This window comes from Alnus glutinosa, chromosome 10, assembly GCF_958979055.1.
Source record: "Alnus glutinosa chromosome 10, dhAlnGlut1.1, whole genome shotgun sequence".
Taxonomy (NCBI): Eukaryota; Viridiplantae; Streptophyta; class Magnoliopsida; order Fagales; family Betulaceae; genus Alnus; species Alnus glutinosa.
This window is the reverse complement of record NC_084895.1, coordinates 886,320-951,250: the sequence shown is the minus strand read 5'-3', so window position 1 is coordinate 951,250 and position 64,931 is coordinate 886,320. Positions and strand designations below refer to the sequence as shown.

At 35.2% G+C, this 64,931-nt stretch overlaps 3 protein-coding genes and 3 long non-coding RNA genes across 7 annotated transcripts in view; 4 read left to right on the top strand and 2 right to left on the bottom strand.

Moving 5' to 3' along the window:
* The window catches only part of LOC133879803 (uncharacterized), an 8,473-nt gene extending 2,860 nt beyond the window's left edge, over window positions 1–5,613 (top strand). The window contains exons 4-11 of the mRNA XM_062318579.1: window positions 1–212; window positions 654–1,004; window positions 1,207–1,444; window positions 1,972–2,773; window positions 2,918–3,080; window positions 3,162–4,610; window positions 4,710–4,858; window positions 5,223–5,613. The exon at window positions 1–212 is cut by the window's left edge and continues 986 nt beyond it. Of these exons, the coding sequence (XP_062174563.1) occupies window positions 1–212; window positions 654–1,004; window positions 1,207–1,444; window positions 1,972–2,773; window positions 2,918–3,080; window positions 3,162–4,610; window positions 4,710–4,858; window positions 5,223–5,508 (3,650 nt within the window). The 3' untranslated portion in view covers window positions 5,509–5,613. The remainder of the gene's footprint in view (window positions 213–653; window positions 1,005–1,206; window positions 1,445–1,971; window positions 2,774–2,917; window positions 3,081–3,161; window positions 4,611–4,709; window positions 4,859–5,222) is intronic.
* A 10,637-nt stretch (window positions 5,614–16,250) lies between these two features.
* LOC133879403 (uncharacterized) lies at window positions 16,251–38,913 on the bottom strand. 2 transcript variants are annotated; one of them, XR_009902067.1, is made up of 5 exons: window positions 38,574–38,913; window positions 36,320–36,392; window positions 33,482–35,254; window positions 17,846–17,943; window positions 16,251–16,550 (listed from the first exon to the last, which is right to left on the bottom strand). It is a non-coding gene; the product is annotated as an uncharacterized LOC133879403 (long non-coding RNA). The 2 variants fall into 2 exon arrangements; XR_009902068.1 differs by lacking the exons at window positions 33,482–35,254; window positions 36,320–36,392.
* LOC133879404 (uncharacterized) lies at window positions 31,734–33,474 on the bottom strand. The gene is made up of 2 exons (XR_009902069.1): window positions 32,379–33,474; window positions 31,734–31,930 (listed from the first exon to the last, which is right to left on the bottom strand). It is a non-coding gene; the product is annotated as an uncharacterized LOC133879404 (long non-coding RNA).
* A 567-nt stretch (window positions 38,914–39,480) lies between the features above and the next one.
* LOC133879802 (uncharacterized) lies at window positions 39,481–50,516 on the top strand. The gene is made up of 14 exons (XM_062318578.1): window positions 39,481–39,591; window positions 39,653–40,177; window positions 40,319–41,494; window positions 41,582–41,909; window positions 42,025–42,280; window positions 42,372–42,567; window positions 42,692–43,065; window positions 43,220–43,753; window positions 44,083–45,280; window positions 45,696–46,046; window positions 46,284–46,521; window positions 47,049–49,687; window positions 49,787–49,935; window positions 50,297–50,516. The coding sequence occupies exons 1-14, from the start codon at window positions 39,481–39,483 to the stop codon at window positions 50,514–50,516; spliced, it is 8,295 nt and encodes a 2,764-aa protein (XP_062174562.1).
* Window positions 50,517–52,066: 1,550 nt separating this feature from the next.
* LOC133880708 (uncharacterized) lies at window positions 52,067–54,523 on the top strand. The gene is made up of 3 exons (XR_009902375.1): window positions 52,067–52,194; window positions 52,321–52,386; window positions 54,245–54,523. It is a non-coding gene; the product is annotated as an uncharacterized LOC133880708 (long non-coding RNA).
* A 1,608-nt stretch (window positions 54,524–56,131) lies between these two features.
* LOC133878890 (uncharacterized) lies at window positions 56,132–57,254 on the top strand. The gene is made up of 2 exons (XM_062317453.1): window positions 56,132–56,473; window positions 56,685–57,254. The coding sequence occupies exons 1-2, from the start codon at window positions 56,249–56,251 to the stop codon at window positions 57,075–57,077; spliced, it is 618 nt and encodes a 205-aa protein (XP_062173437.1). The 5' UTR covers window positions 56,132–56,248; the 3' UTR covers window positions 57,078–57,254.
* Window positions 57,255–64,931: the final 7,677 nt, after the last annotated feature.

Here is a 64,931-nt window from a genome sequence, read left to right as displayed (position 1 = left end):
AAGCTCCAATCTTGCTTGGGTCAGGGAACAATCAAAACACGATCAGTACTATTTTTGGAAATAGTGGAAAATCTGGAAGGAGTTTTGTTGGCTTTGGTGCAGAGCAAGTAATATTGGTAAGAGATGATCATGTTCGGAAGGAAATTACCAATTATGTTGGGAAGCAAGCTCTTGTTCTAACTATTGTGGAGTGCAAGGGCCTTGAGTTTCAGGTGGTTATAATGCATAATTATTTATTCAATTTACTGGTTTATATGGAGATAATTATCATTCATGAGGAGTTTTCTTTTGCCTATTTGTTTGCTAATTTTTTTATGAATACAGTTATCATCCTGAAAGGTCCTTTTTAAAATGTTTAGATTCATCCCCATTTTAGGTGGGAAAGCATAATTCAAATGCTGACTTTGTTATGTTTGCCTGATTCTAGTACACATATGGCAATTTTCTTGCAAAAGTACAAAGTTTCAAGCTTCATGTCTAAACAGATTTTTGTTCTCTGTTGCTGTAACAGAAAATGAAAAAGTTTATTTCTCAAAATTTATTTAGATGTCAACAATTATCACTTTATTTGGACAAAAATGTATATCTTTTTTCAGTAGTTTATTGTCTTATTTTTCTACCCATTTGTGACTCCTATATTGCTCTTCATGTAGGATGTATTGTTGTACAACTTTTTTGGATCATCACGTCTGAAAAATCAATGGAGGGTGATATATAAATATATGGAGGAACAACATTTACTCAACTCAACTTCTCCTTCTTCCCCAAGTTTCAATGAGGCTAAACACAATGTCTTGTGCTCAGAACTGAAGCAACTTTATGTGGCTGTCACTCGTACGAGGCAGAGGTTGTGGATCTGTGAGAATGTAGAGGAATTCTGCAGACCTATGTTTGACTATTGGAAGAAAAAGTGTCTTGTCCAAGTCAAACAGCTAGATGACTCACTTGCTCAGGAAATGCAAGTTGCCAGCAGCCCAGAGGAGTGGAGGTTGCGGGGAATCCATGTAAATACTATTTATTATGCCATTGATTTGGACTCTCTATTATTGAAACATATTTTGCTCCAGTTATTGCATGAAACAAATCATGGTGAAGGAATAAGATCGTTCATTTTTATTTGTATCATAGACTTACAATTGTTTCAAAACAATTAGCTGTCTAAAACTATAATGGTGATGTCTAACTCTTATGTCTTTTTTCTTGCAGTTGTATCAAGAGTGTAACTATGAAATGGCAACAACGTGCTTTGAGAAAGCTGGAGATACTTATTGGGAAAGAAGGTCCAAGGCTTCTGCCCTCAGAGCGACTGCTGACCGCATGCCCCATTCAAAACCTAAAGCGGCAAATGAGATCCTTAGGGAAGCTGCAGAAATATTTGAAGCCATAGGCATGGCTGATTCTGCTGCCCAATGTTTCTTTGATTTGGGGAAGTATGAAAGAGCTGGTGCGCATTTGATTCTCTGACATAGGTCAACTATATCATTTTTATGGAACATAAACATCATCCTTAAAATTCTATCTGTCTCTCAATTGAAAGTTAAACCTTCTTATAGTCATCCTTAAAATTACCACTATGCAATTGCCCCTTTGTCTCAAGCACAAAAGTTGAGCTGCGTTGCACAAAATTGAATTTTTCATCCCACCTTCTCTTAAACAGTGTGTACTGTCCTACTTTGTTTTTTTCTTCCACTTTATAATGTGTAGTTCTGCAATCCTGTACTGTTTACTTATTGCAATCTTCTTAGAATCTCTGTTATAGTTTGTATCTGAAAATTTGCGATGTGATGTTAGGAAGTTTTCTAATTGATCTCTGAATTTCTGGGGATAAATTGGTCCCTTGATGAGGGCCTAAAAACCACCATGAACACTATTTTTTATTTATAGCAAACATTTATATGCTCTAGTTTGTAAGTGTCAACATCCGAGTCAGTATTGGTAGATTTTGACTTTGAGAATTTGAACTTGTTTCAGGGAGGCTTTATTTGGAAAAATGTGGCAAGCCTGAGCTAAAAAGAGCTGGGGAATGCTTTTCTCTAGCCGGATGCTATGAACTTGCAGCTAATGTGTATGCTAGGGGCTATTTTTTCTCAGACTGTTTGAAAGTTTGCACCAAAGGAAAATTATTTGACATGGGTTTTCAGTACATTCAGGATTGGAAACAACATGCAACTACAGATTTGGGTGTGGTTAGAATGGGAAAAGAAATAGACAAAATTGAACAAGTGTTTCTAGAGAGTTGTGCTCTTCATCATTATAAGCTTAAGGATAGCAGATCCATGATGAAATTTGTTAAAGCTTTTCAATCCATAGATTTGATGCGCAAGTTCTTGAAGTCTCATGGTTGTCTTGATGAGCTTCTGATGTTGGAAGAAGAATCAGGAAACTTCTTGGAAAACATACCGAGGCAGAGAGGGGAGATTCTACAGGAAGCTGATCTCCTAGGGAAGGCTGGGAATTTCACAGAAGCATCCTTGTTAATTCTTTCCTATGTACTGTCCAACTCACTTTGGGAACCTGGAAGCAAAGGCTGGCCGCTAAAGCAGTTTACACAAAAGCAGGAGCTTTTAGCAAAAGCCAAGACATTTGCAAAGAATAGGTCCAAAAACTTTTTTGATTTTGTTTGTACTGAGGCTGATGTTTTATCAAGTGAGCAGAGTAACTTGTTCACGATGAAAAATTATTTGAATGCAGCCCAGAGACATAAGAGTGTTGGAGGTGAAATCATATGTGCTCGAAAAATTCTGGATGCTCATCTTCATTCAAAGTCCTCAAAGTATGTATGGGAAGATAATTTTGTTTTCGATATGATAGAGCATTCGGAACAAAAGATCATTACAAATCAGATTTCTTTAGAAACACTAGTTTTCTTTTGGAATCTTTGGAAAGATAAGATTGTGAACATTATTAAATACCTCAGATGTGCTGAAACCCAAGATGTTAATGAATATGGAGATTTTTGCTTGAATTACTTTGGAGTGCGGAAGCAGTTTCATAATGATAATGCCATCTATCTTTTGCTCAACTTTGATGCTGATTGGGTGAGACAATTGGATAATAGATTCCTTCGTCGGAACGGGAAGGTGGTTTCTATCAATTTTCACCAGTTTGTTTCAACTGCACAAAGTTATTAGTGTTCAGAATTACTTTCTGTTGGTATGAAGGCTTTGGACAGTGTCAAAGCCCTTTATGATTTGTCATTAAAGAATTCTCTCTCCATGTTCTGCCAAAGCAAATCTCTTACTCATATCTATGAGGTTGCAAAGTCTCTTTTGGAATCCCAATATTTGGACCTCAAGTTCCATGAAAATAAGGCATTGTGGCAATATGTCGAACTTTCCACTAATATCTTTGGCTACATATTTCCTCTGGACTGGCAGAAATCATTGGCAGAGAACATGTTTTCTTTGAGAGGAACTGAGGTTATGAAGAATTTACTAAAACAAGTCATACGTAAAAACATCGGCTCAAAGGGTAGGCTGACTTACAGGAAAATTGGAAGAGTTGTAATGGTAATTCTTGGATTGGGTAAGCTTGACAATGATTTATGTAAGGAGATTTTGGATAGGTTTGGTGGGATTGACAAGAATTTGCCCTGGAAGACCTTCATTCAAACTCTCTTTGTGAATATGGGATCAAAATTTCTACATGCTACCGTACCTGACAATAGATGTGAATCTCCAAGAGTGTTATCCCTTCTGCTGACGCTCAATAAAGCTTTGGTAAATACTTGCAGGGCAAACTGGATTAATGAAGAGGACTATATGTCACCTGGTTGTTTTTTGTATCTTGTTGAGCGCCTACTAATTTTGGCGTCATACTCCCAGGGTTACTTTATCACTTCAAAGTCTTCTTTTGTTGAATGGTTTATCTACCAAGAGGGAGATAGCAGCCCAGATTCCACTTCAGTGGGTGAACTGCAACCATTGCTTGAATTGTTTATCAATGAAGTTGTTGCGCCGCTTATTGACAATAAGGAGGATACAATGAAATGGATCGAAATGTCTGGCATAAATGCGAAAGACTACTATCCACAGCTGGTGTTGAGATTGGTTACCATAATATGTTTGGTTCATCTGAACTGTGGGAAGTTTTCAGATTTACTTTTTGATTTGCTTCAAAGGAGCTATATTGCTGTGCAACTTCCATGGGACTTTCATGATGTCCTTCGGAGAAGATTGAAACATTTCCACAATGTAAATGTGATTGCTGAAGCATTTAAAAAAATTAACAATCCTCTTGTAATTGTGAGTTTGAGAAAAAATTGTTCACAATTTCTATGTCCAGATGTCATTTTTGTGGACATGACGGTAAAACATTGCAGGGAGGACATTTTAAGAGTCTTGTTTCCAAAGACAGTCAAAGCCTTGCCAGCTCAAACTGAAATTATTGAAGTGGAAACAACTCATTCTTGCAGCAAAGCGCTTTCTTCAGGCAGTTATGATCTGGTGGGTTGTAAACTTGCACCTTCAAACTTTGTTTTGAACAACATAAATGGAAGCAAGCTGCTGCCAATGGATTATAGTTACTTTTGGGAAATGTTTGAAGCATTGAAGTCATTGGAGAATTTTGGATATCCAAAGAGCTTTTTGCCCAATGCTCAAGTAATCAAGGTAATGCAAAATTGCTTCACATTATTTTTGACTTGAGCGAAAAGCATATGCACATGAGATCCATTACTGAATTTTCCTCTTTTCCTGTGTAAATATCAGTTGGATGCGGACAAAAGTATTCACCTTGTAAGTACTGTTGTGAACGAAAGCCTTCAGAGCTACTTTCTGCGTGGTGATGAAAACCTATTGCAGAAAGTAGCCTGCATGCTTGATGAACTGAAGCTACTTTCTGCTGCATTGGGTGTGAGGTAAGTATAATGGAGGTTGATATGCCTTGCCTTCTTAGGCTATTTCCCAAGGGTTTTTTTTGTTTTCTCTTATGACAGTATCTTAAAATGTCTTTATTTAATTCCTCAAAAATAGAAAATATCTTGACTTTTTACATACAAAGAATGTACTTGTTACTAATAGAGTCTAGCCTCTGTTCTTCTTTAGATCCCTTGTTTCACTTTGATAGTTTCATATATCATAAATCTGAGTCAATGCAAAAGAAAGGAATGCATTTCCTTACTATTAAGTAAGTGAAATAGAAAACACAAAATCTGGATAAGACTAATAGAGTCTAGCCTCTATTCTTCTTTATTTTGCTGACTTGCTTTTTCTCCTTCTCAGTGAACTAGAGCTTCGGAAGAATATGTCAACAATTGGAGAGCTTTCCAAGAGATTGCTGTCAAGAAGGCCAAAGGTGGAACCTATCTTCAGTCAGCGATTCTTGCAACACGGAACAAACATTCTGGTAGAGACATCAGAAACTAGCGGTACATCTGTTCACCAGTCTGATGTTACAGGCATCCGTAACAAAAAATGTAAGTTTGGTGAGATAATTGAAGGATTTATGGGCTTTCTAATTTTAGGGTACGTAGTTCGAAGAACCCTAACACTTTTAAAAAAAAACTAATAGAGTTAGAATAATCAATTCTCATACTATATTGTATTTTAGAACATAGTAGAAGGAGATTGCCCTATCTTTTTGTGCAGTAAATATGATGTGGTTTAGGCATTCTTTGTTTGAGGCATTGAAAGGAAATTCTAATCCCCCAACTAAGTGAACTTCATGCCTAATCAGCAGCATAAAAGGGTCCCAACTAAGTAAATATGAACTTCATAGAGCATTCTAACTACATTTAGAAAGCTACTAAATATAGGAAAGTTGACTTCATAATTCTAAGACGGCCTAGGTACATCAAGGTTTTGAAAGTCAAATCTCAAATCAAAAGTAAGTACTCTTAAAAATAACTTAATGCAAACAATACAAAAATTAAAAGAAAATCTCTAAATATATATATATTTCCATTTCCTTTGGCTGGATTCAAGAAGTAAAAAATCAATTAATGCTCCGTTGGTTGGGCGTAAAATATTTTCTGTATTTTCCGGTGTTTGGTGCAACTGAAAATGATGGTCAATGAAAATCATTTTCAGTTTGACCGTAAAAGCTTATTTAATTTTTGAAAAGCGAAAATCGTTTTCTGGATTTAAACTTTTCATCCTTACACACACGTTTGTGAGAATCCGGCACCACCGGACATTAAAGTTTGTTGGTAGTCGGAATCTACTACCGAAGATTCCTAAATTTTTGTATCCAATTGTCAGAATTCGGTGGCACTGGCTGGATTCCAACAATGGTTGCTAGAATCCAGCAACCTAGATTCCGACAAAACAAGCTGGATCCGGTTAGTGTCGAAATATAGAAATTTGGGTCGGAATACGGTTGTATTGTGTCAAATTCCGGCAAAACTTGTCGGAATCTGGCCATTGCCGCCAAATTCCAGCCGCCATCGTCGAAATTTGACAACAGTAGCCGAAATCTTGCTGGCCAGTGATAGAATTTTGACACCGGTGCCTTTTCGCCATTGGTAACTTTTTCGTACGAGCCAAACGCCGGAAAATATTTTGAAGGAAAAATAATTTCGTTAAAAATATTTTACGACGAAAATCATTTTATATCAAAACAAACGGAGCATAAAAGAAATGAAAAAATATTTAAGGAGAATCTACAAAACCATCAATAAAAGAATCGAGCAACGAAACCCCATACAAGGTGGAGACAATACAGCCAAAACTTTACAAAGAAAGATGAGAGGAGAAGAAAAAAGAGAGGAAGAAAAAAAAAAAACACAGAATTTTTAATTTTAAAATTTGAGAGTGAACAGCATGCTTCCCAAATTTTATACTAGATTGGAGAGAGTCAAAAAAAAAAAAAAAAAAGAAAAAAGAAAAAAAGGGGCATTTTAGAATTTTGAAAAAGATAGTGCTGATTTTATTCATATCAAAAAAAGAAGCTATACTGAATGAGAACTCTCAGCAAAAACAACACCGTGAGAGTCACGTACAACACTCCCAAACCCCAATTTACCCCTCTTTGAGTCAAGGGCAGCATCCCAATTGGCTTTAAAAATTCCAGCAGGTGATGGTCTCCATAAAAGACATTCCATGAGAAAAGCCCAAATCGTCCGAATCCAACGAGGGGATATCTGTTTCCAAAGCTCCTTTGTATTCAATTATGGCATTAGTTGCTGAAAGGATCGCTTCATTTGGATGTAAAAAATCTCCTCCATGGACAACGGAATTCCTTCGTAACCAAATATGCTGACAATAGGATCCTCTCCAGTTGAGTTTCAACTGGAAAGGAGCCGGTTAGTTGTAAGTAAGGGTGTTTTGGTAATTTCACACAATGTAAAATTACCAAAATACCACTATATATAACTAACCGGCTCCTCTCCCGTTGAGATCCAGGTCCAATACGATGTGCTATCTCCACATTGATATCAACCTCCTCAGGAGTACAAATAGCAAAAAACTTCTTCATTACCTCTGTAAATGAATTAACAATAATAAAAAAAATTTGAATTTGCCTCCCACACCTTTTTTAAAATTTTTTGAAGAAGTCGATGATGTCAATGCTTACAAAATGACATTTACTTTTCAAATTAGTGATCAAGTAATTATTATTATATTGTGAATGGCTCCGTTAAAGGCATTAACGTGCAATTTTTACTTTTTTTTTTCAAAGGGTCCTCTCTTTTAATTTTTACTTATCAAATCGATAACAAAAATAAGTGTGAAAATATCATTATGTCCCTCTAGTCAAAAATTTAAAATTTATTTAAAAATAAATAAATAAAGAAAAAAGAAGAAGAAGAAGAAAGAAAGAAAAACTGGCACAAGGGCACCAACCACCCTTCAGTTATCGGTGGGGCGAGCCACTCTCTGTTGGTTTTTCATTTTACTTTACTAAAGGAATGTAATAATATTTTTATTCTTAGGTTTTTTTATATACTTATAATATTATTTTTAATATTTTATTAAAGGAATATAATAATATTTCTTTGGGGTAATTACCTTTTCCCCCATGAATTACCAAAAAATACGCGGTGCCCCCACGAACTATCAACTCGACCAAAATAGAGCATTCAACTACTAAAGACAACAATTTTCCTCCCTTCCGTCAGTTAGAGGGGTTAAAAAAAAAGTCGGGTCATGTGCCGTTTTACATGAGGGCATGTTGGAAGATGGTGGTAGTTCATAGGGGAAAAGATGAAGAAAATGAGAGTAAAACGGCGTGTGACGATCACGTGACCCGTTGACCGTTTGTTTTAACCTCTTTGACTGACGGAATGGGAGAAAATGGTAGTCTTTGGTAGTTGAATGCTCTATTTTGGTCGAGTTGGTAGTTCATGGGAGCATCACGCATTTTTTGGTAGTTCATAGGGGGAAAAGATAATTATCCCTATTTCTTTACTTATTTTTTTGTACTTAATAAAGGTTTTTAGCTTAAAATTAATGACTGCCCGGCGTGCTAACTCTTTTTTTTTTTTTTACCCAAAAAAAAAATCAAAATATTAACAAACAACTTTTATCGCAAAATACTCAAAAAAAAAAAAAATTAAATAAAACTTAAAACTTATTTCAACTTTATATCCGCCAAAACACTTTTGCAACCCAAAAATAAATAAAAACACCTCCTTAAAAGTCTATCAAACACACCTCCTAATAATGACGGTTTCATTTGCTAAGTGCTAACTCCCTCTCCTCTTTTTTTTTTTATTCATTTAACGAAAAAAAAAATCAAAACATTAATAAACAACCGCTTACTTTTCAAAATTACATATTATATACATGACCTCACAGATCGAATAGTAATTTTGAAAAACGAGAAGATGAGAGATAGTGATCATTTTTGTATCATCTTTTTATCCTCCAAAATTGATGTGACTTTAAAACCATTGAGATGAATCACTATTGAATTTTTTATCCGATAGTGATTTTTAAAACCATATCAACTTTGAAATGACAAGAACCATAAAATAATATATATCATGTTTCTTTCGGATGAGGATCCTCTCAAATTATTTGTCCAAATTTAAAAGAATTCAGACAGATAATTGTAAGCGATCACTAATGAGATTCACCTTACCAAATAAAAATTAAGCTGTCTAACCATTTATCGAATCTGGTAAGTCTCATAAGTAATATCTAATAATCACCTTTCTGAATTCTATGATTTGAGAGAATCACCTATCTCTTTTATCTTTATATCGGACAATGATTCATGCACAACAAGTACACTACAAGTGTACAACTTCACACATTGGAGTTGTGCACTTGTTGTAATTTGAGTATTTCTATTTTTCTTTTTTAATTAAATAGCACTAACCGTTGACCAGCTTTATTTATTTTTGTTAGAGGAGAGAAAGAACGCTGACCATTTACGCCCACCTCCAAGAAATTGTGATTGGTTACCATAATATGTTTGGTTCATCTGAACTGTGGGAAGTTTTCAGATTTACTTTTTGATTTGCTTCAAAGGAGCTATATTACTGTGCAACTTCCATGGGACTTTCATGATGTCCTTCGGAGAAGATTGAAACATTTCCACAATGTAAAAGTGATTGCTGAAGCATTTAAAAAAATTAACAATCCTCTTGTAATTGTGAGTTTTGGAAAAAAATTGTTCACAATTTCTATGTCCAGATGTCATTTTTGTGGACATGACAGTAAAACAGTGCAGGGAGGACATTTTAATAGTCTTGTTTCCAAAGACAGCCAAAGCCTTGCAAGGTCAAACTGGAATTATTGAAGTGGAAACAACTCATTCTTGCAGTGATGAAGTGCTTTCATCCGGCAGTTATGTTCAGGAGGGTTGTAAACTTGCACCTTCAAACTTTGTTTTGAACAACATGAATGGAACCGTGCTGCCAGTGGATCATAGTTTCTTTTGGGAAATGTTTGAAGCATTGAAGTCATTGGAGAATGGTAGAGATCCAAAGAACTTTTTGGCCAATGCTCAAATAATCAAGGTAATGCAAAATCGCTTCACATTATTTTTGACTTGAGTGGAAAGCATATGCACATGAGATCCATACTGAATTTTCCTCTTTTCGTGTGTAAATATCAGGTGGATGTTGACAAAAGTATTCTCCTTGTAAATACTGTTGTGAACGAAAGCCTTCAGAATACTCGTTTCCTCTTTTCCTGCATGCTTGATGAACTGAAGCTACTTTCTGCTGCATTGGGTGTGAGGTAAGCATAATGGAGGTTGATTTGCCCTGCCTTCTTAGACTTTTTACCATGGGTTTTTGTTTTCTTTTATGGTAATATCTGTATTATACCACATTACCTATTCTACTGGATCTTACAGAGCCTGTTTGATCATAGAAATGATTCTGTTCGAGTGAACCAGCCTATCCTCCATGGGATACATTTACTGATGCTATATATGATGAGTATGATTTTATCTTGCTGACTTGCTTTTTCACCTTCTCAATGAACCGGAGCTTGGGAAGGATATGTCAACAATTGGAGAACTTTCCAAGAGACACGATTGCTGTCAAGAAGGCCAATGGTGGAACCTATCTTGAGTCAGCAATTCTTGCGGTACGGCCACTACAAAAATGCATGCATTTTGACACGTGCAGTTTGACACGTGTACAGTGTCGTACACGTGTCAAACAGTTAGACACGTGCATTTTGACACGCGTGATACGCGTGTCAAATGTGCATGTTACGAACTGCACAATTTGACACGTGTATGAAAATACACGTGTCAAACGGTTTGACACGTGTATAAAAATACTCGTGTCAAAACGTTTTGACACGTGTATTTTCATACACGTGTCAAACCGATTTTTTTTTTAAAAAAATTCCAAATTGCTAGCCACGTGTATGCATACACGTGGCTACATGTGTGTATATATATATATATATAAATTATATATTTTTCTTGATACGTGTTAAGAATACACGTTGCCAAAAATATTGCTTTAAAAAAAAAAGAAAAGAACATGTCTGTACGTTATTTAAAATATTGCCAAAATAAAAAATATTAAGCGTTGCTATACGAAACACATGCACTGATGATCGTCCACTTAGAACTGGCCGGTGGTCCGGTGTTGACGAGAGAGAGAGAGAGCGAGAGACAGAGAGAGCGAGAGAGAGAGAGATAGAGCGAGAGACAGAGACAGAGAGAGCGAGAGAGAGAGAGATAGAGCGAGAGACAGAGACAGAGAGAGCGATGGTCGGGAAGCTGGCCGGAGGGAAGGCCGACCACGCGGTGGTCGGGAAGCTGGCCGGTGGTCCATTGTTGACGGAGATCGAGAGACAGAGAGCGAGAGAGTGAGAGAGAGCGAGAGGGAGCGAGAGACCGAGACGGAGAGGCGAGAGACAGAGACGGAGAGGCGAGAGAGCGATGGTCGGGAAGCTGGCCGGAGGGAAGGCCGGTGGTCCATTGTTGACGGAGATCGAGAGACAGAGAGCGAGAGAGTGAGAGAGAGCGAGAGGGAGCGAGAGACCGAGACAGAGAGGCGAGAGACAGAGACAGAGAGGCGAGAGTCGCGTCGGGAAGCTGGCCGGAGGGAAGGCCGGTGGTCCATTGTTGACGGAGATCGAGAGACAGAGAGCGAGAGAGTGAGAGAGAGCGAGAGAGAGCGAGAGACAGAAGCTGGCCGGCCGGTGGTACAGAGAGAGTGAGAGAGAGCGATACAGCAGAGAGTGAGAGAGAGCGATACAGTGAGAGAGAGAGAGAAAGAATAGTGAGAGCGCGCAGAGAGAGAGAGAGCGAACGAGAGTGTATAAAAAAAAAAAAATTCCGTTTTGAAACTTAAATTAACAATCAGGTGGGCGCGGGATATAGTTCCTGCGCGCCTGCCTACACCAATCCGGGACGTGTATTTAAATACACGTCCCCAATTGTTAAAAATCTATTTAGTTAAAAAAAATTATATTTAGAAAAAAATAACATTTTGACACGTGTATTTAATACACGTGTCCAATTAGACACGCGTATTTAATACGCGTGTCCAATTGTTGAAATTCTATTTAATTAAAAAAAAAATTATATTTGAAAAAAAATAACAGTTTGACACGTGTATGTAATACACGTGTCCAATTGGACACGCGTATTAAATACACGCGTCCAATTGGACACGCGTATTAAATACACGCGTCCAATTGGACACGCGTATTAAATACGCGTGTCTAATTGTTGAAATTCTATTTAATAAAAAAAAAATTAAATTTGAAAAAAAATAACAGTTTGACACGCGTATTTAATACACGTGTCAAATTGGACACGCGTATTAAATACACGTGTCAAATTGGACACGCGTATTTACTACTCGTGTCCAATTGTTAAAATTCTATTTAATAAAAAAAAATTATATTTAAAAAAAAAAACAGTTTGACACGTGTATTTAATACACGTGTCCAATTGGACACGCGTATTAAATACACGTGTCAAATTGGACGCGTGTATTTAATACACGTGTCCAATTGTGGCGGCTGTACAATTAGACACGTGTCTCATAAGACACGTGTCAAATTGGACGCGTGTCTACAGTAACCGGTACTGTAGACACGCGTCCAATTGTCAGTATTTTTGTAGTGGGCACAAACATTCTGGTTGAGACATCAGAAGCTACAAGTACATCTGTTGACCAGGATGATGACGAGGATGGTAGCAAGGATAAGACAAATAGTAGTGCTGATCATAAGGGTAAGTCAAAGGCTTTAGAAGCTGATTTTGGGTCTGGAGCCAACAATAAAAACAGTCAGGAAACTAAAAACAAGGGGGAAGGGGAAATCTCTTTTGAAAAACCTTTTCAGCCGAACAATATACACCAAGTGGGTTGATTATAGTCTCCAGTATGAACCATAACCAGAGATTCTGACCTAGCAAGGGCCAACTCCAGTTTTGATCACAAATGACACTAGAAAGGGGTGTGAATGGCTGATTTTTATTTTTATTTTTTTGATTTCTTTTTTAAATTTATTAGAATATTTTTTTCTTTTTAAAAAATGTTTAGGATCATTTTTGTATTTTTGCTAATCTTGTGGACATTGACAATTGTTTGGTAGTTTTGGTGGACATTATCCCAATTGAAAGTTTGGGAAGACATTATCAATGTAACGATAATTTGAGTGAAATATTTGAACTTTTTTCTTTTTTATTTTGTTACCAAACATCATTAATAGCCAAGAAAAAAAAAATACTTAACACAATATTTGTCAAACAGCTCAACAACTTTTCAGAAGTAAAACTTTTTGACAAAGCTCTACAGACAAAAGCTCTATTTTCAACCAAAAAACAAAAAATATTTTTCCTTTTCTCATCCAACTTCGTTTATATATATATATATATATATATATATATATATTTTTAAATCTACCATTGAATTTGTAAGACAAACACAGATCTCTTTTGACAAAGCTTTATAACTTGTCGTTTGGTTGTTTGCTCCTTTTTCTGCTTGCTTTCAAATTTTCGAACCTCCGAAAGTAAATTTTTTTTTTTTTTTTTTTTTTTGGTGGTGATGTGTTATTGTTCACTACAAAAATTTTAGCTGTTTGACGCGTGTCTACAGTACCCGTTACTGTAGATACGCGTCCAATTTGACACGTGTCATGGGAGACACGTGTCAAATTGTACAGCCGTCCATTTGGACACGCGTATGTAATACACGTGTCCATTTGGACACGCGTATTTAATACACGTGTCCGAATGGACACGTGTATTATTACACGTGTCAATTTTGGACGCATGTCTGAATACACGCGTCCAATTGGACACGTGTATTTCATATGCGTGTCCAAATGGACACGTGTAATAATACACGTGTCAAAAAGTTATTATTTCGCCAAATATATATTAAAAAAAAAAATCTGTGTTGTATTAATTATTAAAAAAAAAAAAAAAAAAAAAAACTCCTTACATTATTAATCATACAATTCTAATCCAAGAATACGGTGTACATAACCCTAACCTAATTTACATATTGTACTATATGCTATATGTAAATTTGTTGGTTGGAATTTATACTTTTTAGGTTCCTTATTTATATATATATAGTATACTAATAAGTACGTAAACCCTAATTTAATTTACATATTGTACTATATGCATAATTAAACAAATTTGGTGCTATATATATAATTAAACCAAATAGTTTAAATTAGGGTTTAGTTTTGTACACCATCTACGTTTAGAAACCAAAAAAAAAAAATTTAAACATAACAAAGTTAAAAAACCTATAATTAATACTATATATATAGATATGCATGCATGTAAACGGTTTAAAAACTATATACAGTAACCTTTTTATTTATGGCTATATATAGTAAATGCAATTATTTTTAGAGTTCTGCGCTACATAATGAATTAAATACTTATAGTTTAGTCCCTCATATAGTACATACATTTAGGGTTTATGGCTATATATAGTACATACCCTTAGGGTTAGGGTTTATAGCTATATATAGTATATATAGTATATACACTTAGGGCTAGGGTTTATACCTATATATAGTATATATACTTAGGATTATGGTTTATCGATATATATAGTATATACACTTAGGGTTTGGGTTTTAGGGTTTATAGGTATATATAATATATACACTTAGGGCTATGGGTTATAATTTAATTGATTTTACGTTTAATGAATAATAATGTCAATATATTTTTCACGTGTCATTATTGTACACTTTTAAATATATATATATTAAATCATGAGCAGTTCAAAATTAGATTGTTCTGATATATATAGTATATACACTTAAACTTAGGATTTATAGCTATATATAGTATACATACTTAGGGTTAAGGTTTATCGCTATATATAGTATATACACTTAGGGTTAGGGTTTATAGCTATATATAGTATATATACTTAGGGTTAAGGTTTATCGCTATATATAGTATATACACTTAGGGTTAGGGTTTTATGGTGTATAGGTATATATAATATATACACTTAAAGCTATGGGTTATAATTTAATTGATTTCACATTTTATGAATAATAATGTCAATATATTTTTCATGTGTTATTATTGTATACTGTTAAATATATATATTAAATCACGAGCAGTTCAAAATTAGATTGTTCCGATATATATATAGTACATTTACTTAGGATTATGATTTATAGCTATGTATATAGTACATGTATTTAGGGTTAGAGTTTATCGCTATATATGGTATATACACTTAGGGTTAGGGTTTATAGGTTTATATAATATATACACTTAAAGCTATGGGTTATAATTTAATTGATTTTACATTTTATGAATAATAATGTCAATATATTTTTCATGTGTTATTATTGTATACTTTTAAATATATATATTAAATCACGAGCAATTCAAAATTAGATTGTTCCGATATATATAGTACATATACTTAGGATTATGATTTATAGCTATGTATATAGTACATGTATTTAGGGTTAGAGTTTATCGCTATATATAGTATATACACTTAGGGTTAGGGTTTATAGGTTTATATAATATATATACACTTAAAGCTATGGGTTATAATATATACACTTAGGGTTAGGGTTTATAAGTGTGTCAATTGTTACATTTTTTTTTTTCATGTTCAATGCGTAGGCAACCTCTGAACGGATGAAAAGGCTGCGGGAGCGGAATGACCTTCCCCATTGTGCGGGATCTAAAAGTTATGCCAGATTTAATCACGAGGAGGTATGAAAATATATGTGCTTATGTTTTTAATATTTGTTGGTAATTGTTTTTCTTTTTCTTGATACTATTTTTATCGCTATCTGTTTGTTATATATGTCAACTGCATGACGACAGACATGTACATCTGGCACGCCCCCCACTCGCGCCGCGTCGTTCGTGAAGACCCACACAAGGAAGGACGGCACATACGTGAACGACCGTACACGGGTCCTATGCGTATGCTACTAATTTAATTTACTAATATTTTTAAATTATGTGTGATATGTCATTATATAGTATATATGACTTTTTCATGTTGACGACGTAAAGGAGAGGATGACGCAGAGTTTATCCAGTGATCCAACTGCCACGCAAAGCGTCTCCGCAGACACGGTGCGTTGGGCACCGAACGACGCTTACGAACAGGCGGTTGGGAGGCCTGAGTATGCAGGGAGGGTTCGGCAGGTTGGGCCGAACGTCACACCTGTTCGAGGGACATGTTTCTCATATAGGCCTCGGTCACAGGGGGGACCATCTCTGTGACGACCCGTTTTTTTTTTTTTTTTTTTTGTATACAAACATAAAACGAGTCATCGCAGTGGCACGACTACGTGTCGCTCAGCCAACATATGGCACATGCCCCATAACATGTACCTGATAATCAGAGTATAACATACATCTATCTATGCAGCGGAAAACATAAATCTGAATAGCGGAAATTACAACTTATACATCTATCACAAGTTAATTACAACAAAGAGCCATTTAACATCTATCTGTTTGAGTCTTATTAACACTATAACAATAATGGCTTAACAAAGAATAAGTGACACAAACGTCACAAGCCATACCAAACCTATAAAATAGTGGACAACCCGTGGTCCGACAATTACAACTGTCGCGGCGAGCTTCAGTCATAATATCCCAAGCACACTGCTACCGACCCATCGACTATACCGAAGTACCTGCAGCCAAAGAAACATCATCTACACGGTTGTGGTGGTATCCACATCCGCATAGGTGAAATAGTGAGTTCACCGCCTTAGTATACCTCATACTAAGACCTCAGTGGTATAAGACTAACTGAGTTTTCACAAAGAACCAACCTCTATTTATTTTTAGTCGTGCGAGCACTATATTAGCCACCATTTACAAACAGCTAATGCAACAAACACCGACTATTTAGAAAACATTTAAAACATACTATATAGCTGTGAACATATGTAGAAGTTCCAATCTACCGCTTGGAAGATTCTACATATAGACTCCTCTATAATAATACTTTTCACCGGTCGCTTGGACATATGTGCACACGATCACTCCATCACAGATATCACGTATACACATAAGTCTTAAGCAAAGAACATGGCATCTTACTCTTCCGTACTAGGACAACATCCATCAACAAAACACTCGCAACACCATCTCTAATCGTATTTCAGCTTCGTGCCTTGACGCCAGTAGATCATGAGAGCACTAGAGCTAAACTCAATCATGCTAACACGTCTTTCCTGGAGAACAAGAATAGTCAACCTTCCTACTCATAGACATGTCATTACTCGCACCTGGGCAATCATGTATCCATGTACTTTCAAGTTCAATGTATGCTATTAACACATGTGACCATCCGATAAAAGTATACATAAGATCTTTTCCATGAAGACTCTTATGCATACCAATACGTCTAGTAAAACTACTCATAACATAAAAACATCACTCATTAAACAATGCTATACATGATATGCATGACTGGGTCTACTGGGGCTTCGGTCCCCCACGATGCTGATAACTGCTGTTTTACTGTGTATCCTGTTCCTTTACTGCTGTACTACTGTTGATGTATGCTCTATACTACATGCTCAATGTTCCGTGCTTGACCAGTATATATTTCACTACTGTGTCACGCTGAAATCATGCATTTGTTAAAACACATCCTCTCAAAACTAAACAAATCCAGCATTTTACCCAACACTTTGAAATCATTCAAAACTTAGTTTCTTTATCAAATCTACGCAGTTTCAACATGACATGTTCTCAAACAATTTGCATAATTTAAATCTCAACCGCAGAACTTAACACTTTAAATCTAGTCAATACTTTTCACTCTTGCACTATCTCTTAAACATCATTGATATAGTTTAAACATAATCGAAACTAATAAATCATCTCAAAGCATATACATTTCATCATATGGTTGGTTCAGTTTCATAAACAATATATATATTTTTATCAATCCAATACATATAAAAATATATATTTTCTCAGTGAGTGGAATACCCACCTTGGCTGCATTGGACTCCAACTCGAACACTCCTTGGACTCTAGTCACTTGGACTCTACATTGGAGAACCAATTAAAGTCTCCAATCCGAACATGATCCTGCAAACATTGGTAGCATTAGACTATGCTATTGAATCACATACTCTATGACATCCTAACTACCCGCGTACTCACACGTCACATCACTCGCTTCTAAAGCTAGCTAGGTATCCTAAACTGTTATTAGGCTAAGCATTGGTTATAGGTTCTTATTATATCTTGCTTATTAATTAGGAGATGTATTTACTATTTTATTTGCCTACATATTATTATTACATCACATTACCATTGTGAATCCATTAATGGTTTGTTGCTTATTTACTAAGTTCACATTATATATATTTAACATATATATATATATACCTTCAACATTTAAACCTAATCCGATAATACACTAAAACACTTAGTGTACATGGATAGATGGATTAGCTACTTAGTCACCCCATATTGGATTCATATTAATTTATGTGTTCCTATAAGCTTGTTAGATTATATTAGATTAGGTCGAGGCACATACATAGTTTTTCTATAAAATTACCTAAACACATACATTCGCAACTTTAGCTTCTATCCCTTGTTGGTCGTTTAACAAAGGACCTATATGCATTAACTTAAACTCTTCTCTAACAACTATCGTATCCAAGCAAAACACCCCCTTCAACATCACTATAGAAATCAAATGACTAAAAACACAAGCAATTAGCCCAACCGGTTTCCTTCCAAAGGATTCCTAACCAAACACTTATGCAATTAGCACCATCATAACATAAAATCCACAACCTTATCCAACATATCATCAAAATCCTCATTTACATATCAAGACCAATTCTCATCAACTTACATGAAGACTAGAATTGTATTACATAATCTAACATAATTCCTTAAGATAAATTGCCACTAAGAGCTAAAGCTTCATCAAGGGAACACAGCTTAACTAGAAATCAAACTCATCCATGAAATCCAACAACAAAGACACACCCTTCAAAGCTTCAACTCCCTTCCATAAGCATAATACTCAATTTACAATTCCCAAATCTAGATTTGAATTACCATCAAAATACCCTTCCATATCACCAAAAATTCCAAAACTTTCCCAATCCAAACAACTCAATCATTTAATGAAATTAAAGAACTAAAACTACCAAAATCTAAACCACATAATCCTCAACCCAATCGTCCATAGCCAACCAAAATCTCCCCACATCAAGCCATAAATTCTGATTTAGAATTACCATGGTAATGAACTTAACCATTCGACCATTTCCTTGTGACATTAACCGGAACCTATCCTCAACCAAGCTCCACCAACAAGACTCAATAAAACATCATCAAATCAGCCATTAAAAACAAATCCATAATTTCATCATTAAACCCAACAATTCCCATCATGAAACTAACACCCAAAAAATCACCTAAACCGATAATCCACAACAAAATAACACAACTAATTCACTGAGCCTTCAAACCCTCAAATCAGCCTTCATCCACAACAACAAACCACATTCAACAATTCAACACCAATAATCAGCCCAAATCAGTACCTAGCCAAACAGTACACACACACCACTCAACCGATCAAGAATCCAAAACACCCATCCAACTACAATAATTCCTCAAATCAAACATTGTGTACTGATCAAATAGCACAATATCCATAATTATACACTCAATCGGCCAACAGTAGAGAATCCCCAAAATCATAATCCAACCAAACCCTAATTTCACACTAATCCAATCAATCCACAAAATAAACCACACACACACGGCTCAGCCGGACACACACACTGGAAATCAAGAACCCTCAAAACAGAAAACATCAACTACCTAATCACGGCTCAGCCGATCCAACAACCAACAGGGTTTATAATAATCCAATTTACAATTTAAACTAAATCATAGGATTTTATACCTTGAGGATTTTCACAGAAAATCCATCAGAATTCGCTCACTGGTTTCGCCGAAAAAGTCGCCGGAAAACGCCATGGAGAACCGGGTCTCCACATGGGTTCAGCGGGTCACTGGGTTGCAGTCACGGGTTGTACCAGTTCACGGGTTCAAGCTTCTACAGGGATAGGCCGGAAAACACCCACTGGACCGCCGGAAATTCGCCGAAAAACTAGCCTTCAAGTCGTCGGGTTCTGGGTTGCTCGGGTCGTACGGGTTTGAGCTCACGGGTCGCGGGTCTGAGGGGTTCTGGGTTCGTGCCTCACGGGTCTTCGCCGGAAATCCATTGGAGCCGCTGGAAATCGCGCCGGACTTCACCACCGAAGGATCGGGTCACACGGGTTCTCCCGGATTCGTCGGGTTGCACACACGGGTCACGGGTTTCTGGCGGGTTTCCACGGAAATCTCTCGGGTCTCCCTCTCAATCTCTTATCTCTCACTCTCTCGCATCTCTCTCTCACTCGATTTCTCTCACTCTCTCTATTGCTGTCTCTGTGGGTCTGGCGAGAAGGACAACAGAAGAGAAAGAAGAAAGAAGAAGGAAGAAGAATTGGGTGGGAGGGGGGGGGGGGGGGTAACGTGTGTGGTTGAGAAGATAGGATAATGTTATCCTATCCCACCCAATCACAAACCAACATGTGGTAAGGGGTTATTGTCTTTTATTTTTAAAGCCCCACATTTTATTATTCACATCAGGACCCCACTAATTTAATGATCCTATCTTTTGACAATTAATGTTTGACCCTACATTTAATCTAACCATATTTCATCAAAACGATTAATTACTTATTATTTCCTAAATGCCCATTAGTAGCATTCTATTATTACAACTTCCATTATTTTATACTAGACTCATTTTTATTTCAATCATATAAGATTATCTGCTTATAACTTATTACTAGTCCCATCTTATTTAATAAATATCATTTATTAAATTTCAAATGCCTTATTTAATTTCTTAGTCTTCACAATCTCAGGGCACGTCTCGGGATTGGGCCGAACAGTCTCGGAAGATGGAAGAGATCCAAGCGGAGCTACAGACTGAGCGAGCGAGGAATGACCGGTTGGAGCAGCGCGTGCAACAGTTCGAAGGCATAGAGCAGCGCATGCGACACTTTGAGGTCTTCATGTCCTCCATGGGAGTATTAGCACCACGTCTTGGTAATCAGTCTTCACCTGCACACGTAGGTAGTACCTCGTCCGTTAGTAGTGCATCTGCAGGTATGATTTAGGACAAAATTAATTTCAATTTGTTTTCATTACCCCTTTAATTTTGCAAGTAATATTATATACTTTAATTGTCTATATTATTTGCAGGTAATTCGACAACGGTTGGTACGTTGTCGCCTGTTGGACGACAGCTGAGCCAGCACTCCACTGTCGCTACACCTTCGCCCGCTACACCATTCATTGCGCAGCAATCGCCGGTTGGCGAGAACACGCCTGGGACGGTACCTCGTGATTCGCAGGGACGCCCTTCAGATTTGTAGATATTTTGTGTCATTATTTTTTGTTTGTAAATATTTGTTCGTTAATGAATGTGTTATTAACTATTGGTTTGTGTAATATGATTTCGTGCTGTTTTTGGGTAAAATAAATATTGCGTTATTTGTGGTCGGAAATTACAAAACTTGAAAAATTAAAAAAAAAATTTAATTAACCCAAATAAATTTTATAAAACAATAACAAAATTATTTTTTTAAAAAAAAAATTCAAATTAAGTTTTTTATTTAATTAAAATTTTTATTCAATTTTTTAATTGTATTTTTAATTTAAATAAAAAACTGAATTTGGATTTTTTTTTAAAAAATAAAAAATAAAAATTGACACGTGTATTCCAATAAACGTGTCAAATTTTTTTGACACGAGTATTTGACACGTGTATTGGAATACACGTGTCAAATTTGACACGTGTATTCCAATACACGTGTCAAATTGTGCAGTTCGTGACATGCACATTTGACACGCGTATCACGCGTGTCAAAATGCACGTGTCTAACTGTTTGGCACGTGTACGACACTGTACACGTGTCAAACTGCACGTGTCAAAATGCATGCATTTTTGTAGTGGTTAGGCATTTATCACGCCAACCAGGGGGTGTGCCAAACACGTGGGTGGATGGATTGAGAATGAAAATGGTTGAGTCCCCTACTGGATGTAATGTTTTATGAACCCCGGAAACTTTATCTTCTCTTCTCTTCTCTTTTCTTTTTTCTTTTTCTTTTTTTTTTTTTAAAATGATTTTAGAGCATCTCCAATAATAATAGCTAAAATATTTAGTAAAAAAAGTGTAAATTTCTGTTTCACCTATTGCTTTTTCTATATACATTCCAACATATTCTTTATTATTCTCTATATTTTATTTAAATATTATTTTTTAGAGTTTTTTTATTGTTTTCTTTAAGAAAAAAAAAGAAGAAGAAGAAGAAGAAGAAGAAGAGAAAGAAAGAATCAATATTTTATTGATGTAGTATGCTATGGTGAAGAGCCATAAGTTGCTATTTACTATAGTACAAAAAGTATTTTAGCTAGTCTATTGGAGAAGAAAAATTGTTCATATTATTAGCTAAATATAACTAAAATAAGCCATTTTTTACTAGTCTGCTGGAGAGGCTCAGTAGATGATGCTAAAGTGTAACGGCCTCGTGAAATTAATCAATTGATGATTAATTTCATGGTTCGTCTCCTAGCCTCATATTTCGTCATGAATATAGCTCAGTGATCTCACACTCTCCGAAGAGAGCCTGTAGTGGAAGACTTTTCACTTTCATATAGAAATAGTTATTAATTAAAACCCACAATCATTGAACAACCAAAGTGAAACTAAATCATCATATATATATATATATATATATATATATTAAATTAGACTAATTAGTGGTTTATAATGCAATAATTTTTAATAGCAGGTTGCTCATCGTAGTATCATTTTGAAAAATAAATTTGATATTTTTTATTTAGGGCATTACAAAATGTTTTGGGTATACTATCAAATGTCCAGTGTACTATAGGACCAATGATGTTAGGGTTTTAATTGAACGTTCGCGTTGTATTGTCGAACGTTCGAGTTTAGGGTTTCATCGAACGTTCAAATCTCAATTCACATTCGTGGCTAGGGTTTCATCAATCGTTCGATTCTAACTTCCAACATTCGGTTCAATAGAAAAATCCTTTAAAAGGTCCAAGGCCTCACACTATACAAAATGGGAACCAACCCTAGCATCCTTAAGTCATAATTAGATCATACTTAACTCTAATTTATGATCGAAATTTTTAATAGCAGTTTTCTCGTCATAGTATTTAACTTTTGTTTGAAGAGCTCACTAGGAGTGCTCTAAGAGCATTTACACTTGGCTAGCCAAATGTTATTTTGTCTACCCAGGATACAAATTTGGATGAAAAATTACATGCACTCAACTAGCTACTTTAACAAAAAAATTGGTGAGATACTAGAACGCTCATTAAATTTGATGAGTATTGTACACTCACCAAGTATTAAAAAATAATAATAATAATAATAATAATAAATTATTCTATATGAAGGGCCTACTTATCGTTGGTACAATAAAAATTCTCAGTTCAAGGAAATTAGGACATTATTGGAGGGCTTACTTATAGACGAACCTATAATCGAATTTTTCATGAACGACTATCAGGCCACATCGTTCAAGGAAATTTGTGACTATTGGAGCGCCTACTTACCGATGGGTTTTTGATAAGTCACCCACCAAAGTTGCCAGAAGGCCCAACGGCCCATTACTGAATGGGCCTAAAAAGGTCGATGGTCCATAACTAAAGGAACTGGAATGTTCAATGACATGTAGTCCAGACAACCAGCAAGGATTCGAGTGCACTCTCGTCAATGTACAATGCCCAACACCCAATTCCCCCACTCTGCTAACTTGAGGAAGAAATCGCCACATCAATAACAAATTATTGACAAGAATTCCTAAAACCTCGAAAAGCAAGGCGAGGTGACGACCTATAAATGGATATAGGAGGGCCTTTTCTCAGGTGAACTCTCCAACCTCATTTTTCTCTCGCAGATCCTCTTCCCCATGAGCTGCGTGCGGTCACTATACTAAGACTATCATTGTCTCTCATCTTGATAAAAAAATCATTGAAAAAATATATTCAAATTAAATAAGTAAAATAAAAAGTGTTAAATAAGTAAAATAAAAAGTGTAATGTAATTACTTTGAAAAAATGGGCATATAATTTTATTTTATTTTTTTTTTAAAAAAAAATAACAGAAATGAAGACGACATTCCTATGAAATCCCATTCCTCTCTCCTAAATATATACCCATGGCCTGTCCCTGTTCTAAGCTTCTAAAGTTTCCAAGTGAATTGGGTTTTCTTTTCTTTTCTTTTCTTATCATCGATCACTGATATTGGCTTTAGATAAGAAGGAGAAGATTGTGCGAAAAGATATTGGAAGAGTGGAAATGATGGAGGGTGAAAGTTCAAAGACAAAGAGAGCAGCTTTTAATGATCATGGTTTCCTTGACACTCTGCTTTCTTGGTCCCTTGAAGACATTTACGATGAAAATCTTTACAAGAACCAGGTTTGATTGCTTTAATCCAACAGTCTCTTCCTCTTTTGGTTTAGTTTAGGAAAAATTTCTCTTATAAATCTTGATGTTTCACCACTTTTGTAATTAAGTACTTAAACTTTAAAAAATGTCAATTTAAGGTATCCAACTTTCAATTTTTTTTTTTTTAATTTCAACTCTCCGTTAGAATTTTTCATTAAACCCTATCAAAATTCTTAAAATACCCTTATTTTTTTAGGAAGAAAAAAAAAAAGAAAAAAATTGCAAGGATTTAGGTGTTGGTCAAAATTTAATGAAATTTGTAAAAATATTCATGCCTGAATCTTTGAAAAATTTTCTATTTTTTTTTTTTTAAAAAAATGAGTATTTTGAGAATTTTGAACACTTTTTAAAGTTTAAGTACTTAATTGTAAAAGTGATAAAAGATCATGGGTTACAAGTAAAGTTTTACCTTTAGTTTATTACAATCTATTATATATTGTATCATGAGATTTTATCACAAATTTTTGAATAATTTATAGCATCTAATACTCCATGAAACATTGAGATGCTAAAAAAAAAAAAAAATTGCAATATCCGCAATTGCATCCGCAAAATGTGTATCTCACTTTTATATATTCACATCCGTGTCATGTTTTTACTAGTCGCATCCGCATAGTTATTGTGGTTATTATCCACTATCGGCATATAGGTAATAGGCATTTAGGCCTTCTTGGGTCTCTACAAGGTCCAATTTTAAATGATTTTAAAATAATTTGGGCCGATTTTGGGTGTTTTAAACTTGTTTTAATTTTTTTTTTTATGCCCTAATATTTTGAAAATATATTAATTTTTGTAACGACCCGCTTTTTAATAAAAAGCGTAAGTGAAAATTTTGATTTTTTTCACGTATCGTTACGACATCAACAACGATGTCATCGAAATAAAAATTAACTGCGGAGTACATCTTTCTTTTACAATAATACATCAGAGCTTAATGAATAAACTCAATATATAAAATAATAACTATTTGATCTGATATAATAACATACATTTAAATAACAATAAGCGTACCACATGCGGTACGAACATTACGGAATCATTGTATATAAAATTTACAAACTAAAGGTCTCGTCCTTAATCAACCTAGCAGCTCCTATCTTCGTTCCTGCAAAACTCGCATGTGATTGTGGTTAACACCACAATCTCATGTTGTGGTCGAGTGAGTCAACGGTCCTCAACCACAGTGACACACTGATTTATATAACCATATGCGATGTATTCAAATGATGACAAATATATTCACATACACATGATCATTTTCACCTACAATTATGCTTATCCCTTTTCATTAACTATTCATATACTCAAAACTATATCTCTTGTCAATACATCATTAGCGCTATCTTCTTCGCTAATACTGGGCTTTACTTCCATATCTGTTTTTCTCTGTTTACCCTTCATCCTTTGGTTCATCCATCGGTCTTATCATTAGATTGATGCCTTGGTACATAAACCTCAGTCTTTTTATTAACAGATTCACATCACACCATCATATAATCATGCCAACAACAACATATACATAATTCCAACCAAAGCATGTTACACATGTTAAACGTTAAACATCAAATAGCATACAATCAAATAAAGCATAGATCACCAGTCATTAAAGACTAAACCACACGTATCATCCTCAGTGAGTAAGAAATACTCACAGTCCCCTTTTGTACAGTCTCTCAACTCTTAACTCATCATCTGCAACAAATATATGCACATACATAGGATATTAACATCATTCATAAATCCCAATTATATTCACATAAGTACAATTATCGTTTTTCTTTTAGAAGATCATTCATATTTATCATTATGAGTTTAAGAAACTCAATATGATAAACATGCTTTTAATTTTAAAGACACTCAACCTAGTAAATATGCTTTACATTTCTTATTTTAATTTCCAAAAAACATAGCCCTTTAACCTTTCGGTCAATACCTAAAATTACAGCATTTCTTATCTAAGGATCTACATAACCGAACCCACAAAAATGAACCTTAACATTAAACCATAAAATCCTCCCCAAGCTTTCGACCAACATGAACACCTGGTCCAAAAATATGGCTACACTATCACATTACACACACACAGTTGGTATACCCGTACAGTGAACATCACAGAGACAAATACTCAAATACCCAATCAAGGCCAACAACACCTCATGGCTAACATCATAAATTTGGTCTCAATACCCAACCCAAGGTCATTATACTTAACACATACCAATCTAAAATAATTCTAGCTTCCAAAATCATCACAAACCAACATCAACATAAAACACTGCTCAAAACTCTACCACTCCTAATCAAAACATCGCAATACAATTCAAACATCATCAAAGACCCACTGTCAACTTCCACCAAAAATAGGGAATTCCTTAAACCTCCAAATACACGGTTCTACCCAAAATTCATCAACAACCTACAAGAAACTAGATTATCAAAACAGGGGTATCAAAATCCAAGACTACAAAAATCACCAAATCAGTAAACAGCCCACACACACCCTCACTGCCAACACTTAACCGACTACCTCAACCGTCCAAATCCTCCACCAACAGGGAACACATCACACACATAATCAAGACCAAACCCAAATCAGTACACAAAATCAACCGGCCAAATAGTAGAGAAACCCCAAACAAAATCATGAAACCCTAATTTCAAAAATCTATAAATTAATCCACAAAATTATAGGATTTATACCTTGGGGATTTTCCTCAATAAATCTGCTGGAAAACGCCATTGGCAGTCGCCAGAAAACCGCCGGAAAACACCCATAAAACCGGGTCTTCTTCCGGGTTCAGCGGGTCACAGGTTCGGGTTCTAGGTCACGGGGCTTCGGGGTTCGGCTGGGTTGCACACACGGGTCACGGGCTCACCAGAAACAGCTACCGGGACTGCCGGACGTGGAGGATCAGACCTCCGAAAGGGTCGGGTCACACAGGTTCTCCCGAATTCATCGGGTTTGGCTCACGGGTCGCGGGTCCAAGCTCCTGGGTTCGTCGGGTCTCGCGTCCTAGGCACCACCGGAGTAGATCCACCGGTAGCATCGGCCGAAAATCGAGTCGCCGGCGTTCCCTGGGTTCCGGGCTCGCCGGTTCACTCGCTCCCGATCTCTGACTCTCCCTCTCTCTCTGTCTCATCTCGTCTCTCTCTCTCACTCCGAGTCTCTCGGTCTCCCTCTGAAACTCTCTCTCCGATCTCTCCTCAGTCTCTCGGCACCTCTCTCTGTGGGTCGTTCGGGCATGCGAAGAAGAAGACCGAAGAAAGAAGAAGAAAAGAGAAGGAAGAAGGAAAAGGAAGAAGGAGAAGGATCCGTGCGTGAGGGAGAAAGAGGGAGGAAAAGAAAATGATAAGGGACATGTGGCACCTTGTGAGTGGTTGGGGGAAATAGTGAAATCCACTCCAGCCAATTGGGTAAAGCCACGTGGCAGGGATAGGATTCTCTTTATTAATAAAAACTTCAACTTCCATTAATTACATCAGGACCCCCACCATATAATATTTCTATCATTTAAGAATTAATATCAAACCCTAACATTTAATATAACTATATTATACCCGTACAATTAATTATTTATTACCCAATGACTCATTAGTATTTTATTATTCAAATTATATTACTTTCTCTTAAATCCATTTTATTCCAGTCATAGCATTTTATCTACTTAGGATTTATTATTAGTCCCATCAATTTAATAAAATATAAATTATAAAATGCTAAACTCCCTATTTATTTTCTTGGTCCTTACATCCTCCCCTCCTTATAAAAATTTCGTCCTCGAAATTTGCAAACACCTCTTATGATTTCACATGCTTACTTGAAGCCACTGTAATAGTCCTCAAAGTTAACTGTACTAGGTATTCAATCTTTAACCTATATGGTTAACATCTAATTTTCACCATCCACATTGTTTCCATTTCTCTGCTTCAACGTAAAAGTCTGCTCTTATTATAGACCTCGTCTACTTTGTTCGTCCGTGTTAGCAGTACCTGATCAGATCATTGTACCTCTGAATACCTCAAGTAAGATACTGGAATTTAACCTTATCTTTTATTGTTAAAATTCCATCTTATGTTATTGAAATTTCAGCTTCCAATTCTAGGAGAGAAACTAATTCAAGGTCCAACGTCTTCAATTAAAATACGTCCTTCGTCATTCTTAGGAGTCGGAACTTCCTTCCATTAGGAAATCTTTTAACATAAGTCTAAGTCTAACCACTCATATCCTCAAGTAGAAGGTAGTCATTAATTCCTTAGACCTCAGACATATAGATCATATTATGGGAGATCACACTAAGCATCAAAATATAGATCAAGATATAGTTTACCTCAATTATCCTCAAATCTAGCTTAGTGGAAGACTAAAATAAACTCCTCGAGTAAATTCCTAGTCTATAGAATTCCCCAATGTTCAAATAAGTAGCTATCTCCTCAAATCAATTAGATTGATCTCTTATAGCCCAGAAATTGGTTCCAATTGTAACTTGTATTACATCAAAAGCATAATCATAATTACCCCTTTAAGATCATGGCATCACCAACTGGGGTGTAAAGCTTAAATCCATCTTACAAATAACCCTTACTTGAAAAGATCTTGTTTCTCTTATCCACCGAAAAGGGTGTAAGAAAATAATGTCTCTAAACTTTATCTTTGCATTCCATTACAAAGTTTTACCTCAAACATGGTTCAGCTAGAAATCAGACTTTCATTGAATTAGTCATCTCTAAAATCAACATGGTATTAATATCAAATATCAAAACCAGCCACCATGTTCTTGTAACCTGATTTAGGAACAACTTTCTTGATCTATCATGTAGCATTTCTCACTTTCTTAAAATTCAACTAGGCATCGATATAAATGGTATATCATAACCTATTCTCCATAACTATCTATCGTGTCTCCAAATGAACTTAACACACTTTAATCAATAAACTTGATTTTTCTCCAAGTGACCTCAAAGACAGATTTTAATTTCACACATTGTTTTCCAACAATGAACATTCAAAAGGTTATCAATATCCTCACATCATATCTTTCTAATCCAATATCAAATAGTTACATAAAAAATATAAACATATCATCAAAATTCCAATCTTTGGCTGACATCATGATATCAGTATTTAATCATTTAAGAACCTCAAATTCAGCCAATACAAAATCATTAGCAAACCTCAATTGACACTTGTTAATTCATCATATCAAATTATCTAAGATGATATCATAGGATCCTCAATTATTTGGCAAAATCTAAAACTACCATAATCATTATAACTCAATCGCCGAAGCAGCTTAGATTCATCATCAAGGCTAAGCATTTAGATCAAATAAATCTTAAACATTTTATGCCACTGAATCAATCTATACATCGATACAAAGTTCTAAGATATAATCATTTCCTGCAGTGATCAGTTATTTGTTTGCCAAATTTATATCTCCAGATTTTTCTTGGCAATTCTATTGCTTATATAACTTCAAAGCTTCAACAGTCAAATCATTCCCTTGAGTATCATATATCATCATTCTTTCTAAATCATAGCAATATGAATCCCAACAATTTATCAATTAAAGGACTCTAACTTCTCCAAAGTTTATCAGATGCATAAGGAAATAATATCTCCAAGTGTTATCAAATTACTTAATCAATTCTCATCCTTATAGATTCTTGAATACACATATCTATTCTATTCTTAATATCTACAAAAATTATAGATCTTTCACTTGAGAGTCATTCATACACAAATTAAATGTGCTTATTTATAATCTCAGATAACGCTATGACATTTAGACTGTTAAACCTATTGAAAAGTGTTTATTCAACTATTGACAAACACAACGCTAAGCACATAATCTAAAATAGAGTCACGTGCTAAGCGTACATACACATGCATAGCACACATTCTCCCAAAAGTTTTTCATAAATGAATTCTTATTGTTTCAAAACCTCTTTTGAAAACATATAATAGTACATGAATGGGTATTATTTCCCATCCCGGAACATGAGTTTGACTCCCTCATATTCATTGGATTGTTTTACACAAATGAGTAGCCTCATCCGGGAACCAAAGTTTTACTCCTTATATTCAATAGGAGAAATAAGAGTTTAACTCCCCCTTATTTAATGGATTGTTACACGAATGAGTATCCTCATCCTGGAACAAAAGTTTTACTCCTTCTATTCAATAGGAGAAATAAGAGTTTAACTCCCCCTTATTTAATGGATTATTACACGAATGAGTATCCTCATCCTGGAACAAAAGTTTTACTCCTTCTATTCAATAGGAGAAATAAGAGTTTAACTCCCCCTTATTTAATGGATTATTACACGAATGAGTATCCTCATCCTGGAACAAAAGTTTTACTCCTTCTATTCAATAGGAGTGTCTCCGTTGCTATTAGACAAACAAAACAAACATATGTCTATAATATACATATATCATTTTCACAAAGCTTTTGTTTTAACAACATTTTCACTGCTTCCAAACACCATTTCATCGCATCTAAATATCATTTTACAAACAAAAGTGACAATGTTAAAAGATATACTCAATATACTTAAAACATTTTCTTGGGTCCAAAACTGAAATAGATTCTATTGCAAACCCCTTTTTAGCATGCAATCATGCAAATATATATATATATATATATATATATCCAACCTGCCAATCAAGTCTATGAGCTACTAACTAGAAGTCATATCAATATGTTATCTATCACACAAATGATATTGATAGGTTAAATAACATGAATAGCAAGAGGCATATATGTAAAGATTATACCACGCATATATGATCATATTTAGCAAAGTAGCACCTAAGCATCAAAGTCATATTATGCATACATCATTATATTTACCACAAAAACATATCATCATTAATATTAGACAATGCAAGCATAGATGGCTTTATTTAAGAAATCATATTTGTAGACAATAGTTACTAATCTCATCAACCATACTATTTCACACAAAAGCTTTTATAAAAAGTTATTTATTTTACCTATAGCTCTTGTGCTACCTCTAGACTTCTAGGGTCATTTCTATCAGTCTTTAGAGCAAACTGCTCTACCACTGAATTGTAATTTACTTAGGTCACCTTACGACACTAAAGGTTCACTGGGTCTCAGGACTAACTGCTCTGATACCATAATGTAACGACCCGCTTTTTAATAAAAAGCGTAAGTGAAAATTTTGATTTTTTTTACGTATCGTTACGACATCAACAACGATGTCATCGAAATAAAAATTAACAGCGGAGTACATCTTTCTTTTACAATAATACATCAGAGCTTAATGAATAAACTCAATATATAAAATAATAACTATTTGATCTGATATAATAACATACATTTAAATAACAATAAGCGTACCACATGCGGTACGAACATTACGGAATCATTGTATATAAAATTTACAAACTAAAGGTCTCGTCCTTAATCAACCTAGCAGCTCCTATCTTCGTTCCTGCAAAACTCGCATGTGATTGTGGTTAACACCACAATCTCATGCTGTGGTCGAGTGAGTCAACGGTCCTCAACCACAGTGACACACTGATTTATATAACCATATACGATGCATTCAAATGATGACAAATATATTCACAAACACATGATCATTTTCACCTACAATTATGCTTATCCCTTTTCATTAACTATTCACATACTCAAAACTATATCTCTTGTCAATACATCATTAGCGCTATCTTCTTCGCTACTACTGGACTTTACTTCCATATCTGTTTTTCTCTGTTTACCCTTCATCCTTTGGTTCATCCATCGGTCTTATCATTAGATTGATGCCTTGGTACATAAACCTCAGTCTTTTTATTAACAGATTCACATCACACCATCATATAATCATGCCAACAACAACATATACATAATTCCAACCAAAGCATGTTACACATGTTAAACGTTAAACATCAAATAGCATACAATCAAATAAAGCATAGATCACCAGTCATTAAAGACTAAACCACACGTATCATCCTCAGTGAGTAAGAAATACTCACAGTCCCCTTTTGTACAGTCTCTCAACTCTTAACTCATCATCTGCAACAAATATATGCACATACATAGGATATTAACATCATTCATAAATCCCAATTATATTCACATAAGTACAATTATCGTTTTTCTTTTAGAAGATCATTCATATTTATCATTATGAGTTTAAGAAACTCAATATGATAAACATGCTTTTAATTTTAAAGACACTCAACCTAGTAAATATGCTTTACATTTCTTATTTTAATTTCCAAAAAACATAGCCCTTTAACCTTTCGGTCAATACCTAAAATTACAGCATTTCTTATCTAAGGATCTACATAACCGAACCCACAAAAATGAACCTTAACATTAAACCATAAAATCCTCCCCAAGCTTTCGACCAACATGAACACCTGGTCCAAAAATATGGCTACACTATCACATTACACACACACAGTTGGTATACCCGTACAGTGAACATCACAGAGACAAATACTCAAATACCCAATCAAGGCCAACAACACCTCATGGCTAACATCATAAATTTGGTCTCAATACCCAACCCAAGGTCATTATACTTAACACATACCAATCTAAAATAATTCTAGCTTCCAAAATCATCACAAACCAACATCAACATAAAACACTGCTCAAAACTCTACCACTCCTAATCAAAACATCGCAATACAATTCAAACATCACCAAAGACCCACTGTCAACTTCCACCAAAAATAGGGAATTCCTTAAACCTCCAAATACACGGTTCTACCCAAAATTCATCAACAACCTACAAGAAACTAGATTATCAAAACAGGGGTATCAAAATCCAAGACTACAAAAATCACCAAATCAGTAAACAGCCCACACACACCCTCACTGCCAACACTTAACCGACTACCTCAACCGTCCAAATCCTCCACCAACAGGGAACACATCACACACATAATCAAGACCAAACCCAAATCAGTACACAAAATCAACCGGCCAAAGAGTAGAGAAACCCCAAACAAAATCATGAAACCCTAATTTCAAAAATCTATAAATTAATCCACAAAATTATAGGATTTATACCTTGGGGATTTTCCTCAATAAATCTGCCGGAAAACGCCACTGGCAGTCGCCAGAAAACCGTCGGAAAACACCTATAAAACCGGGTCTTCTTCCGGGTTCAGCGGGTCATAGGTTCGGGTTCTAGGTCACGGGGCTTCGGGGTTCGGCTGGGTTGCACACACGGGTCACGGGCTCACCAGAAACAGCTACCGGGACTGCCGGACGTGGAGGATCAGACCTCCGGAAGGGTCGGGTCACACAGGTTCTCCCGAATTCATCGGGTTTGGCTCACGGGTCGCGGGTCCAAGCTCCTGGGTTCGTCGGGTCTCGCGTCCTAGGCACCACCGGAGTAGATCCACCGGTAGCATCGGCCGAAAATCGAGTCGCCCGCGTTCCCTGGGTTCCGGGCTCGCCGGTTCACTCTCTCCCGATCTCTGACTCTCCCCCTCTCTCTGTCTCATCTCGTCTCTCTCTCTCTCTCACTCCGAGTCTCTCGGTCTCCCTCTGAAACTCTCTCTCCGATCTCTCCTCAGTCTCTCGGCACCTCTCTCTGTGGGTCGTTCGGGCATGCGAAGAAGAAGACCGAAGAAAGAAGAAGAAAAGAGAAGGAAGAAGGAAAAGGAAGAAGGAGAAGGATCCGTGCGTGAGGGAGGAAGAGGGAGGAAAAGAAAATGATAAGGGACACGTGGCACCTTGTGAGTGGTTGGGGGAAATAGTGAAATCCACTCCAGCCAATTGGGTAAAGCCACGTGACAGGGATAGATTCTCTTTATTAATAAAAACTTCAACTTCCATTAATTACATCAGGACCCCCACCATATAATATTTCTATCATTTAAAAATTAATATCAAACCCTAACATTTAATATAACTATATTATACCCGTACAATTAATTATTTATTACCCAATGACTCATTAGTATTTTATTATTCAAATTATATTACTTTCTCTTAAATCCATTTTATTCCAATCATAGCATTTTATCTACTTAGGATTTATTATTAGTCCCATCAATTTAATAAAATATAAATTATAAAATGCTAAACTCCCTATTTATTTTCTTGGTCCTTACAATTTTACATTACTTTTGTCTTTTTGTCAAGTGTTACAAAAGAATTCAACATAGCCAACCAAACTAATGTAAACATAACATATACTTAATCCAAAACGACATAATTTTGGTATTAAAATGGTTATTCGAACATGTCTGGACAGGTGGGCTAGATAAGGACATTCTAATAGTCACTTGTCCAAATTATACCAGTTCAAATAGGTCTCGGCTGCTGCTCAAACACTTATCTATAGAGAAAGCTCCTGTGACGACCCCTTTTTTTTTTTTTTTTTATACAAAACATTCACATAATCATTAATTCCTTAAAATATAAACGGATCTTCACAGTGGCACGACGATATGTCGCAAAGCCAACATGTGTACATACTCCATAATATGTACCTAGCAAATCAGAGTATAACATCTATCAACTATGCAGCGGAAAACATAACCTAATAGCGGAAATCACATCTTATACATCTATCACAAATAATTACAACAAAGAGCCATTAAATAACTATATGATTAAATCTTTCCTTGAATTAAATACAAAACATAAATGGCTTAACAAAGATCATGTGGCACAAGCGTCACAAGCCATAATCAAAATACCTAAAGGAATAGACATTCCGCGGTCTAACACATTACAACCGTCGCGTTGAGCTTCAGTCATAATATTCTCAGTATACTTCTACAACACCATATACTACGACCGGAATACCTGCAGCCAAAGAAACATCATCTATACGGTTGTGGGGGTTTGCCACATCCGTATAGGTGGAATTATGAGCCCACCGCCTTAGCATACATAAATACACTAAGACCTCAGAGGTATACTATTCACTAAGTTTTCGCAAAGAACCAACTTTTCTTTTTCTAGTCATGCGTACACTATAACAGCCACCAATTTTATAAACTTTTGTTTGAAATACCCCATAGCTGATATAGCAAACACCGACTAATAGAAAACATTTAAACATACTAGGCATCTAAAATTATACGTAGAAGATTTGTTATAGGAAACAATGACATTTAAATCATGCAACCATCCGATAGAAATATACATAAGTTCTTTTCCATTGAGACTCTTATGCATACTAATACGTTTAGCAAAACTATTCATAGTATAAAAACATCACACTCATGAAAACAATGCTATACATGCTCATGTAAGTTTCTGTTGTATTCCTATGGGGCGTTGGTCCCCCCAATACTAGTTCATGCGTATGTTCCTAAGGGGCGTAAATCTCCCAATACTAGTTCATGTGTACATTCGTATGGGGCGTAAATCCCCCTGGGGCGTCGGTCCCCCCATAGTTCATGCGTGTGTTCGTATGGGGCGTATGTCCCCCCCACTAGTTCATACGTAAGGGGCGTATATCCCCCACTAGTTCATGCGTTTGGGGCGTAGATCCCCCTGGGGCGTATGTCCCCCTTCTAGTTCATGCGTTTGGGGCGTAGATCCCCCTGGGGCGTATGTCCCCCTTCTAGTTCATGCCTATGGGGCATAGATCCCCCTAATAGTTTGTTTATGCGTTCATGTTTCATGCTCAATGCTCATGCTTAAATACTATACATTTAATTTCATAATCATGTCTTTAACACCTACTTTCTTTATAAAACATAAACAGTCCAACATATCATATTCATACTTCAAAACATCATCATAATTTCAATGTACTAAAAAATACTCAAATCATCCAAAACAGATCATAATCAACATACAGTTGGTTCAGGTTTGTAAAACAATATATTTTACAATTCATCATATAAGAAAATAATACTTCTCAGTGAGTAGAATACTCACATTGGCTGCATTGGACTCATGACTCGAACTCTACATTAGAGGACCCATTTAAGTCTCCAATCCGGACACTATCCTGCAAACATTGGTATCGTTAGGCTACGCTATTGAACTCTACACTTTTTGACACATAGACTACCCGCGTGCTCACACGCCGCATTTCCCGCGTCTAAATCTAGTTAAGTATCATAAACTATTATTAGGTTATCATTTAGGTTTAGGTTCCCATTTTATTTCGCTTATTATCTTTAAAACATATTTACTATTTTACTTGCCTACTAATTATCATTAAGTCACATTATCATTGTTAATCCCTTTATTTTATAGTTTTTTGTTTATTTACCAAGTTAGCATTATATATATATTTAAGTCACATACATGTACATGCATATGTATACATATATACATTTACACATACAACACTTAAACCTAGCCCATTAATACACTAAAATACTTGGTGTACATAGATAGATAAATTGGATACCAAGTTATCTTATTATCATTATTAGATGTTAAGCTTATGGTTTGTTTATCCACATAAGCCTAATTCAATAATACACTTAAGTACTTTTAATATACATGAATAAGTGCATTAGTTATTTAATTACTATCCATATGAATAGTTTAGATTATAAAACCTTAATCTTGTTTAACATATTAATTGTTAGATTAGGTTAAAATCACGTATTGCAATATATTTATTTATTAAAGCTTGAGACATATACATAAACATCAAAGCTAAGGATTATACTTTGGGCTTAATTTGCTATTAGTCTATCACTCTTATGGACCATGTTATGTCTATTCCACTATCCAAACTATTACCTATGTTTGTTCGATATCATTCTTGCATTTATTTTATATTTAGTTATTCACTTACTATATATCTTAATTATATTAGACTAAAGTCCTACGGTCTATTTACTTATTTATCATTATTACCCATTATCTTGATCTTAATTCAACCCTTGTACATATACGGATTCATATCTCTCCATTTACACAAAAGGGATCTAAACCCATTAACTTCAACATCAAACTAGCCAATAGACTCCCTTAAAATGATCATGAATATATAGCAAAAGAACCGAAAAATTCAATTCTAAAACCGCATTCTTCTCACTTAAGCATCTCTAACTAGCCAAGCTAACTAAGAAAACATCATTTACAACGACACTTCCTTACACGGCCAGCCAAGGGATAACAATTCGAAGCCCATCAACAACCAATTAGCAAACTACATTCCGAACTCTAAATAAACTCTCAAATTTCTAGATATCAATAAATCTATTATGAAGCCAATCTCCCAATAAAACAACTCAAGGGTCAATAACTCTTATAAGGCAATCTAACCGTTAAAATCTATATTCATAGAGAAGTTAATACCAACATGTTACAAATCCAACACTTTAACGACATCCAACAATCTAGTACCTACATCCTAAATCACTTCCAATCAACCCATCAAAAATAGTCCAAATCAGCCCATCAACAACTCTATGGAAATCAAAGAACCATAAATATGAACACTTAACTCAATTGGTTTCAAACTCCAAAGAACTAATCTAAAATTCCAACCACAAACCAAAATCATCTACTAGATTTCATCCCTAAAGCTGAATCCAATCTAACCATCATTCAACAATTCATAATAAAACATTAACAACATACTAACATAACCAAAAATCACAAATATCATATGATCATTCACCTAAAATCAAACTTCTAATATATCCACAACAAAATACGAATCCAGAATTTCTAACCACTAAAATACACCAATCCATCAACCACCAAAAGTTCCATAACAAAGCACCAATCAATGCTCGGTAAAGTTTAACATGAAATCCAAACTTCCAATTTTCAGATTCAGCCCTAGAACTTCAAATCCAATAACCATGAATCATCCAACACCTACCCATAAAATTCACCCTTAACCGATAGTTACAAAAATTCTAGAAGAAATACCCATTTGCTCATGCCTAGAGAAATCCTCCAAAATTATCCACACAAGGAGACCCATTCGGTTTCTCCATGGAAACCTAACCAAAAGCTCATCAATCAAAACCCTAAACAACTCAATTTCTATTTTTGTTGTATAACCCTAAAATTATAAACACAAACAATAACCCATAAAAATCCTAAGGCTTCAATTTATAAATCCAACCCCAAAGAAAGACCCATTCGGCCAATAGAAATCCCTCAAATATCAAACCCAAAATACTTAGAATAATCTGAGAATTTGCTTGAAAATTACCTATTAAAACAGAGCTCAAAAACCACCGGAAGTTCATCGGATTTCGCACCTCCAATCCGCCGGAATTCGAACCATTAGCTTTGCCGGCGCCGACCATCGTTGAACAGCCGCCGGCCGGACCTCCAGAGGTACCGGGTCCTACTCGGGTCTCTCCTCTCATCTCAGCCTCTCACTTTCTCTCCCGGGCTGGTGTGCAGAAAAATCAAGAAGAAATGGGGAGAAGAGAGAAAGAAAGGAAGAAGAAATAAAATGAAAGGTAGAAGGAGGCTGGTGGGTGCGTGAGAAAGGAGAAGAAAAGAGAAAGAAAAAGGAAAAATGAAATGAAGAAGAAGAAAGTGGCGTGAGTGAGTGTGTGGCTAAAAATTGAGGGAGAGAAGATATCTTATCTTCTCTCATCCAACCACAAGCCAACACGTGGCAGTGGGTGGGATTTTTAATATTTTAAATGCCCATACTTTCTATAAATTATGGTAGCACCCCACAACAAATCAATTCTTTCATTTGTTAATTGGTATTTAACCCTTACATTTAATCTAATTGCATTCTACTAATGTAATTAAATAATTCTTCCACTATGCTCATTATTATTATTACAATTATTATTTCCTAAATACTTATTAGTAGTATTTTATTATTCTAATTTTTCATTACTTTATCTTAAACTCATTTTATTTCTATAATATAAATACTGTCACTTAAAATCTAACTATTGGTCACATCTAATTAATTAATATAATTTATTAATTTGTTAAGTCACCTATTTATTTTCTTGGCCTTCACAGCTCCCAAGATTTTGAATTATACTAAATGGTTAATGAAAACATCTATTTGTTTTCCCATCATCAAAAAGAGATCTATTTGTTTTAACTTTCTTCTTCTTCTTTTTTCCTTACGTTAATTGAGTGATATGTTGGTAGGAGGAATTTTAGTTGTAGGCGATTTCACTTACTACTGTTCTGAACAACAAATACAAGCTGTTGCATGCTTCTGTGGATTAATTCACGCCTTTTATCTTCTCGTAGTTGCATGTTTATGTGGATTAATTCATGCATTTTAGCTTATTGTTCGATTCTTTATAGGTAGAAAATATTCCACCGGAGTTTGAATCTGTTCATAAGTATTTTGGGTCATACGTTTACCCCTTTCTGGAGGAAACTCGGGCAGAACTGCATTCAAGTATGGAGATTATATCAAACGCTCCTTTTGCTGAAGTAATCGCATTTGATGAATCTAAGTCATATGGGAAGAATTTGTATGATGTAAAGGTTGATTCCTGGAGAAACAGATTCAGTGTTCTTGTCAAGGAGCCCTACAAAACGTTGCCTGGAGATATATTAGTTTTAGCAAATGCTAAACCCGAGGATGTTTCTGATTTACAAAGAATAGAATGCCAATGGGCTTTTGTAACGGTCACTAAAATCCCAGAGGATGAAGAAAACAAGAATACTAGTTTTACAGTCAAGGCGTTGGAAGACATTGGGATCCAGAAATCATTGTTTCTGATTTTCTTGATAAATACAACCACTAACAAGAGAATATGGAATTCCTTGCACATGTCTGGGAATCTGGAGATTATCAAAAACGTTTTGAACACTAATTCTTTCGTAAGTAATTTAATACAAAAAAGTGTAGCATTTCATTTCGGTTTAATATAATTCATTTCATGCAGGTGTATATGCCATCGAATCTGATTACAATCAAATACTTCAATCTGAGTATTTTCTTTTTCTCATGTTGTACAACAGATTGAGGAAGATGGTGGTCTCTGTTGTGCTCATAGAGGTGGGAATTGGGATGAGAAATTTGGGACTAGTGTTACTTCTGAACTGAATGAACCCCAAACCATGGCAATTTTGGCTTGTCTCCATAAGATACGTTGCAACCACAAGTCAGCTGTAGAACTTATATGGGGTCCTCCGGGTACCGGGAAAACAAAAACCATCAGTACATTGCTCTTTACCCTTTTCAGAATGGGATGTAGGACTCTTACTTGTGCCCCAACGAATGCTGCAATCAGAGAAGTGGCTTCTCACACCCTAAAGCTGGTGAAAGAATCCTTTGAAAGAGACATTGGGATTGATGCTTTGTTTTTCTCAATGGGAGATATTCTCTTATTTGGGAATAAGGAGCGGCTCCAACTTGGTTCAAACATTGAAGAGATACATTTGGACTATCGGGTCAAAAGGCTTATTGAGTGCTTAGGACCCCTGACTGGTTGGAGGCATTGTTTTGCTTCAATGATTGATCTTCTTGAACATGGTGTTTCTCAGTATAAAATATTCTCGGAGAATGAATCACTCAAAGAGACAGAACACAACAATGAAAATGAAATCAACTCATTTCTTGATTTTCTGAGGGACAGATTTGGTTCTACTTTATCATCAATCAAAAATTGTATTCTCGTTTTTTGTACACATTTACCAAAAAAAGACGTTCTGGAACAAAATTTCCAAAACATGGTCTCTCTGATTGGCCTGCTTGAGTCTTTTGAAACCTTGCTGATTCAAGATAATGTGGAATCTGAAGTACTGGAGGAGCTTTTTTCTCGTTCAAAATTACCTGCAGATATATCTCAGTCATCTATGTATATGCCATTCCTGTTGTATGAAAGGAGAAGAGAATGCCTGTCTGTTTTAAGGACTTTTAATGGTTCATTTAATTTGCTTGACCGTCTAAGCGGTATGAGCAAACGGTCAATAGAAGAATATTGTCTTAAAAAAGCTTCCTTACTTTTTTTCACTGCTTCAAGTTCTTATAAGCTGCACTCAGTGGCAATGAAACAACCCTTGAGCATTATGGTTATTGATGAAGCTGCACAATTAAAGGAGTGTGAGTCAGCCATACCCTTGCTACTTCCGGGTTTAAGGCATGCTATTCTTTTTGGCGATGAGTGCCAATTACCAGCAATGGTTAAAAGCGATGTATGTAAATGCTATTTGGTTATTCCTTTTTCTTTTTCTTTTTTGCTTTTAATGTTTTTTCAAAATCTATTATGTTTCTTTTCACAGATTTCTGGTAAAGCTGGCTTTGGGAGAAGTTTATTTGAGAGATTGAGCTCATTGGGTCACTCAAAACATCTTCTCAATATACAGTACCGAATGCATCCATCCATAAGTTTCTTCCCAAATTTGAATTTTTATCACAAACAGATCTTAGATTCTCCAAATGTTAAAAGAAAAAGCCACGAAAAGCACTATCTTTCCTGGCCAATGTTTGGCCCCTATTCTTTTATAAATATAGCAGGTGGAAGAGAAGAGAAGGATGATGTTGGGCGTAGTTGGAGAAACATGGTTGAGGTTGCTGTTGTTATGAAAATACTGCTGAAATTATACAAAGGTTGCACAATTTAAGTATCATATCCTTTTCCTCTTTTGTCTGAATTTAAACGGTTAAACCTTTAATTAACTTCTTCTTCTTTTTTTCTCTCTTTTGTCATTTTCTCTGAATACAGCTTGGGGTGGTTCAGAACAGAAACTCAGCGTTGGTGTTATATCTCCTTACACTGCTCAAGTAGTTGCAATTCAAGAGAAACTTGGATGTAAGTATGCTAACCTTGACGGGTTTGCAGTGAAGGTTAAATCAGTTGATGGGTTCCAAGGTGGGGAAGAGGACATAATAATAATATCAACGGTAAGATGTAATAGTTATGGATCAATTGGGTTCATATCAAATCGTCAGAGAACTAATGCTGCTCTTACAACGGCTAGGTAATACTTATTTGTAAATCTTTTGATAAGTTTGCTTCTGCTTCCATTTAACGAGTGTGTTGAATAATAATTGGCCCTGTAATACCTTTAGGCACTGTCTATGGATTTTGGGAAATGAAAGAACGTTGTGTAATAGTGAATCTGTTTGGGAAGCTTTAGTCCGTGATGCTAAGAATCGCCAATGTTTCTTTAATGCCGATGAAGATCATGATTTGAAGAAAGAGTTGGAACAATTTGACGATTTGTTCAATGGGGATAGCATAATTTTCAGAAGTGCTAGGTGGAAGGTACTTGGTGTTCAATAGTTATTCTTTTCATGCAACATATTTATATTTGTAACTTCTATACGTGGCAGTTTTAAATTCTTTTTTGTAGTCTTTTTATTATAACTTTTGTACTCAATTTCAACAGGTTCTTTTCAGTGATAACTTTCTGAAGTCATTTCAAAAACTGAAGTCTGTACAGACAAAGAAATTAGTTATACACCTTCTAGTTAAGCTTTCTAGCGGATGGAGACCCAAGAGGAAGCATGTAGATCCCATTTGTGGAGGTTCTTCACAGATTTTACAGCAATTTAAGGTTAAAGGTCTTTATGTTGTTTGTGCAAATGATATAGCAAAAGATTGGAGCGATGTGGTGACAGAATTTAGGTACTATCAAGTTTTGAAGATCTGGGATATATTACCTGCAAGTGATATTCCAAAATTAATCAAACGTCTTGAGAGTTTGTTTGAAAAACATACAGATGACTTTATTAATCACTGCAAAGAGAGATGTCTGGAGGGGTATGTATGTTCTTTTTCATTCTAGTATTTTTGTATGCTAAATTTTAAAACTTAAATGATGCCTTATTTGGATCTTTTAAAATTGCAAGCATCTCTTCTTTATAATTGACATTCTAATTGGCTAAAACTTTTTTTTACATTGTTTTTTGCGTAGGAATTTGGAAGTTCCGAGGAGTTGGTCATGTTCTTCTGATATTGTCAGGATGAAGAATCTTGATAGCAGTGAAAATGAGATCGATTTAAGTGGTTCTACTTCTGATGGTAGAAGTTATGTTGAGAATGTACAGGTTAGTGAGAGTCTGATGCTGATGAAATTCTACTACTTATCATCAGGTGTAGTTGGCCACTTGCTTTCTAATCATGATGGTGTTGAATTGGATCTTCCATTTGAAGTAACTGAACAAGAGTTGGACATAATCCGTTTTCGTAGAAGTACCTTTATACTTGGCCGGTCAGGTACTGGGAAAACAACTGTTTTGACTATGAAGTTATTTCAAAAAGAAAAACAGCACCATATGGCAAAAGACTTATTATATGGTGTCAAGAGCGATATACATGTGCATAGTCAGGAAAAGGAAGCCGATGAGACTATTGCAGAAAAAGAGGGTACCGTATTGCGCCAGCTTTTCATGACAGTCAGTCATAAATTGTGTTATGCTGTCAAACAACACGTTTCTCATTTGAAAAGGTGTGTAGATTAGAGCTTAGGGTAGCACATGAGATATTTGGAGTGTAGATTATTCTTTTCCTCTCATTTATTTACATGGGAATGTTTCTGCATATGTTTAGCTTTCAAATCTGTGATATAGGGATAATAGCTTAGGGTAGCACATATGCATGAAGTAAAATGTCTTTCTTCTGTTGGTAAGAATCTAGCTAGCAAATCCATCTCTACCGAATATTTAGGTTTTGGCTTTTAGCTCCTCATGTGCACTGGCTTTTAATATCCACTTTTTTTTTTTTGCTTAAAACTTGTTTAATATCTAATGATAAGCCTTTTTTTTTTTTTACATGCAGCTTTGCCTGTGGTGGTAATTTTTCAAAAGGAAGCAGTTCAATTGATTTTGATGGTTTTGATGATGTAGCCCAATTCAAGGATGTCCCAGATACTTTTGTTGATGTTCCACCCGAGGCATACCCTCTTGTCATTACATTTCATGATTTTCTGATAATGCTTGATGGAAGTGTGGGTAATTCATACTTTGAAAGATTCCATGAAGTAAGGAAACATTCTCTTGGTAAGGTTCGTGGTGGATCAGTTGCCTTACAGACATTTATAAGGAAGAAAGAAGTTAACTATGAAAGGTTTAGTTCATCATACTGGCCCCATTTCAATGACCAGTGTACAAAGAATCTTGACTCTTCAAGAGTTTTTACAGAGATTATTTCTCATATAAAAGGTGGCCCACAAGCTCTAGAGCTAGGTGATGGTAAACTCAGTGGTAAAGACTATGTTTCATTATCAGAGGGCCGAGTGTCCAGTTTAAATAAATGGGAGAGAGAGATAATATATGAAGTCTTTCAAAAGTATGAAAAAATGAAGGTTAAAAATGGTGACTTTGATATGGCTGATCTTGTAATTGATCTTCATTGTCGATTGAGTGTTGAAAGATACAAGGGTGATGAAATTGATTTTGTATATGTGGATGAGGTGCAGGATCTCACATTGAGCCAAATTGCACTATTCAAATATATCTGTAAAAATGTAGAAGAAGGTTTTGTTTTCTCTGGTGACACAGCACAAACAATTGCGAAGGGAATCGATTTTAGATTCCAGGATATAAGATCTCTGTTCTACAAGAAGTTTCTACTGGAATCTAAAAGCTGTGGACATGATAAAAGAAAAAAGAAAGGGATAATCTCAGATATTTTCCATTTGAGCCAAAATTTCCGTACTCATGATGGGGTTCTTAAACTTTCACAGAGTATTATTGAACTTCTTTATCGTTTCTTTCCTCAATCTGTTGATGTTTTGCAGCCTGAGACTAGTCTTATAAATGGTGAAGCTCCAATCTTGCTTGGGTCAGGGAACAATCAAAACACGATCAGTACTATTTTTGGAAATAGTGGAAAATCTGGAAGGAGTTTTGTTGGCTTTGGTGCAGAGCAGGTAATATTGGTAAGAGATGATCATGTTCGGAAGGAAATTACCAATTATGTTGGGAAGCAAGCTCTTGTTCTAACTATTGCGGAGTGCAAGGGCCTTGAGTTTCAGGTGGTTATAATGCATAATTATTTATTCAATTTACTGGTTTATATCATGAAGAGTTTTCTTTTGCCTATTTGATTGCTAATTTTTTTATGAATACAGTTTTCATCTTGAAAGGTCCTTTTTAATATGTTCAGATTCATCACCATTTTTGGTGGGATAGCATAATTCCTTTGTTATGTTTGCCTGATTCCAGGACGCATATGGCAATTTTCTTGCAAAAGTTCAAAGTTTCAAGCTTCATGTCTAAACAGATTTTTGTTCTCTGTTGCTGTAACAGAAAATGAAAAAGTTTATTTCTCAAAATTTATTTAGATGTCAACAATTATCACTTTATTTGTACAAAATGTATATCTTTTTTCAGTAGTTTATGGTCTTATTTTTCTACCCATTTGTGACTCCTATATTGCTCTTCATGTAGGATGTATTGTTGTACAACTTTTTTGGCTCATCACCTCTGAAAAATCATTGGAGGGTGATATATAAATATATGGAGGAGCAAGATTTACTCAACTCAACTTCTCTCTCTTCCCCAAGTTTCAATGAGGCTAAACACAATGTCTTGTGCTCAGAACTGAAGCAACTTTATGTGGCTGTCACTCGTACGAGGCAGAGGTTGTGGATCTGTGAGAATGTAGAGGAATTCTGCATACCTATGTTTGACTATTGGAAGAAAAAGTGTCTTGTCCAAGTCAAACAGCTAGATGACTCACTTGCTCAGGAAATGCAAGTTGCCAGCAGCCCAGAGGAGTGGAGGTTGCGGGGAATCAATGTAAGTACTATTTATTATGCCATTGATTTGGACTCTCTATTATTGAAACATATTTTGCTCCAGTTGTGAATGAAAAAGAAAAAAAAAAAATTGAGGTTATTGCATGAAACAAATCATGGTGAAGGAACAAGATCGTTCATTTTTATTTATATCATAGACTTAAAATTATTTCAAAACAATTAGCTGTCTAAAACAGTAATGGTGATGTCTAACCCTTATATTTTTTTTTTCTTGCAGTTGTATCAAGAGTATAACTATGAAATGGCAACAATGTGCTTTGAGAAAGCTGGAGATACTTATTGGGAAAGAAGGTCCAAGGCTTCTGCCCTCAGAGCGACTGCTGACCGCATGCCCCATTCAAAACCTAAAGCGGCAAATGAGATCCTTAGGGAAGCTGCAGAAATATTTGAAGCCATAGGCATGGCTGATTCAGCTGCCCAATGTTTCTTTGATTTGGGGAAGTATGAAAGAGCTGGTGCGCATTTGATTCTCTGACATAGGTCAACTATATCATTTTTATGGAACATAAACATCATCCTTAAAATTCTATCTGTCTCTCAATTGAAAGTTAAACCTTCTTATAGTCATCCTTAAAATTACCACTATGCAATTGCCCCTTTGTCTCAAGTACAAAAGTTGAGCTGCGTTGCACAAAATTGAATTTTTCATCCCACCTTCTCTTAAACAGTGTCTACTGTCCTACTTTGTTTTTTTCTTCCACTTTATAATGTGTAGTTCTGCAATCCTGTACTGTTTACTTATTGCAATCTTCTTAGAATCTCTGTTATAGTTTGTATCTGAAAATTTGCGATGTGATGTTAGGAAGTTTTCTAATTGATCTCTGAATTTCTGGGGATAAATTGGTCCCTTGATGGGGGCCTAAAAACCACCATGAACACTATTTTTTATTTATAGCAAACATTTATATGCTCTAGTTTGTAAGTGTCAAAGTCCGAGTCAGTATTGGTAGATTTTGACTTTGAGAATTTGAACTTGTTTCAGGGAGGCTTTATTTGGAAAAATGTGGCAAGCCTGAGCTAAAAAGAGCTGGGGAATGCTTTTCTCTAGCCGGATGCTATGAACTTGCAGCTAATGTGTATGCTAGGGGCTATTTTTTCTCAGACTGTTTGAAAGTTTGCACCAAAGGAAAATTATTTGACATGGGTTTTCAGTACATTCAGGATTGGAAAGAACATGCAACTACAGATTCGGGTGTGGTTAGAATGGGAAAAGAAATAGACAAAATTGAACAAGTGTTTCTAGAGAGTTGTGCTCTTCATCATTATAAGCTTAAGGATAGCAGATCCATGATGAAATTTGTTAAAGCTTTTCAATCCATAGATTTGATGCGCAAGTTCTTGAAGTCTCATGGTTGTCTTGATGAGCTTCTGATGTTGGAAGAAGAATCAGGAAACTTCTTGGAAAACATACCGAGGCAGAGAGGGGAGATTCTACATGAAGCTGATCTCCTAGGGAAGGCTGGGAATTTCACAGAAGCATCCTTGTTAATTCTTTCCTATGTACTGTCCAACTCACTTTGGGAACCTGGAAGCAAAGGCTGGCCGCTAAAGCAGTTTACACAAAAGCAGGAGCTTTTAGCAAAAGCCAAGACATTTGCAAAGAATAGGTCCAAAAACTTTTTTGATTTTGTTTGTACTGAGGCTGATGTTTTATCAAGTGAGCAGAGTAACTTGTCCACGATGAAAAATTATTTGAATGCAGCCCAGAGACATAAGAGTGTTGGAGGTGAAATCATATGTGCTCGAAAAATTCTGGATGCTCATCTTCATTCAAAGTCCTCAAAGTATGTATGGGAAGATAATTTTGTTTTCGATATGATAGAGCATTCGGAACAAAAGATCATTACAAATCAGATTTCTTTAGAAACACTAGTTTTCTTTTGGAATCTTTGGAAAGATAAGATTGTGAACATTATTAAATACCTCAGATGTGCTGAAACCCAAGATGTTAATGAATATGGAGATTTTTGCTTGAATTACTTTGGAGTGCGGAAGCAGTTTCATAATGATAATGCCATCTATCTTTTGCTCAACTCTGATGCTGATTGGGTGAGACAATTGGATAATAGATTCCTTCGTCAGAACGGGAAGGTGGTTTCTATCAATTTTCACCAGTTTGTTTCAACTGCACAAAGTTATTGGTGTTCAGAATTACTTTCTGTTGGTATGAAGGCTTTGGACAGTGTCAAAGCCCTTTATGATTTGTCATTAAAGAATTCTCTCTCCATGTTCTGCCAAAGCATATCTCTTACTCATATCTACGAGGTTGCAAAGTCTCTTTTGGAATCCCAATATTTGGACCTCAAGTCCCATGAAAATAAGGCATTGTGGCAATATGTCGAACTTTCCACTAATATCTTTGGCTACATATTTCCTCTGGACTGGCAGAAATCATTGGCAGAGAACATGTTTTCTTTGAGAGGAACTGAGGTTATGAAGAATTTACTAAAACAAGTCATACGTAAAAACATCGGCTCAAAGGGTAGGCTGACTTACAGGAAAATTGGAAGAGTTGTAATGGTAATTCTTGGATTGGGTAAGCTTGACAATGATTTATGTAAGGAGATTTTGGATAGGTTTGGTGGGATTGACAAGAATTTGCCCTGGAAGACCTTCATTCAAACTCTCTTTGTGAATATGGGATCAAAATTTCTACATGCTACCGTACCTGACAATAGATGTGAATCTCCAAGAGTGTTATCCCTTCTGCTGACGCTCAATAAAGCTTTGGTAAATACTTGCAGGGCAAACTGGATTAATGAAGAGGACTATATGTCACCTGGTTGTTTTTTGTATCTTGTTGAGCGCCTACTAATTTTGGCGTCATACTCCCAGGGTTACTTTATCACTTCAAAGTCTTCTTTTGTTGAATGGTTTATCTACCAAGAGGGAGATACCAGCCCAGATTCCACTTCAGTGGGTGAACTGCAACCATTGCTTGAATTGTTTATCAATGAAGTTGTTGCGCCGCTTATTGACAATAAGGAGGATACAATGAAATGGATCGAAATGTCTGGCATAAATGCGAAAGACTACTATCCACTGCTGGTGTTGAGATTGGTTACCATAATATGTTTGGTTCATCTGCACTGTGGGAAGTTTTCAGATTTACTTTTTGATTGCTTCAAAGGAGATATATTGCTGTGCCAACTTTCATGGGACTTTCATGATGTCCTTCGGAGAAGATTGAAACATTTCCACAATGTAAATGTGATTGCTGAAGCATTTAAAAAAATTAACAATCCTCTTGTAATTGTGAGTTTGGGAAAACATTGTTCACAATTTCTATGTCCAGATGTCATTTTTGTGGACATGATGGTAAAACATTGCAGGGAGGACATTTTAAGAGTCTTGTTTCCAAAGACAGTCAAATCCTTGCCAACTCAAACTGAAATTATTGAAGTGGAAACAACTCATTCTTGCAGCGAAGTGCTTTCTTCAGGCAGTTATGATCAGGTGGGTTGTAAACTTGCACCTTCAAACTTTGTTTTGAACAACATAAATGGAAGCAAGCTGCTGCCAATGGATTATAGTTACTTTTGGGAAATGTTTGAAGCATTGAAGTCATTGGAGAATTTTGGATATCCAAAGAGCTTTTTGCCCAATGCTCAAGTAATCAAGGTAATGCAAAATTGCTTCACATTATTTTTGACTTGAGTGAAAAGCATATACACATGAGATCCATTACTGAATTTTCCTCTTTTCCTGTGTAAATATCAGTTGGATGCGGACAAAAGTATTCACCTTGTAAGTACTGTTGTGAACGAAAGCCTTCAGAGCTACTTTCTGCATGGTGATGAAAACCTATTGCAGGAAGTAGCCTGCATGCTTGATGAACTGAAGCTACTTTCTGCTGCATTGGGTGTGAGGTAAGTATAATGGAGGTTGATATGCCTTGCCTTCTTAGGCTATTTCCCAAGGTTTTTTTTGTTTTCTCTTATGACAGTATCTTAAAATGTCTTTATTTAATTCCTCAAAAATAGAAAATATCTAGACTTTTTACATACAAAGAATGTACTTGTAACTAATAGAGTCTAGCCTCTGTTCTTCTTTAGATCCCTTGTTTCACTTTGATAGTTTCATATCATAAATCTGAGTCAATGCAAAAGAAAGGAATGCATTTCCTTACTATTAAGTAAGTGAAATAGATAACACAGAATCTGGATAAGACTAATAGAGTCTAGCCTCTGTTCTTCTTTATTTTGCTGACTTGCTTTTTCACCTTCTCAGTGAACTAGAGCTTCGGAAGAATATGTCAACAATTGGAGAGCTTTCCAAGAGATTGCTGTCAAGAAGGCCAAAGGTGGAACCTATCTTGAGTCAGCGATTCTTGCAACACGGCACAAACATTCTAGTAGAGACATCAGAAACTAGCGGTACATCTGTTCACCAGTCTATAATTACAGGCGTCCGTAACAAAAAAGGTAGTTTTGGTAAGATAATTCGATGATTCATGGTCTTTCTAATTTTAGGGAACGTAGTTCGAGGAATCTTAACACCTCTAAAAAAAACTATTAGAGTTAGAATAATTAATTCTCATACTATATTGTATTTTAGAACATAGCCAAAGGAGATTGACCTATCTTTTTGTGCAATAAATATGATGTGGTTTATGCGTTCTTTGTTTGAGGCATTGAAAGGAAATTCTAATCCCCCAACTATGTAAATATGAACTTCATAGAGCATTCTAACTACATTTAGAAGCCTACTAAATATAGTAAAGTTGACTTTAGAATTCTAAGAAGGCTTGGTACATCAAGGTTTTGAAAGTCAAATCTCAAATCAAAAGTAAGTAAACTCTAAAAAATAACTTAATGCAAACAATACAAAAATTAAAAGAAAATTTCTTCTTTTATTTTTTTTCTTTTCCTTTGGCTGGATTCAAGAAGTAAAAAATCAATTAATGTTCCGTTTGTTTGGGCGTAAAATATTTTCTGAAAAATATTTTCTATATTTTTCGATGTTTAGTACAACTGAAAATGATTGTCAACGGAAATAATTTTCAGATTAACCGTAAAAGTGTTTTTAATTTTAGAAAAACGATTTACAATTTTAAAAACTGTAAATCGCTTTCTGGATTTAAACTCTTCATTTTTCACGTACATTTGTGGGAATCTGGCACCGCCGAGCATTGAAGTTTGTTGGTAGTCCGCATCTACCGTCGAAGATCTCCGAATTTTGGCATCCAATTGCCAGAATTCGGCAGCACTGGCTGGATTCTAACAATGGTCGCTAGGATCCGGCAAAACAAGCCGAAATCCAGTCGGTGTCGAAATATAGAAATTTGCGCCGGAATTCGGCTGTATTGTGTCAAATTCCAGCAAAACTGGTCGAAATCTTGCCATTGCCGCCAAATTCCGGCCTCCATCGTCGGAATCTGGCAACAGTAACCAGAATTGTAATGTCCATGACATTATTTAATAATTAAAGTATAAATTTGAGTAAATAATTAATTAAACTTAATTAGGTGCATTTAAAATGCAAGAATATTTTTAAAGACTAAAGTTTATAAAATAGGTTTATTAGGATTAAATAAAAATAAGTCTATTTAGTGTGGTAAAATAAAACAGAGTGTTTTATTTTTAATCTATGGACTTGTAAATAATGGCCATGAAAAGAAAATACAAGTGATATTTTTAAGTCCAAAGAAAATAGAAAATAGAAATAATAAAAATCAAATTAGAAAAGAAAAATATATTAGAAAAGAAATTAAGAAAAAAAAAGTAATATAAAATAAATAAATAATATTATATATATATATATATATATAGTGGGGCGACTTGCGCCCCACTTTGAAAGAACAAAAGGAAGGGGCCACATGGCCCTTCACAAAACCAACTGGCCGAATGGCCATTTGACCAAAAAATAAAAATGGCCAAACGGTCATTCAAAGCCAAATAAAAGAAAAAGGGCCAGATGGCCATTTAAAAAAAAAAAAAGAAAAAAGAATAAGTGTGAGGCGCATATGTGCCTCAAACCTGCACCTTACCTAAATGAAAAGAGGCTTGCCTCTTTTCATGCGGACCCAAGAGAAAAACAAAAAAATAGGGGGAGGGTTTTTCTTATATTTTTTATACAAAATTCATCATCCACGAAGATCCAACCGTTCAATCTCAAATTCAACCTCGGTAACGTAATTTATGGAGCCCGATCTACGTTTCTACCAATCGTTTTAAGGCAAAACACTAAATTCATGATTTCGTAATTTTGGGCTAACATATTGAAATGTGACTTTAATCTGTTGTTTTCTTTAGGTAATAGGTTACTTAGAACTTGTTTGGGACTACCCAAACCATGGGTTTTGGTTTGGTGAAATTTTGGTGAGTTTTCCTAAACCCTAACTTTTTAGTATTTGATTTTAATTGAGTTTTTATGTGATTAACCCTTAATAAATGCTGTTGGGTTAATAATATTGTGTTTGTGGTAGTGTTTTATAAATTATGATTTAAAGTTTATAAATCTTAATTTGATGGGTTAAATTAATTTAGGGTTTTTAAGAGTTTAAAACCTAGATTGTTAATTTGTGGATTAATTGTGGCTATAGTGATGATTAATCCCAAATTAGCTATGAGTTTTGTAAATATAAGTATTTATGGGTTAGGTTCTAATGTTAATAAAAATAAATAATTATGGGTATTTAGTTTAAATAATATTTGTAAGGTTAACCCTAAGATTTTTTTATAGGTTGATGTTATTTTAAAAACGGTAGTGTTTTATGTAAAAGTTTAATGAATATAATTTGAGGGTTAGTATTATGAAGAAAATGTTAGTGAGAAATAATTTAGAGATTTGCGAATATAATTTTAGGGTTAATATTATTATATGTGTTAATGAAAATAATTTATTGGTTAGTGAAATTAATTGCGGGTTAGTAATTAATATTATGAGTAAATAGTTAAATAGTGATTTTAATATCTAACCCTTAGTAAATACTTTGGGTTAGTGTTAATTGAGTTTAGTTAGTGTCTAGATTTATTAGAGTATAATTGAAACCCTTAAAATATTATGGGTTTTCCAACGGTTTAGCCTTGAACGATTAAAGTGCTAATTAGGGTGTTAATTATTTAAAGTGTTAAATAGTGCAATGTGTTATTCCACAGTGATACATTGCAAGGTGGTGTTTAGGAGACCTAGTGTTTAATATTCGCACAGCTAAGGTAAGTATTTTACTCACTGAAAAGTATTATTTTCATATATAATGAATTGCAAAATATATATTGTTTTACAAACCTGAACCAACTGTATGTATCATTATGATCTATTTTGGATGATTTGAGTACTTTTGAGTATATTGAAATTATGATGATGTTTCGAAGTATGAATATGATATGTGATTTTAGAGTGAGTCTAAGTTGGAGATTAAAGTTATGCAAATTGTTAAGAAATGATATGCTAGATTGTTTATATTTTATAAGAAAGCACGTGTTAAAGCATGATTCATGAAATGAAATGTATTGTTTTAAGGCAAGAGGCATAAGCATATGAACACTAAATGTGCATAGAAGTGAGGCTTATAGCCCACGGGAAACTATACTTGGGTTAATTCCCATGAGGCTTGGATTAATTTCCATGAGGCTTGGATTAATTTCCATGAGGAACCTGGGTTAATTCCCATGAGGTTTGGATTAATTTACATGAGGAACTTGGGTTAATACCCATGAGGCATGGATTAATTTCTACGAGGCATGAATTAATTTCCATGAGGAAACCTGCATGAGCATGTATAACATTGTTTTTATACTATGAGTAATTTTGCTAGACGTATTAGTATGCATAAGAGTCTCAATGGAAAAAAGTTTATGTATATTTCTATCGGATGGTTGCATGATTTAAATGCTATTGTTTTCTAAGTATCACTGAATCAAAAGTAATATAGTAGGTGAGGATGTATGTAGTTATTTCCAACAATGGAACTTCTACGTATAAGCTTAGCTGCATAGTATACTTTAAATGTTTTCTATTAGTCGGTGTTTGCTATATCAGCTTTGAGGATTTTCAAACAAAAGCTTATAAAATTGGTAGCTGTTATAGTGTGCGCATGACTAGAAAATAAAATTTGGTTTTTTGCGAAAACTCAGTGAATAGTATACCTTTGAGGTCTTAGTGTATTTATTTATGCTAAGACGGTAGACTCATAATTTCACCTGTATGGATGCGGCAACCCCCGCAACCGTACAGACGTTTATACTTTAGTTGCAGGTTTTGCAGATATAGATATTGATTCGTCCACCTAGCGCATGGGATGCTATGATTGGAGCATATCGCGACAGTCATAAGTCACAGACTCATGGGTAGTCCGTATTTTGAGTATTTTATTTATCCTTTGTGTCCTACGTAGCACATATATTTGTTGAGCCTGTGTTATGGTATGTAATTAGTTTAATGTGTTTTATAAGCCTTAAATAGATAGACTTGTAAATGGCTCTTGTTGTAAATAGCTATCATGTATTAGATGTATTTCCGCTTATGATGTGTTTCGCTGCACATTGATTATTTATAATCCGCTGTGTTAGATGTAACTCTGAATATCAGGTACATGTTATGGAATATGTACGTTATGTTGACTGAGCGACAAGTAGTCGTGCCATTGTGAAGATTCGTTTGTATGTTTTCAAAAAAAAAAAAAAAAAGGAGTCGTCACAGGAATCCTGTTGGCCAGTGACAGAATCTCGACAATAGTGCCATTTCACCGTTGGTGATTTTTTTCGTACGAGCCAAACGCCAAAAAATATTTTCAGAGAAAAATAATTTCATTAAAAATATTTTACAACGGAAAACATTTTACATCGAAAAAAAACGGAGCATAAAAGAAATAAAAAAAATATTTAAGAAGAATCTACAAAACCATCAATAAAAGAATCAAGCAACGAAACCCCATACAATGTGGAGACAATACAGCCAAAACTTTACAAAGAAAGATTAGAGGAGAAGAAAAAAGAGAGGGAAAAAAAAAATACTGAATTTTTAATTTTAAAATTTGAGAGTGAACAGCATGCTTCCCAAATTTTATACTAGATTGGAGAGAGTGGAAAAAATAAAAATAAATAAAATAAAAAGGCATTTTAGAATTTTGAAAAAGATAGTATTGATTTCATTCATATCAAAAAAAAGAAGCTAGAGCATCAAATGCTTTAAACAATCAGAGAAGGAATCTCTGATAAAACAATTAGTCTAATACAATCAGGAATACAATCCATCCATATACGTTTTGACTCCTGATTGACACGACCTTTTACAAATAGGTATCAATAGCATTGACTACTAATAATGAATCTCCTTCCAAAATAATAGATGTCAAACCCCTGTTCCGACAAAACTCCACGGTATGTAAAGCAACAAGAGCCTCTGCTACTACTGGATCTACACAAGCGTTTACTGAATGAGAACTCACAGCAAAAACAACACCCTGAGAGTCACATACAACACTCCCAAATCCCAATTTACCCCTCTTTGAGTCAAGGGCAGTATCCCAATGGCTTTAAAAATTCCAGAAGGTGGCAGTCTCCATAAAGACATTCCATGAGAAAAGCCCAAATCGTCCGAATCCAATGAGGGGATATCTTTTTCCAAAGCTTCTTTGTATTCAATTATGGCATTAGTAGCTGAAAGGATCACTTCATTTGGATGTAAAAAATCTCCTCCATGGACAGCAGAATTCCTTCTTAACCAAATACGATGTGCTATCTCCACATTGATATCAACCTCTTTAGGAGTACAAATAGCAGAAAACTTCTCCCTTACCTCCGTAAATGAATTAACAATACTATAACATTTTTGGATTTGCCTCCCACACACCCCCAACACATCAGTCGCGGCTGGACATTCCCACAAAACATTATGTACCGTTTCCATACCTTTTTAAAAAAAGGGAAAACTGCAATTTACCCCCCTGATGTTTACACGAATTTTCAATTTTGGCACCAATGTTTAGATTGCTTCAATTGCACCCAAGAAAGTTGAAAAAATTTTCAATCCACCCCCTTCCGTCCAATTGCTCCGTCTGATGAGACGGAAATGGACCCACGTGCGCGGCATGTGACTTATATGCAGATAACCGGACGAAAATACCCTCAAAAAATTGAGCCGTTGTTTTCTAAGTCACCCGTTTTGTTTCATGTATATTTGGTTCAAATATTGTTTAAGGAAAAACAAGGGTTTCGAATTTGAAGGCTGACGGAGACGATGGACGCCTCGACACAGGACTCGACCCCTGGCCAGATACCCGTCTGTTCTGGGCAATCGATTGGGCACTCGAAGGAGAGGATGGAAGCAAGGTCGGAGTCCCCACAGAGTGTTGCCACTTTTTCACGGCAACGAGTATGCTACTGCGAGCGGCCGATGAATGTGAAAACGGCGCACACGAGCAAAAATTTCGGAAGAAGGTTTATGGGGTGTGAAAATTGGAAGGCAAGTAGTACTTATTCTGATCGATTTTAGGGTTTCATTTGTATTTGGGAGTTCAAATTTGCAATTTTATAGTCGGCTTTTGAAATCTGGCTTTTTTGCATATATACCATTCGATGGTGGATTGTTGGTGCTAAAAAGTGGCAAAATCTGGAATGCATTCCAGACAAGTTGGACAAGTTGCAATTTTTTCATTATTTGTTGTGTTTTGCAGATCCACAGAGATTGTGGTTTCTTTGAGTGGGTTGATCCCAAAATGTGTGCACATGGTCAGAGGGTTGTTGGTCGATTGGTTGAGTGGCACGAAAGTTTGGTGGCAGAAACTAAACGATGTGAAACCATGGTTGAAGTAGAAGTTGGGAAAGTGAAGGCCGAAATGGAGAAAGAGATTGAGAAGGTGAAGGCCGAAGTTGACAATGAGAGGAACGCAGAAATTGCACAATACCGTAAAGAAATTGAGATTTGGGGGATCAAATTTGAAGCAGTGAAGAAGAATTACCACACAATGCTTGTGTGTTCGTGGATTTTATTTGCATTGTGTTTCTTCTTCGGACATGCAGCCAAAAACCAGGAGGACAATAGGGTTGGTTATTTGAGGTTGCCTTGAGTTGTATTGTTAGACATTTTTTGTGCACTTCTATGGGGCCATAGAAGCTAGAAGTGAACCATTTTTTGTGCACTAAGTTGTGTTGTGGTATTTTGGTTGCCTTATTGCATGTATTTAAGTGGGATTGTTTGTAGTTGGAGCTGCTTGTATTTATAAAGTAACAGAATTTTATCCCATTATATTTTTCACACTATCATTGATGGAGTTCATGTGCTTGAGCATCTTAAAATACGGGGTCGATTTGTTTGGGCCGATGAACCCCGAGTCCCTTTCTTGTTAGTTGCCTAAACTGTCTTCAATTTTTAACTAATTGTAATCAATCCGGATACGTATAATTCAGATTAGATATAACAATACAAGTATATAAGCACACAATTTGGACCCAAAAGGTAAAATTATATTCAATGCTAATGATTGCAATTTAGCTAACCGAATTGCAATCGATTTGGGCAGCTAATGAAGAAGGATTAATTTCAATGGAGTCTCATTGTCCAAACAGCCCATTCGAAACCCTTTCTCATTAGTTTCATAAATTGGCTACAATTTGGTCAGCAAATTAAGCCGATCCCAATACACATAATTAACATTAGATATAATAATCAGAAGTATATAAGCACACAATTGTCAATTGGGTCCAAAAGATAAATTTAAAGCATTCTCTTCAAAGTAGCGTAATTACATAATTCTCCCTGTCCCATATCAACCGCATGACACACCCAAAATTTATTTCTCCAAAATCAATGTTGACCTGTTCATATTGTTAATGCATTCCAAAACCCATCAGCAAGACTCTTCACGGGGTCTTTAAAATACATTAAATCCCCTAACTTATATCCATATTCCTTACATATATCTTCAATTTCAAAGAAAGATAGTTCATCAAGGTCAACACTATCTTTGTGCAGTTCAACTTCACCACCCGTATACTCACACCCAAAACTCCGGTCAAACCTACCCCCAAAATGGACCTCAACCACTAGTTTATTGTGTGCCATCCTACGAGGTAAATTTAATAAAACGTAGTAAGTGACATGTTGTAAAATTAAATAAAGGCCAACAACACATTAAGTGACATATGGGGACCACAACACAGCAACCAATATACACAACCACAACTTCTCATCTGGGGACCACTACTCTTTTTTGAACACACAATACAGCAACTAACTTCACACACTGGCACCATTTTTCTCATCTGACCACTGTTGTTTTTTAAACAGACAATACACCAACTAACTACACACACAGACATAATCATGTACCATTTTCTCCTCATGGGGTAAATTGCAGTTTTTTAAACACCAAATCAACACAAAGCAGCACATCATGCACATGTAAAAGCAAAGCACATGGTCCCATCATCATACAAAGCCACAAAGGTAATTGAAATTCAACAAAACACACGGACCCAGTAAGAAAGCAACTTCTCAATAAAAAATATACAAAGCCAATCATTGAAAGCATCTTCCGAATAAAACAAAGATTTCATAACCCAAAAACGACGGAACCCTAAGCACATTTTAGTTCGGTTCTTTCGCTTCATTCAAGACAAAATAAAGGAATTATCGAATGAATTTAAAAGATATCATAACACAAAAACGACGTAACCTACTTTTGCACAAAACCCTAAATTTAAAAGAGGGGTCTTTTTATTTGAACATACCTTGATCGAACACCCACTTCGGTCAGTTTAATCACGACAACCCTTAGCCCAAAGTCGATTTCGGCTGAAATTCGTTGGTGATGATAATCCGCAAAGGAATACTGTCTTCAAAAATTTGTTGTTGATTCCGGAGATGTTTTTCGGGTTTTTACTTTGCACTTGAAAGTGGTTTCTGAATTTTTAAATGCATAAGCGGACACAGGACCGGTCTTTTTTAATTTAGAAAACAACGGCTCAATTTTTTGAGGGTATTTTCTTCCGGTTATCTGCATATAAGTCACATGCCGCGCACGTGGGTCCATTTCCGTCTCATCAGACGGAGCAATTGGACGGAAGGGGGTGGATTGAAAATTTTTTCAACTTTCTTGGGTGCAATTGAAGCAATCTAAACATTGGTGCCAAAATTGAAAATTCGTGTAAACATCAAGGGGGTAAATTGCAGTTTTCCCTTAAAAAAAATTTGGAGATGTCGATGATGTCGATGCGTACAAAATGACATTTACTTTTCAAATTGGTGATCAAGTAATTATTATTATATTGTGAATGGCTCCGTTAAAGGCATAAACGTGCAATTTTTTTTTTCAAAGGGTCCTCTCTTTTTGACTTTAAGGTTTTAGTTATCAAATTGATAACAAAAATAGGTATGAAAATATCATTATATCCCTCAAGTCAAAAATTTAAAATTTATTTAAAAAAATAATAATAATTAAGAAAAAGGGAAAAACTAGCACAAGGGCACCAACCACCCTACAGTTATCGGTGGGGCGAGCCACTCTCTGTTGGTTTTTCATTTTACTTTACTAAAGGAATGTAATAATATTTTTATTCTTAGGTTTTTTTATATAATTATAATATTATTTTTAATATTTTGTTAAAGGAATATAATAATATTTCTTTACTTATTTTTTTCGTACTTAATAAAGGTTTTTAGCTTAAAATTAATGATTGCCCCGCGTGCTAACTCTTTTTTTCTTTTTCTTTTTCTTTTTTTTTTCTTTTTTTACCGAAAAAAAATCAAAATATTAACAAACAACTTTTATCGCAAAATACTCAAAAATAAAATTAAATAAAACTTAAAACTTATTTCAACTTTATATCCGTCAAAACACTTTTGCAACCCAAAAACAAATAAAAACACCTCCTTAAAAGTCTATCAAACACACCTCCTAATAATGACTGTTTCATTTGCTAAGTGCTAACTGCCTAACTCCCTCTCTTCCCTTTTTTTTTTTTTTATTCATTTTACGAAAAAAATGAAAACATTAATAAACAACCGCTTACTTTTCAAAATTACATATTATATACATGACCTCACAGATTGAATAGTAATTTTGAAAAACGAGAAGATGAAAGATAGTGACCATTTTTGTATCATCTTTTTATCCTCCAAAATTGATGTGACTTTAAAATCATTGGGGTGGATCACTATTGAATTTTTTATCCAATAGTGATTTTAAAAACTATATTAACTTTGAAATGATAAGAACCATAAAATAATATATATCATGTTTCTTTCGGATGAGGATCATCTCAAATTATTTGTCCAAATTTAAAAGAATTTAGACAGATAATTGTAAGGGATCACTTATGAGATTCACCTTACCAAATAAAAATTAAGCTGTCTGACCATTTATCGAATCTGGTAAGTCTCATAAGTAATATCTAATAATCACCTTTCTGAATTCTATGATTTGAGAGAATCACCTGTCTCTTTCATCTTTATATCGGACAATGATACATGCACAACAAGTACACTACAAGTGTACAACTCCAAGGCACATTGGAGTTGTGCACTTGTTGTAATTTGAGTATTTCCATTTTTCTTTTTTAATTAAATAGCACTAACCGTTGACCAGCTTTATTTATTTTTGTTAGAGGAGAGAAAGAACGCTGACCATTGACTTTGAATTGTACGCCCACCTCCAAGAAATTGTGATTGGTTACCATAATATGTTTGGTTCATCTGAACTGTGGGAAGTTTTCAGATTTACTTTTTGATTTGCTTAAAAGGAGCTATATTACTGTGCAACTTCCATGGGACTTTCATGATGTCCATCGGAGAAGATTGAAACATTTCCACAATGTAAAAGTGATTGCTGAAGCATTTAAAAAAATTAACAATCCTCTTGTAATTGTGAGTTTTGGAAAAAATTGTTCACAATTTCTATGTCCAGATGTCATTTTTGTGGACAAGACAGTAAAACAGTGCAGGGAGGACATTTTAATAGTCTTGTTTCCAAAGACAGCCAAAGCCTTGCAAGGTCAAACTGGAATTATTGAAGTGGAAACAACTCATTCTTGCAGTGATGAAGTGCTTTCATCCGGCAGTTATGTTCAGGAGGGTTGTAAACTTGCACCTTCAAACTTTGTTTTGAACAACATGAATGGAAGCACGCTGCCAATGGATTATAGTTACTTTTGGGAAATGTTTGAAGCATTGAAGTCATTGGAGAATGGTAGAGATCCAAAGAACTTTTTGGCCAATGCTCAAATAATCAAGGTAATGCAAAATCGGTTCACTTTATTTTTGACTTGAGTGGAAAGCATATGCACATGAGATCCATACTGAATTTTCCTCTTTTCGTGTGTAAATATCAGGTGGATGTTGACAAAAGTATTCTCCTTGTAAATACTGTTGTGAACGAAAGCCTTCAGAATACTCGTTTCCTCTTTTCCTGCATGCTTGATGAACTGAAGCTACTTTCTGCTGCATTGGGTGTGAGGTAAGCATAATGGAGGTTGATTTGCCCTGCCTTCTTAGACTTTTTACCATGGGTTTTTGTTTTCTTTTATGGTAATATCTGTATTATACCACATTACCTATTCTACTGGATCTTACAGAGCCTGTTTGATCATAGAAAAGATTCTGTTCGAGTGAACCAGCCTATCCTCTATGGGATACATTTACTGATGCTTTATATGATGAGTATGATTTTATCTTGCTGACTTGCTTTTTCACCTTCTCAGTGAACCGGAGCTTGGGAAGGATATGTCAACAATTAGAGCAATTTCCAAGAGATTGCTGTCAAGAAGGCCAATGGTGGAACCTATCTTGAGTCAGCAATTCTTGCGGCACGGCACAAACATTCTGGTTGAGACATCAGAAGCTAGAAGTACATCTGTTGACCAGGACGATGAGGAGAATGGTAGCAAGGATAAGACAAATAGTAGTGCTGATCATAAGGGTAAGTCAAAGGCCTTAGAAGATGATTTTGTCTGGAGCCAACAGTAAAAACAGTCAGGAAACTGAAAACAAGGGGGAAGGGGAAAAAGTCCAAAAAAAAAAAAAGACGAGTGGTAAAGGAGGATGGAAGTGATAAATAGGTGCGCATGAGCTGAAATGTGCTATGAAATTATATGTTTCAGAAATGTTCTTTTTCATATGCACTTGAAAGTGTTGAACTATATAGCATTTGAGAACAGATCATTGAAATTTGAAGCTCAATATTTGTTAGTATTATTGTAATTGGCAATGCTATGGCACTTGTAGTTTTAGGTCCTATATTGTGAAGTTGAATCTCAAATGAAAAGTAAGAGTCCATAGAATCCTTGAATAAGTAACTATTTTTAAATGATGTCGATGCTTACAAAATAACCTTTACTTTTTCAATTTGAAAAAGAAAAAAGGGAAAAAAATAAATAAAAAAAACCTTGAATTAGTAATAACCTTTACTGTTTCTTTTATTCATTGCTTGATTGATCACATTTAACCATTTTTTTATGTAAAGATATTGTTATAAAACGGGAAAGAAAAAAATTATGTCCTTAATTTTCATTTTTACTTCTAAAGGTACTTTTTTTTATGGGAAAAGTTCACATACCCACTCAAACTACCAGACAATTTTCAATGTCCTCTCCCCATGCCGAGTATATTCTTATTGAAATAAAAATAAAAAATTCTAATCATTTAAAAAAAAAAAAACCCCAAAATAGACGTTTCCCATTATACGACAATACTCGAGTATCTATGCACGCAACAGAAAACACAACTCCTACACAATTCTAAGTTTTTTCTACTTGTCGCAAATTTACATTTTGAAGCAACCCCAACAATTATTTTCCATCTAATATTTTGTAATGAACTTTCTTGCTTTTAGGGAATTATGGTTGATTTGTAAGAAATAGAGATGAAATGAGATTGAGAAGATATGGAAATGAATAGAAAAGATATACTGATTACACTATTTAGATCAATCCGAGTTTGATCGAACTCCTCTTACAAGAATAAAGCTAATCTACCTATAGAACTAAACTTAAGATTACAATTCACTGAATGCCCAATACAAGATGGGTTTGGGGTTTTATAGAATAACTCATTGTTGCCGGCTAAGCCCAAGTGGTATAACAAACTAACAAAACCCATTTAGTTATAACCATCTAACAAAGTCCATGTGATTGAATTATTCTTACTTGGCCCAATCTATAGACCATAGACATGTTACATTGAATATTATATCCCTTACATATTTTGAAGAACCTTTTTCTTCCGAACAATATACACCAAGTGGGTTGATCATAGTCTCCCCAATATGAACCATAACCAGAGATTCTGACCTAGCAAGGGCCAACTCCAGTTTTGATCACAAATGACACTAGAAAGGGGCGTGAATGGCTGATTTTTTTTCCATTTTTTTTTAATTTATTGGAATATTTTTGTCTTGTTGAAAAATATTTAGGGTCATTTTTGTATTTTTGCTAGCCTTGTGGACATTGACAATTGTTTGATAATTTGGAGGAACATTGTCCCAATTGAAAGTTTGGGAAGACATTATCAATGTAGTGGTAGTTTTAGTGAAATATGTGAACTTTTTTCTTTTTTATTTTGTTACCAAACATCATTAATAGCCAAAAAGCACTTAACACAATATTTGTCAAACATCTCAAGAGCTTTTCAGAAGTAAAACTTTTGAGATATGTTATTTGCACAATTCTTACTCAACAATTGAACAACAATACTGATGTGTCCATCATTTTCTTAAAAATTATAAAAAAAAAAAAAAAAAAAAAAAAGAAACGAAAAGAAAAGAAAAAAAGAAGTGATTCATACACAACCTATATTGCACAACTATTCCACAACCAAGACACATGAGGTGGGACCTATGCATGTGGGTCCCACATCTTAGGGTTGTGGGATAATTGTGCAAAGATTGTAATTTTATCATTTCTTTTTTGACAAAGCTCTATAGACAAAAGCTTTATTTCTTTTCCTTTTCCCGTCCAACTTCATCCATATTTTTTTCAAATTTTCTATTAAATATGTAGGACCCAGATGCAGGTCCAACATATCAAATGAAGATTTTTTTTTTTTAAAAAAAAAAAAAAATAATAATAATAAATTAGAGAAGAAATGGACAAAAATTGGAGGAATAGAAGGTCTCGTCATAATAACATTTTCAGAAATAACTATGATATTTTTTTATGTGGGGCATTACAGAACATTTGGGGTGTACTATCAAACGTTTAGTGTACTGTAGGACCAATAATCTTAGGGCTTTAATTGAATGTTTGTGATGCATTCTCAAACGTTTGAGTTTAGGGTTTTATTGAGCATACGTGTGATGACCCTTTTTTTTTTTTTTTTTGAAAACATACAAACAGATCATCACAGTGGCACGACTACATGTCACTCAGACAACATATGACACATGCCCCATAACATGCACTTGATAATCAGAGTTACATCTAACAACGAAATATAATAATCAATGTGCAGCAGAACACATATCATAAACAAAAATACATCTAATACATAACAGTTAATTACAATAAGAGCTATTTACAAATCTATTTATTTAAGGCTTATATAACATATTACACTAATTACATACTAAAATACAGGCTCAACAAATACATATGTAACGTAGGACATGGGCCATAAATAAAATATCCAAAATGCGGACTACCCATGAGTCCGACTTATGAATGTCGTGATATGCTCCATTTGTAGCATCCATACGCTAAGCAAACTGGTCATCCTCTACATCCGAGATACCTACAACCAAGAAACCACATCTATACGGTTGTGGGAATAGCCACATCCGAATAGGTGAAAGAATGACTTCACCATTTCAGTACATAATACCGAGACCTTAGTGATATTAAACTGACTGAGTTTTCGCAAAGAACCAACTTTTCATTTTTAGTCTTGCGAACAATATAGCTGATAGCTACCAATTTTGTAAACTTTTATT

Bases quoted from the DNA above. Each gene is read 5' to 3' on its own strand.
- LOC133879802 (XM_062318578.1), top strand. From the start codon at position 39,481: ATGTTGGTAGGAGGAATTTTAGTTGTAGGCGATTTCACTTACTACTGT. The intron at 45,281-45,695 runs GTGGTTATAATG...CTCTTCATGTAG, and splicing joins GCAAGGGCCTTGAGTTTCAG to GATGTATTGTTGTACAACTT. The intron at 49,688-49,786 runs GTAATGCAAAAT...TGTAAATATCAG, and splicing joins CCAATGCTCAAGTAATCAAG to TTGGATGCGGACAAAAGTAT.
- LOC133878890 (XM_062317453.1), top strand. From the start codon at position 56,249: ATGGACGCCTCGACACAGGACTCGACCCCTGGCCAGATACCCGTCTGT. The intron at 56,474-56,684 runs GCAAGTAGTACT...TGTGTTTTGCAG, and splicing joins TGGGGTGTGAAAATTGGAAG to ATCCACAGAGATTGTGGTTT.